General features: G+C 35.9%; 6 protein-coding genes and 1 long non-coding RNA gene across 9 annotated transcripts; 4 read left to right on the top strand and 3 right to left on the bottom strand.

Annotated features, from left to right (window-relative positions):
* Positions 1-3,787: 3,787 nt before the first annotated feature.
* On the top strand, positions 3,788-8,154 carry LOC109011086 (BAG family molecular chaperone regulator 2-like). The gene is made up of 4 exons (XM_018992146.2): positions 3,788-4,201; positions 4,786-5,042; positions 7,176-7,322; positions 7,803-8,154. The coding sequence occupies exons 1-4, from the start codon at positions 3,976-3,978 to the stop codon at positions 7,941-7,943; spliced, it is 771 nt and encodes a 256-aa protein (XP_018847691.2). The 5' UTR covers positions 3,788-3,975; the 3' UTR covers positions 7,944-8,154.
* Positions 8,155-14,992: 6,838 nt separating this feature from the next.
* On the top strand, positions 14,993-21,906 carry LOC109011087 (protein BREAST CANCER SUSCEPTIBILITY 1 homolog). The gene is made up of 14 exons (XM_018992147.2): positions 14,993-15,090; positions 15,481-15,534; positions 15,643-15,713; positions 16,230-16,343; positions 17,026-17,489; positions 17,996-18,106; positions 18,219-19,256; positions 19,369-19,469; positions 19,932-20,118; positions 20,209-20,306; positions 20,407-20,530; positions 20,608-20,773; positions 20,942-21,060; positions 21,359-21,906. Exons 1-14 carry the CDS (start codon positions 15,035-15,037, stop codon positions 21,692-21,694), a joined length of 3,039 nt encoding a protein of 1,012 aa, XP_018847692.1. The 5' UTR covers positions 14,993-15,034; the 3' UTR covers positions 21,695-21,906.
* A 556-nt stretch (positions 21,907-22,462) lies between these two features.
* LOC109016865 (nucleoprotein TPR-like) lies at positions 22,463-24,558 on the bottom strand. The gene is made up of 3 exons (XM_035688324.1): positions 24,101-24,558; positions 23,306-23,742; positions 22,463-23,193 (listed from the first exon to the last, which is right to left on the bottom strand). Exons 1-3 carry the CDS (start codon positions 24,189-24,191, stop codon positions 22,771-22,773), a joined length of 951 nt encoding a protein of 316 aa, XP_035544217.1. The 5' UTR covers positions 24,192-24,558; the 3' UTR covers positions 22,463-22,770.
* Positions 24,559-28,581: 4,023 nt separating this feature from the next.
* LOC109011091 (protein TOPLESS-like) lies at positions 28,582-39,580 on the bottom strand. 3 transcript variants are annotated; one of them, XM_018992151.2, is made up of 4 exons: positions 39,483-39,580; positions 37,436-37,578; positions 35,670-35,783; positions 28,582-28,900 (listed from the first exon to the last, which is right to left on the bottom strand). In XM_018992151.2, the coding sequence occupies exons 1-4, from the start codon at positions 39,519-39,521 to the stop codon at positions 28,876-28,878; spliced, it is 321 nt and encodes a 106-aa protein (XP_018847696.2). In that variant the 5' UTR covers positions 39,522-39,580; the 3' UTR covers positions 28,582-28,875. The 3 variants fall into 3 exon arrangements, with proteins under 3 accessions (XP_018847696.2, XP_018847695.2, XP_035544218.1); XM_018992150.2 differs by having other exon boundaries at positions 28,582-28,895; XM_035688325.1 differs by lacking the exon at positions 37,436-37,578 and adding an exon at positions 35,904-36,007 and having other exon boundaries at positions 28,582-28,895; positions 39,483-39,556.
* LOC109011092 lies at positions 29,155-37,387 on the top strand. The gene is made up of 3 exons (XR_004801121.1): positions 29,155-31,074; positions 34,846-35,211; positions 37,309-37,387. It is a non-coding gene; the product is annotated as an uncharacterized LOC109011092 (long non-coding RNA).
* Positions 39,581-40,238: 658 nt separating the features above from the next.
* On the top strand, positions 40,239-53,363 carry LOC109011088 (F-box protein SKIP19-like). Its single transcript, XM_018992148.2, has 2 exons — positions 40,239-40,772; positions 52,630-53,363. The coding sequence occupies exons 1-2, from the start codon at positions 40,432-40,434 to the stop codon at positions 53,243-53,245; spliced, it is 957 nt and encodes a 318-aa protein (XP_018847693.2). The 5' UTR covers positions 40,239-40,431; the 3' UTR covers positions 53,246-53,363.
* Positions 53,364-64,534: 11,171 nt separating this feature from the next.
* On the bottom strand, positions 64,535-67,229 carry LOC109011093 (protein kinase PINOID-like). Its single transcript, XM_018992155.2, has 2 exons — positions 66,199-67,229; positions 64,535-65,539 (listed from the first exon to the last, which is right to left on the bottom strand). Exons 1-2 carry the CDS (start codon positions 66,774-66,776, stop codon positions 64,762-64,764), a joined length of 1,356 nt encoding a protein of 451 aa, XP_018847700.1. The 5' UTR covers positions 66,777-67,229; the 3' UTR covers positions 64,535-64,761.
* Between the last annotated feature and the right edge of the window lie 4,052 nt (positions 67,230-71,281).

Raw genomic sequence — 71,281 nt, 5'->3', positions numbered from 1 at the left:
GAACAAAAAAAAATAATAAGAAAAGAAAAATAAGTTTTAGAAATTACCCTCTAGTAATATTAACACCTAAATGTTGCTATTTACTAAGGGAGTGTCGAATGAATTAGGAGAGAAATTGTCGGGAAGCTCAAGCCTAAGTAAAGCTAAAAATGAAAGTGAATCTATTTTTCTAAAATTGCTAAGAATCAAGAGATTTAAAGAAAATATGCGGAAGTTGACTTAAACTTGTAAGAAGCAATTAAACAAACAACTGAGATGTAATTTTCGCCCACTAATTTGGTGATAGATTTACTTCTCTTTTCATTTTCTCTCAACCATTCTCCCATTCCTAGAAATCATGGTCGGATAATATGGCAATGAACCACAATTTTTAATCTAATAAAACTACTTGACAAATTATATGACAATCATAGAAAAGTAAAAGAAAAACATCAAAGTCATGTTACTTGTTCAAGTATCAATTGTGCCTTTACGTCTACAATTGATCTAAGCCAAGAATCAAGAACTCTAATATTTTCTATATGCACATTGAAATATAATCCATCAAGTTAATCATCAAAAGTACTAAATATTGAAGAAAATCCAATCCCAAATAGTCATGGGTTACTTATTGAATCCCAAGCTAAAAATCTAACCTATCATCTCTAGATTAACAAAATGCTCAAGAAGATTAAAATCCAACGTCACTAAATACTGTTTCAAAGAAAAATTACTGAATGAAAAATATACTAAATCCCTAAAATGTGCTGAAATCCGAAACTCATAAGAATAAAAAAACAGGTAGAAGATAAAATGAAATTGCAGGAAAAGAAAAGAACTGGAAAATCAAATGAAGAAGAAGAGGAACCCGACTGGAAAAATAAGCAAAAAAAAAAACAAGAGTCCAGTGCACAGCAGAAAAATTTTCTTTTTATACTCTCTATTTTTTCGTCTTGGTTCTCAGCTGCGCGTTTCACCTCTGCATCCCAGCACCATGCCGTTTTGCAACCATTTTCGTGCGTTTTGCTCCAGCTCCCTCGCGTTCCAGCTCAGCACCCATTTCTCTCCCTTCTGCTGCGCGTTTCGTCCCTGCAGTGCGCACGTCTTTGCGTTTCATGTTTGCCGTTCATGCGTTTGGAGCCAGCCTGCTGTGAGTGCGTGAAGGGGTCTTCGTGCGGGCTGCTTGCAGTGAGGCAGTTGCTGCTCGTCTGCCCGCGGTGAGTGTGGCTTCGTTTCATCCTCTCTGCGTTTTGAGATCAGCTGCTGTGAGTGGTCTTCAACCCGTACACGTTTCTGCTTCTGTGCGTGAATGGATCCATTTCATGTTGTTGTACCAGTTGGGTATTTCTAAAAATACCCATGTAAATTAATATTTTTTCCATAATGTCCTGCAACACAAATATAATATGAGTAAAATTTTGGGATATTAATTTATGATGTGGTCTAGTTGCATTACAACTCTTTTCAAGTGTAAAATATCAAAATTTCATATTGAGTCAAGAATTAAAATTTACTACATAATTAAATGCTTCATTCACATTTTGATTAAACAATTCACTTACTTTAACAGTTTAATAATGTAATTTTTGACATTTTATCATGATTGGGTGGACTTGTTCCATGGATGGAATGGATCCCAGCTGGCTGCTTTGTCTTTCCCATCAATCTTAATTTTCAAATACAATTCTATTAAGTGTGCGTATAAGTAGAAATATATATATATACAATTCTACGTGAGATTCATTCCGCCAATAAATATAAGTCAAAATACAACGTCTACTTCTTATGTTGATTGATGCGAAAATCTTTCATGCTATCAATATTTCCGCATAATGCGATATTGTAAAATAATTCTTCTACTCATCATTCTTATATTACATAATTTTAAAATAAAAAAATTAAAACATAAAAATTAAAAATAGAATTATAATATAAGAATGAAAAATATAAATTTTTTTAGAATATCTGAAAAGTAACGTACGTACGTAGTGTGGAACTTGGACCATGAAACAAATCTATTTAGTTGGTGTAAAAGCTATGGCAAAAGCTTTATTTATTTATTTATCTTTACATCTTTTCTAAACAAGTTGTGATCAATGATCATCATCGACGTACATTTTTGTCATGTAGTAGTCGGCCAATATATATATATATATATATATATATATATATATATATATATACGCACGCATATATATATATATATATATGTGTGTGTGTGTGTAGTGTCCCATCGATCTGTATAATGTATGATCTCTTTGCTTTCATGTTTTCCTTCTAAGTCCTCCAATGTATCCATAGTAGCTTTTGTAATTTGCTTCCGAAAGTTTTGCATGGATTTTCTTTCAGATGATGACGACTTTTAATAGATAGGTTTAAAGGGGCGAGTTTGTTAAAAATTGACCTCCCACCACACCTACTATAGCTATGTAGATACGTGGGTAATTAATGGAGTGATGATCTATATATGAAACAATTTAATTTTTGTAAATTTTAATCGATCTTCCATTTTTAATGCCAGTCAGTGAATTATCGCTTATAGTAATGAACAAAATTTGTGTTTTGTTAACCATAAACAAGCATTTGATCTTTACTTGATTGTGTAAGTTTGTAGTACTTATTATATTATAAAAGAATATTCTATTTATAAGTTGGTATAAATAACACATAATAAAGTACTTACATACACGCATAGTAAATAAATTTTTTAATAATACTAAATACAGTTATGAAGTGCGTAAGCATCACGCAATTCTCTTAAAAAAGAGTTAGATCAACTATTCAAAAATTAAATTTTTTTATGTGTCTTGTATTTATTCAATTTTTTCAAAAGAATTAAGTGGCGCTTGCACACTTTACGATTACAAATATCATTTATCTAAATTTTTTTTTTTATCTATGCTTGGTTTTATCATGTAAGTGATATGCATATTATATTCTGCATACCGACGTGAAAATAAAATAGCTATATTATAAAATAAACTTTGCACAGAGAGAGAAGATATACAGTTGACCAAGCAACCCATGTTTGAAGTCAACTAAAGGCTAATTAGTTTTTGACTTAACAATGCATATGCATATATATATATATATATACACACTAACTTCAGACTGTTAAAACCTTAATTATCTCTCCCTAAATACACCCACATTGCTAAAGTAAACTTACCCATTGATCAGGTCAAAGAGTACTCAAATCAGTTTTGATTTGTCCATGCTAACCGCAAGTTGTTAAGCCTTAATTATCCATTCTTAGCTCACAAAATGATAACTCTAAGCAACATTATGCTTTCCCTCATGATGAACATCATAAAGACATGGCTAGCTAGACCTTTCCAACACCCTCCGTCCGATCCGATGACTTCTTGTATTCCATCTAATCACATCAACATGTTGATGTAGGCCACAATTAACTTCATTGCTAAACCTTATTTGTTCATTTCTAGACTAATCTACTACCAGTAATTAATGGAGCTACAAACAGAAGCATCCATCCCCATCTCGTTACAATGACCTACACTGTCACCACCCAATCTATAGCCTCCACGTGTGCAAGTAGCACTAAGCAGGAAGCAAACCTTGGGTTCCGCTTCTCTCGGATGCTTTCTTACGCTGTCGGCAACTTTTCGCTTCTTACTTCTTAGCTGTCACCACAAACAATCTCACAGACACCACACGTGGCGAGCTTCCCATTTGTCCAAACATTTTCTAGTCATTTTCCGCGGGTGTTTCCAATCAAAGTGCATTTTCTTTCCCCGGCCCGGCCCTTTGAAATAGCTCATTTCTTTACAGTATAAAACCCAACACTCTCACGTTACATTGTGTTTGTGTCGGCAGAAAACACCCCCTCCCCCCACGCGCACACACAATTTATGCCTTAGAGATACTTTCCTTCGTTTCCCCAAGTATAACAGTACTCTCAAAAAAACAGTACTCTTCCAGGAATTTTAGTCTCCCGCCGGACATCTTTGGTTGCTTGGACGTACGCACGTGATCATGATGAAGAAAAGGTCCAATGGGTATGGTAAAATGAGTGAGAGCTCAACCGTGACGGCGTCGTCTACATCCAGAGAAGAAGCAGTCGAGTGGGAGATGAGACCCGGAGGAATGTTGGTCCAGAAAAGAAGCGATATTAAGGATGTTTCCGCTCCGAATATACGGCTTCGAGTGGTTTACGGTGCACTCCGGCATGAGATCTCGGTCAATCCTCAGGCCACGTTTGGTAAGATGAGCTAGATCTATCTTTATTATAAACTTTGTCTAATCTCAACATGATCATTATATTCTGTTTGGCTGCTGAGAAAATAGAAGAAAAAAATGCCAATGCGCTATTTTACTAGTTCAGTTAATGATGGCAGGAAAGAAAAGTAGGACGTTAGGTATGAACTTTTTTACGATTAATTACTACTACGTTGTTGGTTGCATGGTTCTTCTAAGATCTACTCATGTTTATCTTTTGTGTTATTGCCAAAACAAACAACTAGCTAGCTAGGTACAAGTACAACCACCATTCTTAACCTATAAACAATGATGATTACCAAAATAATGACGTAAATTAATTTCGAACAACCTCTCACCTTAATTTCAATGATGCTCTTAATTATTAATTCACTGTTTTGGAGGAAAATTCATGTTGAAATGACCCCACTACGTAGTACTCACGTACACTCGTTCGACTATAATGAAGGAAGACAATTTACGGTATTTTTAATTGGAAGGCGAAAAAGGGTAAAATCGATCAGACATTATATGTTCCTTTGTTTTTGTGCTGGTGATTGGGGCCGGGCCGGATTGGTTGAATGGCAGGGGAGGTGAAGAAGCTACTGACTGGAGAGACGGGTTTACAGCCGGGAGAACAGCGGGTGATATTCAGAGGAAAAGAGCGAGAGAACGGGGAGTACTTGGACATGTGCGGGGTGAAAGACCGGTCAAAGGTGATACTGATGGAGGACCCGTCGAGCATCGAGCGCAGATTCATCGAGACGCGCAGGAATGCCAAGATCCAGAGCGCCCACCGCGCCATCTCCGACGTTTCCTTGGAAGTCGATAAGCTTGCTGAGCAGGTGATCATATTTCTCAATTCTCAACCTCTTTTTTTTTTTTTTTCTATTTTTGGGTGTTTTTAGCAGAATATCAACGTGTACAGATTAAGCATTGAAATCATCTTTGAGAACTACATGCCAAAAACTAATGAGTCGTTGTTTTAGTAACTTTTTAACTAATCTCATTTTATTTTATTTAATTATTATAATTTTTTAATTTTAAAATAAAAATAATATTAAAAAAATATAATATAATAATACTTAATTTTAATCTCTATTCATTTCATTTAATAAATCAGATTTAATTTAAAATTTTTAAAAAATACCCAGCCGTCGGATGGTTTGTACAGTGACTGTGTCAAGATCGGACAGCTGGCCTGAGGGTGATCGTGTGGGTCTGACATAATAATGAGGGGTTAGAATCTTGACCAACAACTTGCGTATGCGAGGAGGGGCCCAGGACATTAATTTGGGGTAGGGGAAGGGAACAATCAGGCAGCGGAGGAGGTTCCACGGCCATTGTGGGGGAGTTGCCTCGTTGGATTCCAATTATAATTATAATAAAAAGAGTGAAACATCAGTCAGGTGGGCCCCCCTCTTGTTCTGCATCGCACTTTTTGTAAAGTTCAGATGGTCCTGGACCACCATTTAACTGTTTGATATTATTTTGATGTTGTCGTTGTTATTTGTCGGTGTCTCTGGTTTTTCTATTCTTTAATTTGTGTGATTCTTTTATTTTCTTTTTTTGAAAATTTTTGTGTGATTCTTTAATGCACCTAACTTATCTTGGCTGGACTGTGTGCGAGTAATAAATATTGTTCAAGGTAAATGTTCCTATTCCTTGTAGCACATGAATGGCCTCTTTTATATTTTCTAGGGGCCATATCAATTACTAGTTATTGAGTATTGTAATGTTTTTCAATGGGTTAGCCGTCCATGATGAGCTGGTTGCATGAATTTTGAAGAATGGCACTATTCTAGATAGATTCCGGCCTTCAATTTTTTTTTTAGAATATTGCTACATCCATAAAAATATTACATAAAAATAATTTTATAAATTGACGTGATTTTATATAATCCGTTAGATTTACTTTATAATCAAAATAACTTTATAATCTGACGAATCATATAAATTTACATAAATTTATTAGATTATTTTTATGTAATTCTTTTATAGTTAAAATATTTTATTTTTAAAGATATCATCAATGAGTGAAATGTTGCTTATATCATGTATTTATGTTATCAAAATTTTAGTCAAATAACTAAATTTATAAATTTTAATTGATTTATTTATTTATTTATTTTTTAAAAAGTGATGATTTGATGTGGTATTCGAACAATGATAAACATCATATTCATTAATTTCTTTTGTCTCATTTCAAGTTTTGAGATAGTTGAAAATGTAACATCTTATTAGACAACAATTTAAGTGTAATTAGAGTAATCTCATGTACAAATTTAGTGCGTGCAATCTCTCTATAATCATTTAGAAAAAACAAATCATTTTTTTATGGTGAAGTTCATTTTTTTTCAAAGAATCTACAGTAAGTTTACACGCTCTAGACTTACTATAATCATTTTTCTTCGCAACATAGCCTTTACAAACTTATGTGTCACTAATCAAACGTTATAATAAAAAAAAAATAACTTAAACAATATTTATTACATTGGCGATGCGTCACTGATCACGCTAAGGTTGAAAAAATTTTGTAGTAAGATTTGTATTAAGTTCAACATTTTCCATTCCAAAAATGCACATAAGCTTATTTTGTTTAACTCCTAATCTCAGTCATTATTAATGATCAGAATATGGTGTTAAGTGTATAGATTTTTCTTTTCCCTGGGCTAAATATATATATTTCTAAGCGTCACAATTTCATAATTGCATAGAAGAGTAGAGTAATATGTACTTACAGTTTTACTTACAAAACTTATTTTGTTAGTATTTTTTTTAAAAATTTTATGATTTCAACATATCAATAACTAATACGTGAAGAAATAAATTTTTTATTAATTTTTTTTTAAGTACATTTAGCATTTTTCTTGTATGAAATATGTCAGATTGAGACTGACTGACTTCCTTCCAATAGTATGAAGAAAATAATTTGGTAATTAATTACCATTCAACTATTTTCCCTCTTCAATATATAGGTCTCTGCCATTGAAAAATCTATTTCAAATGGGGTTAAGGTGGCGGAAGTTCAAATCACGACATTAACTGAGATGCTCATGAGACAAGCAATCAAACTAGATATGATTTCTACAGAAGGAGATGCTTCTGCTCAGAAGAATTTGCAGGTACTATATATATTTGCCATCTACTAGATCTTGTTTCTTTTGCTTCTTTTATATATCCTAGCTGTTTACAGCCACGTTCATATTAATCACAATCATATTCCCTGTCCCTATCTTTTCAATTCTTCTTTCAATCTTCTTGCATTGATTCACTTTATTTAGCATAAGATCCATCAAACTCTAACTCACAAACACTACGTTAAATACAAGCCTAGCAAACAAATCGGTGTGGAGAACATGATTTCCTCCACATTGTTGATAATAAATAAATTTCTAAATTGTTTTGCAAATCAACTTTTGCTATTTCAGGCTTGTAGAAAGACTCGGTTTTTATCGAGCCAGCTTGTAGCTAGCTCAGCCACAGATTTGCTTGCTTCATGCTATATTCATCATATGATGGTGCATGGTGTGATCTTTTCACAGTGTTGCCAAAAGTGCACTGTTTTAATCGTTGTGATTCATATAATGACAATCAATTTGCAGGGGAAGAGGGTGCAGAAGTGTGTTGAGAGTCTTGATGCGCTGAAGATATCAAATGCGAGAATAAAGCCTGTAATTGTCACAACAAAGTGGGAGACCTTTGATCCTCCTCCCACCACACCTCAATGGGAATTTTTTGATTGATCTCTCATCCCTCCCCACCCCCCTCTTCTTTTTTTTTTTTTAATTTTCTGTGTCTTTGTGATTTCATTGGAAAATGTAGTTACCTCGAGAGGAATATGAGCGAGCTATGCTTGCTACGCTACTTGTACTTATAGGCCCTCCCCTCGATCCCCCCATGAACTTTGCCAATAAGCATTGGTTGCCATAATACATAGTTGAGATTTTGTTCAAACACTGATTCTTTTAATTAGTATCAGGAAGATTGTGCACAAATCGATCGAGCAAATTATCATTTTCTTAAGCAGATTAGTATCATTTATTCATTTAATTATGATTGTATTAAGCATTCAGAATACTGCAGCACAGTACAATTAGTAGTGTAGCTTTTAATGGGAAACTTATTCGGCTAATAGTCCCTCTTGAACTTCTACGCAAAGCGTGGGAAGCATTACAGAGGCACAAAAGGAATGTCGTTTCTTGGACTTCCTTGATAGTTGGGTTGGTTTTTAATGGGTTTGCTAAAGAAGCAGTTCAGCTTTTCAAGGATTTGGAAAGAGATTGCTTTGTGACGTGCGATAAGTTTTGCTGGGGTGTTTTATGCTTGAAGTCATTGTGGAGATACTAGTTTTTAGAGGATGAAAGAGGAATGTGGCATTGTACCAACCAAAAAGAACAATAGGGCTTCATGGTTGATCTGTTGAGTACGTCAGGAAAGGTGAAACAAGCATATAAAAATTAAAGAGAGATAATATATACAAGTTTTAAATGCATAAATCTCACGTAATCTTTTTATAAAAAAAAAATGGATTCTGCAACAAAAAAAAAAAAGTAAAAAATTCAATTTTTATTCATGAAATTCATATTTTTATAAAAAATTTATATAAACTTTATACATTTGAAACTTGTAACTAACATTTTCTAAATTAAAATGTTGGATGCATGGTAAGAGGGGGCTCATGCATGGGCCGATGTGAAAGTGCTACGTGGTATTACCATGCCACTTGGTCAACACTAAACTCGCATCAAAGGTTTCCAAGCTAAAGATTGACCGCAGTCGGGTTTCTCTGTTCAAAAATGGTTATTGTTCTTTATTAACACAAGCTACACAGGTGCACCACACAAGCAATATGACTAGCTGGTGATATGGACAAATCCATCTCAGCAACAGAAGCTTTGAGAATATTTTCTTAATTTTGTATTCGGTTATTTGGACGAATTGTATTCCTTTATTCCATTTTTTGTATTACACATAATCTGTTTTAAGGTCTATATAAAGCGACCTATATACTGTAAAATCGTCGTAGTGGAAATGCAAAGGATTCCAGAATACCACTTTTCCTTTTGCTCTGTTCTGTTACAACATCAGAGCTGTTGACTAGTAGTCTCTTACTCCATCTTCCTCACCCTCACCATGGCCATCGAATCTACAAACCTCTCTACACCCCCCCCCCAACCTATATTTCCTCTTCATTTTCTCATATAGTCACAATAAAACTTAACCCAGACAATTATCTTTTATGGCGTGTTCAAATTTCTGCCTATCTTAGAGGCCAAGATATTTTTTCGTACATTGATGGCACTCAAACTGCTCCTCTTCCTACCCTTTCCACCACGTTCGATTCTCCCACAAAACCAAACCCATATTAGCTTTTTTGGCGTCGTACAGACCAGTTGATACTTAGCATTCTTTTTTCTTCCCTTATAGAATCGGTCATTGGCCATGTAGTTTCTGCAACCACCTCCCTCGAGTCCATGTTTAGGTCCCACTCTCAGGCCAAAGAATTCCAACTCACAAACCTATCTCATGGTGAAAAACCCATCTCAGATTATTTCAGTAAAGTCTACATGCTTTCTGATACTCTAGCAGTCACTGGTAATCCTCTCTCATATAAGGAGTTTGTAACCTATCTTTTAAATGGACTTGGCCCCTCCTACAAATCCTTTATCACATCTGTAACTACTTGAACAGACCCAATCACTTCCCATGAACTTTATCAACTTCTTCTCATTTAAAAAAGTCGCATGTCTCATATCTCTCGTAACAGCTCCACCATAAATCTCTTTGAGCCTTCTGGAAATTTAACCTTTGGAAGCTCCTGTGACCAAAGAGGCAAACCACCTTACCATGGTAACCGTTTTAACCGAGGCAGAAACAGGTTTTCTTAAAACAGAGGTCGTTTCCCATCATCCCCTCAATCAAACTCTCAGCATTACAACTCAAACTGACACACATGCCAAGTTTGTAATAAACCTGGTCACATCGCCCTTCAGTGTCATTACTAATTTGATCACACCTATTAGTTCAAACCCCCTCCCCCTCCCGGTTCTTTCTCAGCCAACTACACTACTCCCTCAGCCATACCTAATCCCTCATGGTACCCTGACTCTGCAACCACACATCATATGACCCACGACCTTTCTCACCTTAACATCTCATCGAAACCTTATGGTGGACCTGAGCAGATTCGAGTGGGAAATGGAACTAGATTGCCCATCAATAATATTGGTGAATCTTCCTTACAAACTCATTCTTCTTTCTTTCGTCTTTGTAACTTGCTTCACTTTCCTTTAATTAGGAAAATATTATTTCTGTATCACAATTTTGCATTGAGAATTCTTGTTTCTTTGAATTCCATTCCACCCATTTTCTGGTTAAGGACAAGTTGACAGGGATGCTCCTTATCAGCGAACCTCTTTGTGATAGCCTTTACCATTTACCACCTCTGTTGCCTCCTTCCACGCTGTCTGTTCATATCGGTGAAAGAGTCCATCTCAATCAATGGCACAAGCGTTTGGGCCATCCTTCACTTGATCTGGTCTCATGCATAGTGCACACCAATTGTTTGTCATTTTTTCCAAGTGATCCCGCTTTCTCTTGTCCTGATTGCCCTTTAGCCAAAGCACATCAACTTCCTTTCTCACATAGCACAACTCAAACCGAAAAGCCTCCTGAACTTGTTTGGGCTGCTGTATGGGACTAGCCCTTTTAATTTTAATAAATGGTTTTCAATATTACTTTTCTATTATGGATCACTTTATTATATTTACTTGGCTATTTCCTATTAAATTTAAATATGATGTGTTGCAAGTATTCACTTCTTTTATCAAATTTGCTGAAAGATTTTTCAACACAAAAATCATAGCCATACAAACTGATGCTGGAGATGAGTTTCGTCCTCTAACCTCATCATGTAAAACACTTGGCATTTCTCATCGTTTCTTTTGTCCCCACACTCACCAACAAAAGAGGTTTGTAGAACGCAAACACAGGCACATAGTGGAGACTAGACTCACACTTCTCTCCCAAGCATTACTCCCCCTCTCATTTTGGGATGATGCTTTTCAAATCGCAACATATTTAATCAATTCACTCCCCATACTTGTTCTAAAACACAAATCTCAATATTTCATGGTTTATCATAAACCACCTGATTACACATTTCTTAAAATTTTTGGATGCTTATGTTGGCTAAATTTGTGACGCTACAATCGCCACTAGTTGCATTTTCGATCCATTTCTTACATATTCCTTGGTTATAGCCCTTCATATAAAGAGTACAAGTGTCTCAACTTTAAAAATAAATGCTTATACATCTCACGAGATGTAACATTTGTAGAGCAAAATTTTCCTTATCCTAATCAATTTTCTGCTCCTACTCAGCCCATTTCACCCACTGCATCACTTCCTATTTTTCCTCATTCTATACTCGACCCATGCCCATCATCCTTTTGTGGCTTAACTAATGATCCTCCAGCTCCTTCAAACTCTTCTACTTCACGCGGCCCAGAACACTCCCCCATCTCACAAAGCCCAACCTATTCTAATCCCATTTCCCCTATTATATCCCCTGACACTTCTTCTTCCTCTCACCTCAATCAAACAATTCAACCCCAACCCTTCTTACTTCCTCCTCGCCCTCAGATCATAACTTGGTCTCACACAAATTCATCAAAGCCTCATCAATTTATTGATGGCACAGCTCCATACCCAACTTGCCACTACCTCATCTCCATTGCAACCGTTTCCAATGAACCCTCGACCTTCATTGTAGCTTCAAAATTCATTGAATGGCGCCAAGCCATGTCTCACGAGTTTGATGTTCTCGTTAAGACTAATACGTGGACACTGGTTCCACCTTCTTATGCTCCTAACCTTGTTGGTTGCAAGTGGGTCTTCAGGACCAAATTACGTGCCAACGACTCTATCGAAAGGAGGAAAGCATAGCTCATTGCAAATGGATTTCACCAACAACCTAAAGTTGATTACATGGAAACGTTTAGTCATGTAGTCAAGCCATCTACAATTCGGTTGGTTCTTTCAATTGCAATTTCTCATGGTTGACCATTTTGACAAATCAACATCCATAACGCCTTTCTCCATGGCGACCTCACTGAGACCGTGTTCATGCAATAGCCTCCAGGATTTGTTGACTCACACCAACCTAACTTTGTGTGCAAGCTCAACAAAGCCATTTATGGCCTTAAACAATCACCTCGTGCGTGGTTTGCACATTTGAGTTCTAATTTTTTGGCTTCACAGGGAGATCCCACACTATTTATCATCCACAAAAATGGCCTCTACATCTTCATTCTCATCTACGTGGAAGACATGGTAATCAATTCTTCCTCCTAATCAGCTATTGATACTCTGATAACTGATCTTAGATAAGTTTTTCTAGTCGCTGATTTAGGACGTCTATCATATTTTCTTCACTTAGAGCTTAATTAAAAAAATACATCAATGACATCCTAAGAAAAACCAACATGCTTGAAGCTAATCCCATCTCCTCACCGATGTCAGCCTCCCCCAAATTATCAAAATTTGATTCCCCCTCCTTTGATAATGTCATACTTTTTCGAAGTATAATCAGTAGCTTGCAGTACCTCTCATTGACCAGACCAGACATCTCATTCTCAATGAACAAAATCTGTCAATTCATGCATGAACCCAAGCTCAGCCACTAGATATCAGTTAAACGTATCCTTCATTACCTTAAACAGTCCATAAACCATGGTTTTTTCTTCCCATACCAATTAGATTTCTCCCTTCATGCTTACTCGAATGCAAACTGGGTTGGTTGCCCAGAGATAGACGATCCACATGGGGCTTTTGCATCTTTTTAGGACGTCATCTTATTTCATGGAGCTCTCATAAACAGCACACAGTGGCCCAATCAAGCACTGAGGCCGAATACAAATTGTTAGCAAATGCTACTATTGACTTAAACTGGCTGCAAACTCTCATTAAATAACTTGATTTTTCACTGTCTCATTCTCCTATTTTATGGTGTGATAATTTGGGTGCAACGTATCTAATTGCTAACCCAGTGTATCACTATCACACATGGACATTAACTTTCACTTTATAAGAGATAGGGTAGTTACAAAAACATTTTGGGTCTCTTTTTGTAGTAGCAAAGATCAATTGGCCGATATATTCACCAAACATTTAGTGGCAAGCAGATTTACCACACTAAGGATGAGTCTCACTGTGCGTGATACCTAGTGGACTCGAGGGGGCATACTAACACAAGCTACACAGGTGCACCACACAAGCAATATGACTCAGCTAGTGATCTGGACAATCCATCTCAGCAGTAGAAGCTTCAAGAATATTTCCTTGATCTTGTATTTGGTTATTTGGATAGCTGGTGTAACTGAATTGTATTCATTTATTTCATTTTTCATATTACACACAATTTGTACTAAGGTCTATATAAAGCGACCTATATACTGTAAAATCATCGTCGTGGAAATGCAAAGGATTCCAAAACATCTCTTTTCATTTTGCTCTGTTATGTTATCATTGTCATAAACATTACTTATAATTTATGGAGATGGTAAATGTTAACGTCGTGTTTCGTACGCCTTTGGGTCAGGTTCTAGCAATTCAGATCTTCAAAACTTGAGCTTACAAAAGATAGGAATGAAGGCAACTAGGAGAGGGCGACCTTGGAGTCGGGGAGTCTCCGATGCTAAAATTAGTAAATTCTCTTAGAAGTTTGTAAATAAGTGAAATAGTCTAGGGATCAAAGAGAGTTTTCTTGTATCTGAGACTTGCTATTTATATCATAAGTTTGGGGGACAAATCGTGTCTGCCCTCATGGAGTCTATGTCATTCGTACTGTTCCTTTTATTAGAGTCATTTAATTAGACATGGCTCTACGACGACGTCATTAATGTGTCGTGTAGCTCGAGTAGTGATGCCATTAATACGACATGATTTTTAATTTTCCTCACCCTGCTAGAGTCCTTGGTGGTCCGTTGATACCCCTCCTGTTAGAGGATCGAGGGTTCTTTGTACATTATGCCCACTATACAGACAATCACTCAAGAGCTGGACACTACTCGAGGGGTCTCCATGTCGATGAGTCTCATCCCCTGCAATACGTTCCCTCATGCAGGTTGCATCCAGAGGAGCCTACCCATGGGTCGGTTGGAGACTTTATTTGTTCAGGGTTGAGCCTTTGGTTCTTGTTCTCTTAGTTGCTATTCTCAATCTCGCGGAGACAGAGGGAGAAAGATCCCCTTCCAGTAGATACCAGATATCAATTAATTCATTTGAAACAAAGATCATATGAATGCAAAATTACAAAACTTAACCACTTATTATTGTGGGATGGCAATCTATGATGATCCATCCCATGAACTTATTCCAAATAGGAATGATAGTTAGATTCATACTATTTTATTATTATTTATATATAGTTTATTATTATTCTTATTATTATTTACAAATAATCGCCTTTTAGATAACCTTAATCACATCATGCCAATGATAGAGAGAAACAACCAAAAAAGAAGAAAAGGAAGAAAAAAAAGAAAAAAAAAGAGAGGCTAAAATGGTATGGGTTGGCTCTTTTGAGCCGAACAGGAACAGCAGAATTTGCAAAATCATAATTAAAGGGTAATCCCGTAATTCTATCTCTATTTTTTCCCACCGGCGGCGCCAATCCTGATTGAGATTGGCGGGCCAGAAAAAATTCAAAAGAAATTGCGAGATTTTGAAAATAGAAAAAGCTCCACCCCCCCCCCCCCCCCATCTAATATTTCTCTATTTCTCATTCTAACACTGTGCCTCTTCTCTCTCTATCGGACTCAGAGGAGCGAAAATGGGTCATGCGAACGACCTGGAGAGGATGGGCAGAGAACTCAAGTGCCCCATTTGGTATATGCTCTGTTTTCCTTTTACTGAAAATTTAAAAGTTGCTCTCTGCGATGCTTAAATGATTATTGCTTTTGGATCAACGAGATTCACATTCTTATTGAATTCTTTGTTCTCTTTTATTGATGGAAACTAAAGGTTAAATATATTCTCAGCAGCCAAACAGACCTTAGTTGTTATTCGTTGTTTTAACAACTGGTTTGATTCCATATTCTGATTTTTAAAACCCGAGCTGATCTCAAACTCCGCATCGCCAAGTTTTTGTGCGATAGATTAGTGTAGTGTGCTTGATATGAATTACTCTGGGTTTTTAGCAAAAAATATAATACTAGGGTTGACGGAAATCTCATTATGGGGGTCAATGGGCTAAATTATCTTCTGTTTATTTTGTAGCTTGAGTCTTCTGTGCTCTGCGGTTTCTCTTACGTGCAATCATGTATTCTGCAAGTAAGCTCCTTTTTCTCATATCTAGTACAATTCCTTTGTTATTTGTGTCATTTCTTGGTAATCAGAATATGGAAAAACTGGAACTAATATTTTTCTGCTTGTTTCCAGCTCATGTATTGTGAAATCAATGAAATCGGGCTGTGCTTGTCCAGTTTGTAAATTGCCATATCGGCGTAGAGGTGTGTCTCCTTTGAAAAGTTTTCCTCATCTAATTGTTTTCAAACGGGTCCATTAATATTTTCCCACTTGAGAAAAGTAAATGACAAGATTTTTCAGCTATTCTGAAGAAGTTTGATATCATAGTAAAAACAAATTGATATATCTAATTCTTAAAGATAAATGACCTTTTTTGTGAAATCATCAGTTGTCCTAAATGTTTAAGTTGAATGAAATATGTAGATTTTATTATTTATTTTTATATCTTAATACTCATTCACATGTGTCAGACTCTCTCTTAATGGATAGTCTAACACATTGAATATTTAATTAAATATGGTAGAGTGTAGAGTCAGAGTTTAAACTTAAGATCTCTACTCTGATATCAAGTGAAATCATTACTTATCCCAAAAGTTTAAATTGATGGAAATAGATAAATTTTATTATTTATTTTATATCTTAACAATTTCAACAGCATCAGCATCACTGAATGTGTTTTGTATTTATGTTTAATGCTTACTGATTGATTATTACTGTAGAGGTTCGGCCTGCTCCTCACATGGATAACCTGGTGAGCGTTTACAAAAGCATGGAAGTTGCTTCCGGAATCAATATTTTTGTCACTCAAAATACATCTTCGACTAAATTGTCAGGTGAGCAGTGCAAACTATATGTAGGAATCACCCAGCTTATTAATTAGTTATAGGACTTGAAAAACATTCACTCATCTAGATGCTTATGCACTATGCATTAAATTTTTCATGCATGTGGGCTATCAATCACCATAATAACACTCGCCTATCTACCTTTTTGAAATATGTTTCTTAGTCAGTCTTTTTCTCGTAACATGACAAGTTGTTGGATTAATCCTACTTGTTTTGTCATTATTGTCAGCTATGAGACTGTTATAGTTCTCTACCACACCATTTGGACCAAATCACATCTCCGCTCATAAATAAATGGGAGAGAGGCAGATTTTTTTATTCAATTACATAGGGGTGTAAGAGTTTTATTTACATATAAAAAAGCATAGGAAATTGAAAGGTATTAATATAATAGAAGATTAATTAAGTTTTATTTTCACAAAAGGAAGACTTTGAGATTTATGTACCCATTTGCCTTGCATACTAGTCCCAACATTTGTTTACTGTCTTTTACTATACAAGTCAGATGTCCTCTTCTTTTCGTCCATCACCCACATTTTTGTCTCCTATAAATATTGGCTTCAATATTGACAGTTATAACTAATGCATCCATTTTCAAGTGGTGTAGCTGTTTTATTTTCAATTCAATTAACGTGCTTGTGGATTTTTATATCATTGCCTTGTGCTCCAGATGGAAAGAAGCAAGCTGCTGGTGATGATAACCAGGGTGAATATGATACAGGTGGAAATTCTCAGGACAGAACAAATAAACAAAATAACTTGAAAGGAAAAGCATTTAAGTCCAACACAAAAAATACTGCAAAACCTTCATTTCCAGCCAAGAAGAGGGTTCAGGTGCCAAAACGCCCTTTTTCAGAAACCCCAACAAGGCTTGCACAGTTTGAAGGTGAATTGTGTGAATTTGCCAAGGAAGAACCTAGAGGTAGTCCAACCATTTTAAAGAAGTCTGCTCTGAGTGAAAAGGGAGAACCGATGCTTTCACCTTTCTTTTGGTTGAGGGAGGAGGAAGATGTAGAAAAGTCAACTCAGCAAACTGACGAGGATCAGCTCATGGATATGCCACCTGTAAATGTTCCTGCCTTCAGTGATATCAAGGACTCGGATGATGAATACCCTCCTAATTTGACCCCAACTGTGAGTGCATAGTTAGTTTATTTCAAGCTTGGGAGATATTGTGAAATCGTCAGAAATATTTTAACTGACTTGGTATTTTATTATTGGTGCTTGTTATGAGTATAATAAAATCTCAATTGACTGGTTCTGAATTTGCATAAAACTCGTTCAGGTAGGTTGACTGCATTTAGTACTAAACTAAGCGACAAGTTTCTCCCATTGCATTTAGCCTGGTTGACTTTCCTCCAATTTCTAGTGAAACTATTGGAGTTTTGCCATCCCTGTCACAGATTCTAAGCTAAAACTGGTTGACTTGATCAATTATTTGTTGTTTATAAAGGTTACTTCCATGTATTGTATTTGATTTGATTGTTTGATGCCATTTTTTTGTTTTCTGATGTTTTGCAAAAATTATTAGGGGGGATTGCATGGTAAGTCCTCCCATGTTGCAGATTTTGATAATGAGATGTTTGAATGGACATTTGATACCATTTTTTTGTTTTCTGATGTTTTGCAAAAATTATTAGGGGGGATTGCATGGTAAGTTCTCCCATGTTGCAGATTTTGATAGTGAGATGTTTGAATGGACACAAAGACCTTGCTCTCCTGAACTTTGTTCAAGTCCCTTCAAGAGACAGGTATTGATATCATCAATTGCAGAACTGCATTTCACCTACATTTTCTTTCTTTCATGAGTTATCTTGCTCGAGTGATTTGGGTTTATTTCACTAGAATGTAAATGAAATCTAGGTTGCAAATGTGGAAGAGATCAACAGGATTCAAGAGAGAGAATTAGAAGCAGGTTTACAGGGTGTAACAAGAAATGACGACCTAAGATCTGAAAATTCAAAACGCCAAAATTCTAAACAAAGTGGTACTGGAGATATGGTCCTGCCCGATGGGGCCACTTGCAGAACTGAAGGTCGTAATAATATAATTGGGGGTAATAAATCTAATAGGAGTGGTAGAATCAGGAAGGCAAGTGAAAGAGCCCAAAAGTGTGCTAAGAGACATACAGATTCAGATTTTGGAATTTATGTTGATTTAAATGAAGCATCAGAAAATTTTATCCAAGAGCAAGTTTCTTACAATAATGAAAGTGTGGGTAAGACTATCATACGGGGAAAGAAGATTGGTTATGGCACCAGTGCAACTAAGCCAACTCCTGAAAATGCTCATGCTGTCTCTTTGGAAACAGAAATTCTCAGTCATGAAAATGTGGTAACTGAGACATCTCCCTCATTTGGTAAAAAAGAAGGCAATGATGAAGGCTATACCTTGAAGAAGGCTGGAAAAGGGCCAAAGAAGATCAATTGCTCGGTAAGATCAGGGAAACGAAAGCTGGATTCTGTGAAGGACACCATGCTTGAAGAAGTACCTAGTATACGAAAACGAAAAACTGAGGATGCTATCCCCACGTTAGCTCCCTTATCTATACCTATGGCTGAAAATAAGGAAGCCTCTGATTACACCCACAAACCGAGCAAACATGCAAAAGAAAATAAGTCATCTGATCGAGAACTCAGAAGTAAGAATAAGTTGAAAGTTTCTGATAGTATCTGGAAGGAAGACTTGGTACATGATATCCGAGAGAGGCCTACTTGTGTTCCTGCATGCAAAACCCAACTCAATGAAAAGATTCAGGGCAAATCTGATTTCAAAGTTCAGGATGATACATCTGTCATGCCGAGGCTTCCTTCTCCGATAAATGAAGTTGTCTTACAGAAATGTGAGACCATTAGTTATAGGTTTCAATGTGCTTTCTGTCTTTCTTCGGAAGAATCAGAGGTATCTCTAAGTACCTTTGACTTTTTTTTTTGGTTCACATGATTCTCTTTTCCTCAAACTTTAATATGTTTGGATTAACAAACCAGCACTTTATTTCCAAAACCAAATGCAGGCATCAGGAGAAATGGTCCACTACTATAATGGTAGGCCCGCTGCCGCAGATCACAATGGAGGATTCAAGGTCATACATGTGCACAGGAATTGCACTGAATGGTAAAAAACCTTCTTATCAGGAAAAATAATTGATTTCAAATTGCTATATTTCCCTGTTTTCATCCTGCTATCTTTTTTGTTATTTTTTGGAAAAAATTGTTTACCTTTTCTTGCTTTTGATATTATTAAAAATTCCACAAGAGCTCTTGAAACTTCTTGGTTAATAGATTAATTTTCTGCTGTCTAATCCAAACAAGTTGTTTGTTAAAAACTTTGGGTTGTTTTCGGACCGGATAAGCTATTTCAAGTGTTTACATTTACATTTTACTTGATTCTAGCAATATGTAATTCAAAAAAGTTAAAGAAAAAGGATAGTGTAATCAATAACTATTGAGTTTTTACAGTGATGGGAAGCATTAGGGTTGGATCAACTTTGGAAAACTTGGTTATCAAGTTCAATTTCAAATATTTGTGAATTTAATATGGTGTTCCCATTCAAGGTATTCAAAACTATACGTGCAGGGCCCCTAATGTCTATTTCGAAGATGATATTGCAACAAATCTTGAAGCTGAATTAACTAGAAGTCGGAGAATCAAATGTTGTTGCTGTGGAAATAAGGGCGCAGCACTTGGGTGCTACGAGAAGAGTTGTCGCAAAAGTTTTCATGTGCCCTGTGCAAAGTTTATCCCTCAATGTCGATGGGATACTGTAAGTGATAGAGAGAGCCATGAGCTATCTGAAACTTCGTACTACATGTCTTCAATTCAAAAAATTTATTCTCTTTATCTCTTGAATCAGGATAACTTTGTCATGTTATGCCCTCTTCATCTCTCCTCTAAGTTGCCCTGTGAAAGCCCTGGATCTCAAGAAAGGAGGAAGAAATGTCCTCCTAAACGGTATGTTGACCTTTTCCCTTTAAGTTCTAAGGTTTTCAATACGAGCGTTTCTCCAACACAAACTTCTTTTGTTCCCGTTCTGTCTCGCCTTTCTTTTCAGGAAATTATCTCAACGTGATTGTGTTGCTAGTAAACATGAAATCAGTACCAGTAGGAACTGCAATTTTTGTGTCTCTTCAAAGAAATTGGTTCTCTGCTGTTCAGCTCTCACAACTCCTGACTGGGTAAAGTAATCTACTGACAGATCTCAATTTGTTCTCTTGAAAGAAATCTGATTTTCATTATTCTGCTGATACTACAGGAGATTGTTTCTGATTTTGAGAGATTATCTGGAGTTACAGTTTTGAAAAAGTGGGATTCAAGTGTCACCCATGTTATTGGATCTACAGATGAAAATAGGGCATGCAAGAGAACCCTCAAAATATTGATGGGTATCTTGGAGGGAAAGTGGATACTTAGCATCGAATGTAAGCATCTTTTAGTTAATTACTGTAACTTTCATTCAGAATGCATTTCCTCAGAATTTTGCTTTTTTATTTTTTTCAGAGATTAAATGCATAATACGTTTTAGAGCTATCTACATAAGACATCTTATCTATACATCCATGTATATCTTTCCTTGTGTGTATGTTCAGGGATCAGGGCCTGTATGAAGGTCCTGCAACTAGTCGATGAGGAGCCTTATGAAATTAGTGTCGACATTCATGGGATCAGGGATGGCCCTCGACTTGGAAGGCAAAGATTGCTGAACAAGGTTTGTTACTCTTGCCTTCAATCATAAAGGCCTTAAATCATTAGTAGCTGCTTTGACACTCTTCTGGAAGATATACTACTGATATGGATTTTTCATAAATTAACACTATATAAGCATACTATAATTATGAGTCATCTAAAGTAGCTCTTATAATGTTCATGGATTGCATATATGAATACATGTGAATCTAATCTATAGGATGAAGGCGCCTATGTTTGCACAAGCAGATGCTTAGTCGTGTGCAAACATGTGAACTTGCATCTTTTATTGAAAAACACTTTTTTTTTTTTATGTGCAGCAACCAAAGCTTTTCAATGGGTGTAAGTTCTATTTCATGGGAGATTTTACACCTTCGTATAAGGGGTACCTACAAGACCTTGTAGTTGCTGCTGGAGGAACAATTCTTCATAGAAAACCTATTACAGAGGACCCCAACACCTCAATATTTCAAACCTTCATAATTTACAGTCTTGAGATGCCTGATAAATGTAATCCTAGCAAGAAAGCTACGATTATCAACCGTCGCCGGTCTGATGCAGATGCCCTTGCAAGTTCAACTGGAGCCAAACTGGCAAGCAAATCATGGGTGTTGAACTCCATAGCCGCCTGCAATTTACAAAATCTTCCTGAATAATGTATCTTTTCCAATTCCAGGAGCCCTGCAGATGTTTAATTTCTTATTGAATATATATATATCAAATACGCTGTAGCATAACCTTGTTATTGAAGAATCGAAAGTAGAACATATAAGAAAGTGGGTGAGAATGTTATTTGTCGGCAAATTGTTTTATTGTTGTAACTGTTATTACTGAGTTGATTGCTGCCATTAGTGCATTGAAAATATAATCATGTTTCTATGACCAGTTTATTTTCTGAAAGACGAGTCCTGGAAAGGACCAAACCTCGGATGATGGGGCCAAAATCCTTGAGAATAGCCTTTTTGATATATTTTTATTACCTCATAGTTTCTCTGTTAAATGCTCCATTCCCTTCTGTTATATTTCCCTTTTTCTGAACACATGATCATGGATTGAAGCAGTAAACATACAAAATCTAACTCTTTAGGAATTACTTGAATTTGACCCCAAGCAACTAAGGATGTGGATGTCGGGATTAAGTGTCCTGTCTCTGAACCCCTAATTGTCCTAGTAGTGTTGCAGTTCCACAAAAATGTTTGACTTATGAATCCACAATGTTTTTAGATCTTGAAGGGTATGTTCTAGAGATGAGCCTAATGGCTCGTTTGGATAGTGAGATGAGATAAATTGAATAAATTATTGTTAAAATATTATTTTTTAATATTATTATTATTTTAAGATTTAAAAAAATAGAATTGTTTATTTGTTTATTATATTTTATGAAGAAATTTGAGAAAGTTGATGAGATGAGATGACGTCAGCCGTGAGATGGTTTCTATATCTAAATGAGCCCTTAAAAGAACATTCATGGATTACACAACCATTGAAGTCAGTGAACTTAATTTGGAAACCTGCATTAGTCAATTGCAAATTAACAACAATGTGCAACACCACCAACCTCTTTTACTTTGACACCTTACCACTACTTCCCTGTTTTTAGTAATCCCAGGGTGAAATAAAACTTTGTTTCCCCGTCTCTAATAGCAGAAAAGAGAAAGGAAAAAACAACCCCAAACATCCAAATTAGGCATGTCTGGATTTTAGTCAATTACGCTTTCTTCTCAATTCTTTCTCATGCAAGAACCGAAGACTCTCTGAAATTGACCTCAGTTTTTAGATCCATACGTTCACTCATCTTGTGCTCATGCTTTGATATCTTCATGTTAAAACCCTCAAACATGTGCTCTAGGGCTGAAATCTCCTCTTCAATATCCAGTGGTGGTTTTTCAGCCCTCGAAGCCATCCGTTTCCTGAAGTTGCGCAGTCTGCCAATGCCAGCTTGTGCTTCCATCCCCACTTGCTCCATTGCAGCAAGAATTCCAACATTTTCCTCTTTTGCCTCTTTGAGCTTCCTCTTCAAGGATCGATACCCATCAAGCGACTTGAGTAGTTGCACCGAAAGAGCCTTGTTTCTCTCCTGCAGGCCTGCAACCCCTTGAGTCTCTGCCTTGCCAGACTTCCTCTCCAGCTTGTGCTCTTGAGCACAAGCTTGTACCTAACGTGGTATTAGAGTTGAGGCCAGTTACGAATTTGAAAGATATAATTTAAATAATTAAATTTATTTATTTTCATCAATTTAAACTTTTTTCTCAATGATTTAACAGTACCTTAGTCGACAACTTTTCGTTTTGCGCTTTAAGATCATTGATAAGTTCCTCCATGCCATTCATTTCCTGAACCTTTCTTGCAAGCTCTGATGCTATGATCTCCTTCTCCTTTCCCAAACTTGAACACAATACTTCGAGACTCTTTCGTGCAGCCAAGCTCGCATTCAGCTCTTTTCTCAGTTTTTCTTTCTCGTCGATAACCAGTTCGTCGGGCTTCTTGACGTCGATTGGTATATTAGGCCTAAGATCTGTGTTGCACCTCCTGAACTCCTTTTTCTTTTCAAAAGTTTGACATTTTTCAATCCTGGATTTTATATCTTCGATGATTTTCACCATTCCAGCTACCCTTTGCACCTTCCGATCGTCATTTTCTTTTGACCGTGCCTCATTGTGATCTTGCACTAGTTTAAGTAGCAGCTTAACATTCGTTGCGATACCTATAATAATATTTATCAAGAAATCATATAATATAATATAATGAATGAAAATTATTTCTGTGCTTTTTGTATGAAGAGGACGGACGAGAAATTTATTCCCTACTGTTTCATCCATTTCATGATCGATCATTGAAGAAAAAGATCAAAAGGCATGACAAACCCTCATGGAAATATTCACGCAGATCTTAATATCTCGTTTTTGTCATTATTTTTTTGGTTTTTTAGGATCAGAAAACAGTGATGCATGGCTTGGATGTGTCCTCAACCATATCATGTGTTTAATTAGCTCGAAATGCTGCAAAATAGAATTCCCAGAAAACAAAAAACCCACACACACACACATATATATAGCAATCACCTTCAAAGAAATAATCTTGATCTGAGCTTTTGGTATGATTTGTCATGGGAGGTGCAAGTTCCGGAGATGAAAATGCTCGAATGCGGCTCATGGTATATGAGGAGAAGATAAAGGAGAAAGGATCTCTACAACAGATGGACAAAACTGTGGTCTAAAAACAACCATTAACGACGAAATTGAAGAATTAATGATGGATATTATGGAAGAAATGGATCATTACTTTGAGAGATCCAAGAAAGAGAAATGCTTTTGCACTCTCCTCTCTCTCTCTTTCTGTCTCTGAGAAATTGAGAATTTTTCTGTGATCTATCTGTTCCTGCCAACAATATTATGTGTTTTGTTGGTGCTAGATCGACTTTGGGATGCATGGGTTGGTTTGTCAGGTGGTGATCATCCGCAATTATAGGTGGCGGTTTGACTCTATTATCGGTTCTCGTTGAATTTGACTTTTTGTTACAAAATTAATGGCATGGGATTGAGATCTGACCCTTTATCTGCTAATTAAGTTTCTTTTTATTATGTACTTAGTTCATCATGTGTTTGCTTGTTAAATTAGCACCCACTTGAGATTTTGATTCAACTAATCTCTCTATCTAATCAAGAAGAAGAAATTATTTGTACAAGTCTCATATCCTTAAAGTGTAAAATAAACTATTTTTTATTAGTATAATCTATTTTTTTATAAAAAATTTGTATGAAACTTATTTATTTGACTTGTATCTATGTTCCACAATTTAGCCTAAACCTACCCATTTTTAAGGGGTCGGCTGTTCAAATCCTATATGGCAGTACCACATTCATGGCAAGGATGGCATCTTCACCAGATGAGAACCAAATCTCCCATTCCTTGCGGCTGTGAACGTGGGTATCAATTACATTCATATGTTTTTTTTTTTTTTTTTTCTAATGAAATAAAATAGAATAGAGATCGATCCCTTCCAATGTCTATCGAATTGAATGGTTCATTATGCACGAACAGAAAATGTTATTTAGTAGAACTTTTGAGATGATGGTTTTTTGGATAATGTAATTGTGATATTTGTTGGAGTAAATTGTTGTGATAATTTGTTGTGATTATTGAGGAAACTGATATTTTCTCATATAAATCATATGATTGTGTGGAGGAAATATTGGGAGGATAATGAAATTGTGGAATATTGTATTATTTCTTACATGAAAAATGATATTTACATAGTGATAGAATGTGCAAGCGTTGCGCATTTATTTTAAAATAAAATTGAGTAAATATGAGACTCACAAAAAATTAATTTTTTAATAATAAACTTTACTTTTTTTTTTAAAGAAATACGCGACGATGACATAATTCATGACTGTTTCTAACATTACTCAAAGATAATAGTTTGAGATTTTGTCAAAATGTTGTAATTGATGAAAGAGTTGATGCTAAATATGCTTTTATATGATATGTGTAAGCCAGCTAAAGAAAAACGTGCTCTCGTGTATTAAAATCAAATTGGGAGAAAGTCAAAACTACGACCCACCAAGTTAGGGCGATGACACTGATTATTGTAGATAATATTCTTTATTTGATTGTAAAACTAGATAATATACTCGAGCTACGGTGCCTCAAATATTCTCAAAACACATTGCAAGGCCCAATCTCAACTTTAGAATGTGGGCCAAGCCCTATGTAGTAAGAAACGATGCTAAACAAGGCCCATGGGCCTCTCTACGATGGAGGGGCTGGAAGTGTAATCACACGCTAGCTTATAAGCGTTGTTGTGCACGCATGCTTATGCATGATTAGTGCCTTCTTAATAGAAGGGCTGACAACATTGGATGCTTACGTAACTCACTAGATACACGCCTCACGGGGGCATGATTCAAGAACTGCTTGAATGTTGGCAACCCACGTACGTACCAAAGGCCGAAGTGTAAACTCAAGCCGGAAGAAGATCCTTAGCAAGTTGAGACAAGTAGCTCATACAAGTACTAGTTGAGGTACGTACCATAGGTCTCTCTACTTACACACAAAAAAAAAAAAATCAAACTTCATTGACATAGGCATTAGAGGCGTCCTTGTCTAAATCCCGAGCCATTTTCTTTTTCTAGTGTGTGAAACATGTTCATACACATTGACTAATAAGAATGGCTTGAAAACCATACTTATTTGTTGTCCTCGTCTTGATCACTTGACTTATGGTGTGCTATGGCAGCTTACTTTTCATTTCAATGATGAACTCTGAATTTACTCTAATTGTGAATCTCAATATAGTTTCTTCGTAATTTAGTGAATCTCAACTTTAAAATGGGATTAGAGTTGCTATTAGTAGGAGTGAAAACTAACCATATCGGTTCGGTTTCAATTCAAACCGATAGGGTTTTTAGGGGACGATACCGATTGAAACCGATTGATGAAGGGTTGTAAAACTGGTTGGTGTAGTTTCGACCAGTTGCCATCAATTTATCAGTGTTTCCATCGATTCCTATCACATACAAATTTCTCAACCAAGTAACTGACAATCGAATTCAAACAATTTTAGGCAACCAAAACATCCCCTAACACCAAAAACACAAAAACGCCAGAAACAATACATCCCATGAGAGAGAGAGAGAGAGAGAGAGAGATGATGATGAGACTTGAGAGGTTGTTGAGAGATTTGAGACCATAGTAAACTAGGAGGGAGATGCGTGGTCTGTGAGGGAGACGATAAATCTAAGAGGGAGATGAGAGATCTGAGAGCCTGAGAGGGTGATGAGAGGGAGAGGGAGAGCTGAGAGAGATGAGAACCAAAGAGTTGTAGCGGAATTGAAGAAAAGAATCATGAAAATGAAGAGGGGATTGGGGGGGGGGGGGGGGGTTGGGGGGTTAGGGTTGAAGCCCTAATCCAAAACGGTACCGTTTAGTGTATTAAACCAAATGATGTCGTTTTTATATATTTTTTTTTTTGCAAAATGAGAACTTGAAATGATGTTCTTTCACTTAAGTGAAACGACATCATTTATAAACATATAAATATATAAATCTATATTATATATAATTGGTCAGTTCGCTTGAATCTCGAACTGGCCGATCACGGTTTTAGCTAATATCTACTACCGATCGATCGGTTCCCTACCGGTTTCAGTTGGTTCTGTGTTTAGACTGCAGGTCTGAGTCGGTGTTGGCCGATTTTCTCGGTTCCTGTACAACCTTAGCTATTAGGGGTGTAATCGGTCCGGTTCAATATGGTTTTAGACATATTTTAGAACTGATACTGCACCGGTTACGCCCCTAAACTGGTACTACCGATTTTTACGGTTCTGGTCCAGTTCGGTCCAATTTTTCTGATATATTATATAGTATATATAATATAGTATATTATAGTACATAATCATATAGTGATAATATATTGTAGTATATTATAATATATATTATAATTGTATTATGGACTATATATAGTGATATATTATAGTATATTATAATATATAGTGATATACTATTAATATAATAGATTATAGTGATAATATATAGTTATTTATGTATGATTTTAAAATTTAATATTATATTAATTAGTAATTTATCATATAATACAAAATTATTTTATATATAATAAGAATTATATATAATATAAAAAATCATGTAAAAAATATTTTATATGATATAAAAAATTAAAATATATATATAAACAAGTTCGGTCTGGTGTTAGAAAAAGGAAAACCAAAACCAGATCGATTTTGACCGGTTTTGAAAAAAATGAAACTAGTACCAGACCGAACCAATCCCAGTACTAGACCAAACCCATTGGTTCGGTTCGGTTTACCAATTAATCGATTTTTATTTTCACCCTTAGTTGCTATAATACAAATTTAGAATTCACACCCGATTTTACACTTCACCTCATGTAAACGGGAGTCTCCTACATGCAAGAGAGAGTCATGTTCTAGTCACTATAAAATGTCTAAAATTCTATTTTTGAAATTTAATATGATTTAAAATATGGGTTGTAATTCATATCAGGTTTGAGTCATAAATAGATCAATCTTTAACTACACGACCCAGATGAATGAGGATTGAACATATCAATTGGGGTTGGATCACTTGGATTCAAGTCTGTCTCGAACTAGTCTTTCTTTTTATCACACACCATAATCACAGCCATATTTTCTAATGGATCTACTTAAATGGTATAATTATCATTTGTTTCTTCACGAAAAGTCATTTACTTTGTCACTTTATAAAATTAATGACAATATACATAAGACTATAAATATATTATACATCTAAAATATTTAAATTCAAGAATCCAAGTATAGATTAAGGTACTTAAAATAAGCCAACAGTTAATAAATCAGGAAAAAGTAGCAAAATTTTCAAAAAAAAAAAAAAAAAAGAGAGGAAATAAAACAAAATTATATATACTAATCTATAATTCTTTTTATAATTGAAAACGATAAACTTGACAACCTATATTATTTTATAATTCTATATGAAATGAAAGGAAATTTTATAAAAACAAAATTTTATATAAAAAGTTGAGTTATTTATTTTTTCTGGTGATCGTAAATTCCTGAAATTCTGTCCACGTCATCCCAACATGAGTTAAAAGCTCGTAATCAATTAATCTAACATACTAGAAGAAAATTCAACCGTTATAACAAGTTGGAGTTATTAAAAAGCCCGCTCTCTCTGTGAAGATGAGTTTCTCTCTACTCTTTGTAGTCTCGCCTTCTCCATCCCCCACCAAACCTTTCCTCTTCCGTCTCTTTCTCATCAATATCCATCCCCCACCTAACCTTTTCTTTTCCATCCCCTTTTCACCAAACTTTCCTCCTCAAATCGCTTTCAACCACTCTTCCCTTTGAGCAAATGACAAAAGAAAGAGAAAAAGTAAACGTGGAGTCTCTCATTGAACAAATCAAGGCTTCATTTATTTTTAAAAAATATCTTATCTCATATCATCTAATCATTACAACATTCTCAATTTTCAATATAAAATAAAATAAACAATTTAACTTTTTCAAATTTTAAAATAAAAATAATATTAAAAAATATATTTTAACAATATTTTATTCAACTTGTTAACTTTAATCTCAATTCATCTCATCTCATTTACGAAAACAAACGAGCCCTAAAGCTATCTCATGGGACGACATCATTCTAGAGCCAAAACAAGAAATAACTGAAGAAATCTCCAACAAGGCTTTGATTGGTAAGTTGGTTTCCTCCAAACCCCTGAACAAATACACTTTTCACTCCACGATTTGAGTTGTTTGGAGTTTCGTAAATGGTCTCACAATAGAGGACCTGGCAACAAACCTTTTCCTATTTACCTTTCCCTCTCTAGTTGATAAACACAGAGTTTACACTCAAAGACCATGGAATTTTAAGGGGTTCCACATGGTATTGAAAGAATGGCCACTGGGTCTTAATATTCAAGAAATAGATCTATCTCTCTCGGCCTTTTGGATCCATATTTATGGGTTAACTTTAGAAATGATGACGAAAGGCAATGTTGAAAAAATCGGGAAAGCCCTGGGGAATTTACTAGAAATAGACCAAAACTTCCTTCCAAAAAATGGGATTAAACAATGCCTTCGGATCAGAGTTGAAATAGACACGGAGAAGCCACTCTATGAAGGTTTTATACTGCCCCATACCAATAAACAACCCGCAAAAATCAGTTTCAAATATGAAAGGTTATTTGAATTTTGTTATGGATGTGGGAAACTTGGGCACCTACAACAAGGTTGTCATATTTACATTGGTTCCTCTGAAGAGCCATCATTTGGGCCCTGGATGAGAGTGGAATCTCAAGATCCTAGAAGACAACCACGGCTTGAAGAAATACAAAGAGATATGCAGTTTTCAAACCTTCAGGCTCTACCGTTGCTAGATCAAATGAGTCGCAAATCAATATCACTCCCACCAGTTCGCATCAAAGAGCCTTCTATTCCCCTTTCACATGGAGGTTCGATAATCACTGGGTTAGGAAAAAAAAAGAAATCTTGTTGAACACTTAGGGAAAGGCAAAGTTGTCATCATTAATACGGAAGCTGGGCAACAAAAAGAATTTTGTCTAACGAATCTCTTCTCGGCAAAGCCAAGTTGCAGTAGTGAAAGCTCTAAGGGAGACACTGTTCACATGCAAGTCAAGAAGGAAGAACCAATCCCAGACTCCAAGTGGCGACAATCCATGTATTCAGACAAACAAGTTAGAATAATTTAAGGTGAGCAGCAATTCATTCAATGCCAAGCAAATGCTATCTGTCCCCCCGACAATGCTGCCAGCTGAGTTGCCCTCTCTCGACCACGTGCCCAATATGACGTTAGAGCAATCCCCCTTGACTTAGATAACCTCTACCAATTCCCCACGTGCCTTGTTCCTAATCCCATGAATTACACTTTCCCGAGACCTTTTAATGAGCCCATTGAGTCCCTATCTGCTGAGCCCAAGACCAAACCATATTTCATTAAACGACTCTTATCCCATCTCAAAGACCTTCAAAATCCATCAGACTTCCAAAATCTGACCCATAATGTTTCGCTCCTTGTTAGTCCTTCGGGTAAGACATGCTTTGCCTTTAATACTATACAGCTAAGCCCAACCCATATTATTTCCCCAAATCAGCAGATAAATCTTTCCAAAATTGATCTTCCTCCATCTCTAACTCAAGCATTTCCCGAAGTACAAATGGCCCCTTCTAAGCTTCTTGATACCAACCCCTTTCAACTAGAGCTGTTTCGTCCAACCATTTCTCAATATGAGACTATAAAGAAGAGAAATAGCCTATCAACAGAGAAGAGTCTCCCCCCAAAAAACAATGCCTGTTGAGTACCAACTTGGGAGATCCATCGATCCCAATCCTTAATCCAGAAGATGAAGCAGCCCAATAGCAAGATGCGGATGCACCTGTCCCAAACAACACCAATCGAAAATCCAGGACAGGAAGGAACCAAGGAAAGCACAAGAAGAGGAACCCATCAGCTGTTCGATATGCACCTTACCAAATCCATAATCTGAAAGCTATGGGTAACAAAATCCAGTCTCAAACTATGAATCTTTTCCCTTTGAATCCAATGACTGATGTGGCAAGGTCCTCACTATCACCTGAAGAAACATGAGACTTTTGGCTTGGAATTGCCGAGGAACAGCCCAACCTCGTGCAATCAGATCTCTAAGGGCTAATATTAGAACTTTTAATCCGAATATTATTTTCCTTTCAGAATGTTTGTTAGCTTCTAGTGACTGTGTTAATATTGTAAATAGGTTAGGTTATGCTTCATATATATTTTCCCCCCTTCTAGTAATTGGGGGGGGGGGGGGTCTTTTGCTTCTGTATCGACCTGGTGTCGATATAGAATTTGTTCATATTTCCAGTAATATTATCTCTGTTTTGGTGTATTCTGATCCTAGTCATTTTTCTTGGATGTTGAATTTGGTTTACTGCTCTGCTTCTTATAGAAAAAAGAAAAAATTCTGAGAACTCATTTCTGGTATCACCTCCTCTTTTTAAGGTCCCAACCTAGCAATAGGTGACTTTAACTCTATCCTCTCTCATTCTGAAAAGTCAGGGGGCAAACCTCTCGTAAACTCTTCAAAACAGAAAGATCTAAATCTTTTCATGAAAAAATTATGTTTTGTGGATCTTGGTTTCTCTGGACCAAAATTCACTTGGTCTAATAATAGATCTGGCTATCATTTGATCTGAGAACGCCTAGATAGAGGCATTGCTAACATCTCTTGGTTAGATTTATTCCCTCAAGCTACACTCACCACCCTATCGAGAATTACATCTGACTATGCTCCAATCATTCTTGACGCTACTAATAAGAAGAGCTTCCTAAAATCTTTCAAATTTGAAGAATTTTGGATTCGTGACCCTTATGTTTTTGCCATCATCAAGGAAGCTAGGAACTCCCTCTTTAACGGTACACCATCCTTCATCCTCTCAAAAAAGCTCAAAGCTACCAAAAAAGCTCTCGGGGATTGGAATCATAACAGCTTTGGTCACATTCAATCAAAAATTAAAGCCTTGACCTCTGAACTTCAAACCTTACAGGGACGTGAAGCTCAATCTTCTTTCTCCATTTTGGAAACAGATTTGAAAGAAAACATCAATGAGCTACTCTTAAGGGAGTAATCTCTTTGGAGGCAAAAATGAAGATTAACCTGGCTCACCACTACTGATTTCAACACTAAATTCTTTCATGCCACCATTGCAATTAGAAGAAGAAGGAATTCCATTGATTGTCTTAAACTGGGTAAGAATCATTGGACAACTAACCCCTCTTTGATCTCCTCTAGAATTCAGGAGCACTTCATGAAAATTTTTTTCTCTTCAAATCCCACACATTCGGATGAACTAGCAAACCTCTTCCCCAGTAAAATTTCAGCATCTGAAAATGACTTCCTTTGCAAAATTCCTGATGAGGAGGAAATTTTCACCATTGTAAAAAACCTTCCTTATAACAAAGCCCCTGGCCCCGATGGCTTTATGGGACTGTTTTATAAAACTTTATGGGAGGTCATCAAAGGTGATTTCATAGCGGCTGTTAGAAGTTTTTTCATTCATGGGAAATTGCTGAAAGAACTCAATCACACAAATCTGGTTTTAATCTTGAAAGTCGATAATCCCAATGAGATTAACCAGTTTAGGCCAATCCGTTTGTCCAATGTTTGCTATAAAATAATAGCAAAAAATTTAGCCAACAGACTCAAAACTGTTCTCCCCAACATTATCTCTCCTTTCAAGCTGCTTTCATCCTTGGCTGTCTTATTCATGATAATATTATTTTGGCCTAGGAAAGTTTCTATAAAATGAAAACAAGAATAGGCAGACTGGGTCACATGGCTATCAAGATTGATATGGCTAAAGCCTTTGATTCAATGGAATGGTCATTCCTCCTGGATATTTTAAAACAGACTGGTTTTTGTCACCAATGGACATCTTGGATCCAGGAATGCATTTCAACCGTTTCTTACTCTATCCTCATCAATGGCTCTTCTCAAGGTCACTTTCTTCCAACAAGAGGCCTTGGTCAAGGAGACCCGCTCTCCCCTTTCCTTTTTATCTTAGGAACTGAGGAGGTCCTGTCAAGACTACTAGCTAAAAAGGAACAGCTTAATTGTATCAAAGGAATAAAACTTTCTAGAGGTGGGCCTCCTATCTCTCATCTCCTTTTTGTAGATGATCTCTTCCTTTTTGGATCAGCCACTGTTCAAAATGCCCATCATCTTTCGGAATGTCTAGAGAATTATAATAGCTAGTCTGGCCAATGTATTAATGAGAGTAAATCATCTCTCCATTTCAATAAAAACACCACTCGGGTCTCCATTCAAGATATTCAAAATATTTTTAAATTTAGAATCTCACCCCAAATTTCCAAATACCTGGGTTTACCTCTCTCGAATGGACCTGATAGAAAGCATTTTCTGAATGTTTTAATGGAGAGAATTCATGCAAAGCTCCAAGGCTGGAAATAAAAAATCCTCTCCCAAGCTTCAAAAACTGTCCTTATTAGAGTAGTGGCTAGCTTTATTCCTTTCTATGTCATGTCCTCAGCCCTGCTTCCAAAAGAAACAACCAAAAAAATGGACACTCTATTCCGAAGATTCCGGTGGGGATATGAGGACAATGAGAAAAATAAATATACACCCAAAGCCTGGAAATCCATTTGCCTTCCCAAATCAATGGGAGGCATCGGCCTAAGAAACATGACTCTATTCAATTCTGCTCTTGTCACCAAGCATGCCTGGTCCTTTCTCAATGGATCATACAGTCTATGGAAAGAGGCTATTTCAAAAAAATATTTAGGTTCCACATCTCTCATGGAAATATCTCCCAAATCAACTGATTCACGGTTTTGGAAGAGTTTGATAAAGCAGAGAGATTTTTTGAAGTTTGGAATCTGTTTCCAAATCAACAATGGCTCTTCTGCCAAAGTCTGGTTAGATCCTTGGGTCCCTTCTATCTTTGGTGATATTCCCTATCAGAATCCAAACATTCCCTTTGTCCCTGATTATAGCATGACAGTCTCTGAACTTATCTTAGATGAATCAAGACGATGGAATATTCTCCTTCTGAACACTCTTTTCTCGAATCATTCCTCAAGAGAAATCCAAAAAATCACTTTGGCAAATTACAATTTCCATCATGTTCAGGATAAAATCAAATGGCTTCACCACTCCACAAGGAATTTTTTGGTTAAGTTTGCATATGCTGCTCTAGTTAATGAAGCCAATCCTTCATATCCAATCAATCAGTTTTTGAATTGGAAAAATCTCTGGAAATTAAAACTGCAAGATAGACTGAAACTTTTTCTTTGAAAAATTAGTCATAATATCCTGCCCACCAAAATCAAGATTAGTAATGTAATCCCTCTTGATGAAGAGCAAATTGCCTATCCTCTTTGTAGCACTAAAGCTGAAGATAATTCTCATCTATTCCTAAATTGCATTTACTCCGGAGTTCTTTGGCTGCACTCTAACTGGCCGATTGACATATCCTCATTTGCAAGCCAGCCTTTTAATATCTAGATAAAAACCATCCTCAATCCTTCAGAGTTCCTAAAAATCCCAGAGGCAGATACTCACTCCTTTCAAATCTTTGCTGCAATTGCAATGGATCATATATGGTTCCTAAGAAACAAAAAAGTCCACAATCTGAATTTTGCTCCCCCTTCCCCTGGTGAATTCATTGACTTAGTCAAAAATTCACTTTATAGAAGTCAATCACCAAAAGTCAATGAAGGTTGATAATCACCCATTTGGTTTTTTTTCTCATTAATTTTGATGTGGCAGTCAAAGCACAAGGAAAAAATATTGCATCCCTGTGTTGGAATGAATCTGGTGAAACCATATTTGCACTCACAGATCACATCCCCAATGTGAGTTCAAATCTCGGTGAAACAATGGCATCTTTGATGGCAATATCAAAAGCCAAACGATTGGGGCTGAAGAAAATTATTTTGGAAGGCGACTCCAGCACCACAATAACAGCAATTAATAACTCTGCAGATGAAGATGACTGGATCACAAGCCCTATCATTAAGGATATAAAGCATCATCTCCTATCTTTCGAAGTTTGGAAAGTCAGGAAAATTCATCGGTCTAAAAATCGATGTGCGCATGATTTGGCGCAATGGGCAGCGGCAACACAAGCCTATAGTAATATTCCCTTAATCCAAATTCCCCACTCCTTATTGTCTTTTCATAGTGGGAAAGATCCTCTCTCTTTTTCTGTATAATTATGAAACTGAGAACTAAACTCTTGCTGTTGTATTTTGATATCTTATTTTAATATAACTGGTAGTAACTTGCTTAAAAAAAAATCAAACATACTTTTAAGAATGTCTAAATTATGGTTAAAAAAAAAGTTTGAATTATGGATACGGAAACACGTACTCATTGATATAAATATATATATATATATATACACACTAGTAGTAAAGGTGAAAATATAAAAAATATTTTTAAAAATAACATTTATGAAATCTAAAAATATGTAATAATAAAAAATATGTTAATATATATAATTATAAAATGTAATAGTTTTGTCTATATTTTAAAACAAATTCATTAATAGGTGGAATGCATCAAAGCAATTGAACACAAATTTATCATACCTGAAATTCTCCAATGTCAAGAGCTGAGTGATTTCCTTGAAAAGCTCTTCATTAAATGTGGCAAAAACTATCAAATCCTTTACTAATATATCCACAGCCTTGGAACGATCATGCCTATCAAAATTTAAAAAGTCTCATTCACATGCTATATGCCACAGAATCTCTAAAGACAAACAATCACTTCTCATAAAACCAACACTTAGATAATTAGTAACCTAAAACTTGGAAGCTTACTTATCCAATGCCTCAAGATACTTTTGCTTCCTTATCTCAAAAAAGATATTCATTGAGTACCGATTGTCGTCCACTTTTGTGAACCCGGAAAGGTACTTCTCAACCTTCTCTAGTTACAAGTGGATTGTGTAAAGATTTATGTCAACAAACATAATTTCAGTCACTAATGAAATCTAAAGAACAAAAAATAGAATATCTAATACACCTTGGAATCATTGAAAAGCTGAGAATACACTATACTTACTAACAAATATTTCACATTTTTTCATCCAGATTTTCTACCACCTAAAATGTTTCAGTATTCACCATTGAATTATCATTTTGACATACACGCGCACACAGTAGCAAAAATGTGCTTAAAGTCTCAACTGCAAGTAGCACCAAACTACTCAAGCACATAACATGCATCTATATTCTTTAAACAATGACTTAAACAACATAGCTCTGATGACCATACCTAGTCTACAATGGTTTCAACTGAGAGCTGCTTCCGCTCTTTAGCCAGAGCAAGCCACTATCAAGAATTCAATTAATTATATAGTTCCCCATTAATTGGTTTCTGAGATCTATTCAATATATTCAAAATTTGATGTAACATAGACCATATAGTAATTATTTATATTTAAAGCAAGAAAAAGAAACATTTATTTTTTAAAAAAATCTCTAAACGGGGTTTTAAATTAACTATTCTAAATATGACATATGAATAAACAAAATAAATATAAAAAACATACTTCAAATAAAAGTGATAAAAAATACATCAAAGTAGAGGAGAAATAAATGAACGGTAGGAATAACACAGATGAGTAGTCAGTGAAATATCATAGAGCAAGATAAGAACATAACCAGCTGATTCATGACAAATAATATATAAAGAAACAAAACATAATAAAATTAGGCCAGTTGTTAAATCATAAGAAACAAAACATAATTAAATTATAAATCATATTTATTGAATGAAACCATAATAAAATATTAAGAATGAGAACATATATAATCAATAACATGGGTATTTATAAAATTGGAAATTAAACAGAATATAATATAGTGGGAGATAGCATTTGTTATTAATAATCTTATTAATAATAACATTAATAACCTCATAAATATAGAATTCTTTGATAATATAAAATATAATATTCAATAATTATTGATAGATTTCGGGTATAATATTCAATAATATATAAATTTTCATCAACTATAACATGTGGAGTATAGTTTGTCACACGTACGGTAGCTCAAAAACATTTTTCATAAACTATAACATGTGGGGTATAAATTATTCTCATCCTCCCTCTCACTACCGACATTATTTTTCTCCTTTCTCCTCTCTTTCTTTCTCTTTTGCTTTTGCCTCCACTCTCATACCTCTTTCTTTCTCTCTTTATCTCGCTTCTACTCTCAGAAACATCAACTGCAACGCCAACACAACAGCTCCATTTTGCACAGCCTGACTCCATATCACCCAGCCAAGAAAAAAAAAATTTTTTCTTCGTGCAACAGAGATGATGAACATCACATCCATTACTTACCATTCTCCATGGGTTATGCCGGCAAAGGTGGTGGACTTGCTTGCTTGTTGGAAGGGTCTAAAAGGTTGTACACAAGTAGCTGCAGCTTGGAAGATGATCTCGCTGTGCATTATGTGGTGTATTTGGTTGGAAAGGAACGCACGCTGCTTTGAAGATAGGGAGCGATCAATGGAGGAGCTTCAGAATTTTTTTCTACACACTTTACTATTATGGTTTTTAGCCATTGTTCTTAATGGAAACAATGTACATGAGCTCCTAGCTCTAATATAGTTGTTGAAGAATGTATTTAGGTGTTTTCTATTATATACTCCCTGTGTACATAGGCCTTGCCTATCTTCATTCATATTAATGATAATTTACTTTTTACTGATAAAAAAAAAAAACTTTTTTTTTTGTTTTTTTGTTTAGATTTACGTTTATAAATCTAAAGAGATTTACACGCTTTACTATAGATCTAAGGAATTTTTTCTTCAGACCTGTTGTTTTATATATTTCCCATTTTTTCTGCAGATGTAACTTTTTTTTGTACTGATTTTTATTTTCCAGATATGCAAAAGATTTTATTTTCGTTGCTACTGTCTATCTAGTGTTTTTCTTATGATTTCTTCAACTACTTATATAGTGATTTATTGTGCTGGTATTTTCATTGACGTTTTTTTTTTTCCTAACTTCACAGGTCTTAGGTTGCGTTTGGATGTTGAGAGGAGTTGAGATGAGTTGAGTTTTTTATGAATAGTAATGAGTTAAGATTGTTGAATGAGTTTAGTGGGGTCCACTTAAAGTGAGTTTAAAATATGTTTGGATGTTAAGATGATTTTAGATATATTTTTATGAAAAGTTATAAAATAAATGGGATCCACCAATATTTTATACTGTTTATGTTACAGTAAAAACGGAATACTGCACGTATCTGGCGCCAAGAAACTCTGGTTTTTAATTTGGCTCCATTGGCACTGTAGCCAATGCCGCCAGCCTTGACCATGCAGGCCATGGAAAATTGCCATACAGTTTTTTCTTTTTGAATTGTGAATAGTGTCCGTATTCTTTGATTATTGTTATTTTTTATATTACTTTTTCTTTAAACCGGTAGTTTTGGGATTGTTGGGGAAGAAGGACGGGAAAGAGAGAGGGAGAGACAGTAGAGGAGTTGTAACGGAATGAAAAAAAAAAAATTCAAATGGGCAGACGAGTCAGGAATCTCTGCAAAGTAGGAAAATGTCGCTTTCATCTACAGTGTAGAAATGAGTTACGGTTTGAAACTCGGCTCAAAAGTACATTTGGATGGCAGACGAAGTTTAAAAAGGAACTAATCTGAGCTGCTTTCAGCATCCAAACGAAGCCTTAGGGTTTTTTTTTTCTTTTTGCACAACTATAATTTTCGTTGCTTTTATTTTTCTTTCTGTAAATTTGTTGTTAATCTCATCTCTGCTTCGTTATACATTTTTTTGTAAAAGTTTTTTCATCAATATTGAGCATAGTGATTTGATTGTCATTTGAGGTTCTGTGCAAGCTCTCTGTTTAGAAAAGTTTTCTTGTTTCAATCCTTATTCGTCTAGACGTGTATTATATGGTTTGGAATATTTCTTTCTCATACTTGTTCTGGTCTGATCTGAGACTATATCGAAGTGGTGAATTTTTGCGATCTATTATCTTTTTTCTGTTAGTATGAGTTTTCTTTCAAGTTTAACGAATCTATGTACAAATGTATTACATGTTTTGATTTTTTTATTTATTTATCTGAGGATCTCATTTTTATTTTGTTTTTTTCTAGATAAAGGAGCCAGAAACAGCACTACAATGAAAAATGGAGAACCTGATCATATTCAATCATCTCTTTCTCAACTAAATTTAGTTTTCTAAATCTAAATATTCAAGTAACTTTTTATTGTTGTATTTTCGTTTCGTTTTTCTCGTCCATTCATCCCAAAAAAATTTATATTAAGACTTTTTTTTATTTATTTTTAACAATTAAGTATTGCATATAGAAATAAATAACTGAAGAAATAGTCAGAAATATTTACCAAAATAATCAACATAAAATTCATACCTGTGAAACTGAAGAGCTGAGAGGCAAATTTAGAACCATAAGCGAAGAAACAGATTTGGGAGGAAATAAAGAGATGGAAATCACTCTTATACCAAGCGGCAGGCAGCAGAAGCGGTGGAAAAAATAAAATAGAATCTGATAAGAGCAAAACAGTAGAAAATAAATGAAGCAGTAGAAGAAGTGGGAAAAAGAAATCATAGATAAGATGAAAACACAGGAATTGAGAAAGCGGTGGAAAAGGGCAGTTAAAGATAACGACGGAAAAAAAATGTGCAAAGTGAAAAACAAAACTAGAATCTTGGAGAAGTAAGGACAGAGCAAGAAAAGATATAGAAAATGAAGGGTAAAAGCGAAAAATAACATGTTAGATAATAGCTGCCTGTAGCCTGCTTCAAAAGTAGGGGCGAAATTGGTATAAATGTGAGAACTGAAGGACATACACGACAAACAAAAACAAAAGCAGGGGTGAAATTGGTATAAATGTTAGAACTAAATGACATAAACGATAAACAAAAACAAAAGTAGGGGTGAAATTGGTATAAATGTTAGAACTAAATGACATAAACGGCCAAAAAAAAAAGCAAGGGCGAAATCAGTATAAATGTTACAACTGAGGAATAGAAATGGAAAAGAAATATGAAATGAAGGACAAAATTAAAAATAAAAGATGTACGACATCTTCTTGTTTATTGACGCTTATTATGTATAAGAGATAAGATATGTATATTATATATTTTTTTTAATTTTTGAAAATGGAGGGTTGACGATGTAGGGCCCAGGCTATTATGTAACTTCATCTTCTATTTCGTTTCAGTTTTGTAAGTTCCTTCCATCCCGCATAACACAGCCTGCACACCCTAGTCAAAGGTAACGCTGCGGGGATCCCCCCCCTTTCCATTGCTTGATTTTCACCAAAAATCCTGCCGATTTTTCCTTAGAAAATCTCACGATGGACCCTTCTCCTGCTGCTCCTTCTCCTCCTCAGCCGCCGGGGCAGTGCCGCAATTGGCTGGAACTCCCCCGGGACGTGACGGAGTCGATCCTTCTGAGGCTCGGCGCCATAGAGATTCTCACGAGCGCGCAGAAGGTGTGCCTTCTGTGGCGCAACATCTGCAAGGATCCGTCGATGTGGCGCGCTGTCGACATGCGCAACCCTGGAGACTTCTGGGACATGCCCTACGACCTCGAGACCATGTGCCGCCACGCTGTCGATCGCAGCTGCGGCCAGTTGGTCGATATCAACGTCGAGTACTTTGGCACCGACGAGCTCCTCAACTACATCGCTGATTGGTAATTTATCCCTTTTCCCCCTCTAATTTGTATTTACTTTGAAAGTCTCTTCTGATTTATTTTTAATACAATTTGATCGGTAAGGTTCTTTTAGTTGTCTGAATTTTGCTATTTTTTTTTGGTGCATTTTAGTATTGACTTCAAGGTTTAGAGTATGCTTCATCCGTGTATAATGTTGTCAGTTAATTTTTTACTTACCAAAATAAAAAATGTTGTCAGTCAATTTCCGTTATTGGAATATTTTGACATTTTAAGAGTGTAACTGACTGGTGAGAGGGTTGTTGAATTTCATTGCTGGCTTTATTTTTGTTTTAGCATGATAATCACTTATAAAAAAGTTGTTTTAGTATGATTATAATATTTTTTTTGTTTGTTCTAGCATCATAGTCAGAAGTTGGTTTCTAGGATTTTGACTTTGATCTGTTTTTTTTGCCAGTCTGGTTTATCAAGCTTGGCTTGGGCCTGACTTGAGCCACAATTTTAGTTTGATCTTACCTCAGTCATTCTTGGAAAGCTCACCAAACAACATGAATTGGCTTGAAAACTTTGTTAAGGAAAGAACTTGTTGGGGGAACAAATAATGCTGGAGGATGCGAAGGGTTAAGGCCCCACATATAAAGGGTATAGAAGTATTAATGAATAATAACTTACTCAAATGGTAGAGATACATTATTGAACAAATTTGGGAATCATGTCCATAGGTTTGCCCCTCCTCATCTCAAAATTCACCTGGGGTCTTAAGATGTGTAGGACTATTGTCATTGACAGCAGCCACCTCAGTGCTCTATCTTAGTGGTGCATGATTGAACAGATTGTTTAGTGTCTTTTTGAAAAAAAAGGCCTGAACTCATTATTTAGTCTTTGGGATTATTACACTTTGCATTATCAAACTATGAAGGGTGGTTTGCACTTTGCCCTCCAAACTACCAAAATTGACACATTGAAACCTCAAAACTACCAAAAAACTAACACTTTGCACCTTCCAATAGGGGTGCTACCCGCCCCCTACGGGCAGGGTAGCCCCTTCCCCGCCCTCGCCCCTTCATGGGCAGGGGTTGGTGGTTTCCCCTCGGAACCCGCCCCTGCAAATGGGGGGCGGGGTACCCAGTCCGGGTACCAAGGTGCAGGGGCGAACACCCCATCCGTCAAAACGTCCCCCTACATAAATGTGCCATTGGCCCAGAGCACATTTCTGGACTCAAAAATGGCCCAGAAACACATGCAATGAGCTAAAACTGGTCTAGAACCTATTTCTATGCCATTTTGGGCCTGAATTTAACTAAAAATAAATAACAAAAAATAATTTACAATAATAGAAATTATAAATTATATACTATTAAGTTGTAACTATTAACTAATAATCATAACTAAGCTATTACAATGATACAAATAAGAGAAAATTATTACAAATTTATCTAAAAATATTAGAAATTGTACTATTGTGGTAACATTACAATTAACTAATTAAGTAAATTAACAAAAGAATAACATTTCAATGGAATTTGTGGTGGCCATGGTGGTAGAAAAGTTAGTGAGTTGTGCCGACTGCTGTGAGACTGTGAAAATCAAGATCATAAAATCTGAAACATTAATAATTAAAAAGGAAAACAAATTAGAATTATAAACATGAAACAAAAATTAAAAATTAAAACATATATTAGAAATGTAAAAATTACAAACATTAAAAGTACTAACCAAGATGAGATTAGGTCATTAGGATCAAGATGAGAATAGATCATTGGGTCCTAAAGATTAGGATTTGGCATATGACATTGAGATTATAAAAGCTAAAAAACATACAAGCAAAATAATTAGATTCTAAAAATTATATAAATACAAAAAAAATAAAATTAAGGGATAAATTGTGCAAATCAATGACAAATGGCAATGGTGGGTTCAATACACACGAAACCATACTACAACGGAGGTAGTTGTAGACGTTGTCTCATGTATCGCTACAACAATTAAATTTAAAATTAATACCGATTAAATGAATATAAATAAATTAAAATAATAAAATGAAATCCACGATTACAAGATCCAATCTGATCACCACCCTCCTCCTTGTCGGCCTCTTTAAAGTCAAGAACATTCGGAACATGAATTAGGGGCCCCTTGATCCAATTTTGTGTGCAAATCAATGACTCCACAGTGGTAGCAAATAATGAACTCCGGAATAGATTCAATATGCGCCCTCTGGTGCTAAAGGCCGACTCTGAGGTTACGGTGTTAATAGGGATGACCAAAATACTACGAGCTATCTCTTTAAAGACGGGATACTTCATGGCATTGGTCTTCCACCAAACTAATATATCAAAGTCTTGTGCAATGGTTGAAAATTCACTGCCAAGTATCTGTCTACCTCTAACTGAGCCTCTGTAGAATGATGGACTATGGGGTTGTGCTCCAACCTCTCACCCCTGTCCAACTTATGTCTTTTCCCAATCTCGGCTTCTGTAGGAGGTTTGGGAGTAGGTGTATGTATCAGAATATTACCACCTCTTAAGACGGTAAACTCATCAAACAATCTAGTAAGGGTTTCCTTAACGCTTGTTGCAATAAGCTCCCATCATGTATTCTCGTGCGCAATTCTCAATCCATATACCATGCCATCAATCTTAAACTGGGGGTCAAGAGCAACAATCACATATAACGCAATATTAGACCTATTGAAATCTCCCAAATACTTGTCATACTTCACCCTCACATCAATGCCATCTCCTGCATCCTAATATGGTCACTCGCGTACATGTTATCCAATTCTTCTTTTACCTTACATATTTATTAACAGAAATAAGAGGATGTAGGGTATAAAGAACCAGATAGTCTCGTGGTGACCTCGTAGAAAAGACTAAAAAAATATATAAAAGTAGCAACAACCTCCCAATCATCATCAATGGGCTTCCTCAATCCCTCGTGCTCATCAAAATATTTGACATATTGAATGTCTTCATCGCCCAATAATGAAAAAGCCGATTTATATTCTTGGGCCGCCTCCAACATCAAGAAGGTTGAGTTCCATCTTGTAGGAACATCAGTACAGAGACTCTTATTGGATGTTATGCCTGCAGACCTCACAGCAATTTTAAGTTTCTCTAATCTAGTAGGAAAAGATCTCACAAATCTCATAGCAGTTTTGACCCTTGCAATCGAGTCATCAAGATCTTTCAAACCATTAGTGACAATTAGATTCAGAATATGTGCAGCACATCTCACATGCAAACACTCACCACTCAAGATTGTCTTATTTGTCTCTCTAAGATAGATCTTAAGATGTCTCAATGTAATATCGTTAGACGAGACATTATCAACTGTAACTGTTAGAACTCGTGCCAACTCTCACTCCTCTATTACGGCCTCCAAGGCCCTCCCAACCATCTCTCTTGTGATTAGAAATTTGACAAAATTTTATAATTTGTGTAATGTCCAATTTCAATCAACAAAATGCACAGTCAAAGACATATAATTAAAATTTTGAATGGATGTCCAAGTATCGGTGATGAGGCAAACTATTTGACCCACCAATTGACCCCTCAACAATTCTTTTTCTGACATTTAATGTTTTTTTATATCCTTTGCCACCGTGTGTCGAGAAAGAAGATTAAACCTAGGTTCCAAGTACTTAGAATATGCTTGAAACCCTTTCTCCTCCACAAACTGAAAATGTAGCTCGTCTATAATGACCATACGAGCTAGGTGTCACCTTTCCTTTCAAAGTCTAGATTGACTATTTTCTTGTAAAGATTTTAATATTTTTTTGCATTGTTCTTCTAAATGTACCTTTAATTGGGATATATCATATCTTCTATAGTGACATCCATACACTTTACCACAATGATTACACTTAGTTTGTGGGTTATTGGGGTCACCACCCTCTAATTGGGTAAAGTGACTCCAAACTATTGAAACATGTTTCATGCTTTGTGTGGGCAAGGGTCCGTAGGGTAGTGTCCGTAGGGATAGGGGTAGATTTTGTAGATCCGGTAGGGTTATGTGTTGACGTAGGGGTAGGGGTAGGAGTAGGAGAACTAGCACTAAAATCTAATGGATTTTCCATTCCCCAAAACTGACAAAAGTCTGAAATGAAGCAAACATCACACCAAGTTCCAACAATTAAAAATTTAAAACCATGCAACAATCACTCAAAACAGATCGGGGTTTACATATCGAAACCTCAAAACAGAAAACATAGACTATAATTTCATCACTCAAAACAGAAAACATACACAAAGACAATGCAAGTCATAATTAGATGCAGATGCAAAGATTTATTGCATCTCACTCCTCTGTTACAATTTCCTTTATGATATTTCTCAACAATTATTTCAAAGCAATAACTCGTTGGAGTCCCTGTTTTCTTCGCCATGAGCAAAATTCGGAAACTGTTGTAATTACACTAGTATTTCATTGGGGATAACTCATTCTTAGCATTACAGTTAACAGATATTATACCTAAATTAATATATTTGAAAATATATTTCTAAACATAACTAAATTGAAATATCTTCAACGTGCATATAAAATGATCTAGCATGATAATTGCAACATTTGGGAAAAAAAAGGATTCAATTATAGTACTCAAGCAGTTGACTTGAAAGTGAATTGAATGACAATCTTGTGACATATCCTGGCTTAATTAAGTGTCAAGATTTGAAAATCCTAAATTAATTTAGGGGTTTCAAGATTTAAACCCCTAACATAATTAAGGGTTTCGGATTGGAACCCTAAACTAATTTAGGGTTCCAATCAGAAACCCTAAAGAATTTCAAATTCACAATTTAATAATTACAATCATAAAAACACATGCACAATTCAATCCTCCATAGCACACGATTCACAATCTCATCCTCCAACTCCTCAATTTAATCCCATCCTCCATAACTCAAAAAAAAAAAAAAAACATACGTGCATGTGAATCAAGAACGGGGAACTTACCTTCGGCGACAGACTAGGCTTGCGATGGACTTCACAACAACAGAGAATGGCCTAAGTCCTGACGGCATACAACGGACGGACTACGGAGCGGGAAAGATCCAAGGGGAAGGGGCTCGCCTATTTTTTATGAAGCCGAAAATTGTGTCTTGGAACGTCCGTGAGTTAAATGAGATAAATAAGCGATTTCGTATAAAAAATTTGTTGCAAGAATGGAGGGCTGATATAGTATGCTTACAAGAAACTAAGCTGAAAAGCGTCTCTAGAAGGATCATTCGAAGTGTTTGAAGTTGTACTTATGCAGATTGGGCCTATTTAGCATCGAATGGAGCTTCGGGTGAAATCTTACTGATGTGGGATAAAAGAGTTGTTGATAAAATGGAGGAGTTTGTGGGGGAGTACACAATGGCATGCTCTTTTAAGAGTGTGACAGATAATTTTGTGTGGACTTTTGCAGGAGTATACGATCCAAATGTAGACAACGATAGACAATTCTTATGGGAGGAACTTGCTGGATTACATAGCTGGTGGTAGATTCCTTAGTATATAGGAGGGGACTTTAATGTCATCAGATTCTCTAGTGAACGATTTGGTGAGAGTAGGATACGTCCAGCAATGACTGAGTTCTCAAATTGTATATTTGACTTAAACCTGATGGATATTTCTCTATTGGGGGGAGGGGGGTTCCTTTACTTGGTCGAATAATCAGACATAGTCCCGGTTGGACAGATTCCTAATCTCATCGGAGTGGGAGGGGCACTTTCTTGAGGTGTGCCAAAAGAGGCTGCCACGTTTTTGCTCGGATCATTTTCCTATTATGTTGGATTGTGGTGGTATTCGTAGCGGGCATCGTTACTTCTAGTTTGAAAACATGTGGTTGAAAAGTGAAGGTTTTGTGAATAAGGTTAGGCAATGGTGGTCTTCTTACCAGTTACATGGTAATCCCTCTTACATCCTAGCATTAAAAGTTTTGAAAAATGACCTTAAGTTGTGGAATTCACAATCCTTCGGAGATATAGGGGAGCAAAAAAAAATTCATGTTGGAGGAGTTGCAACAGTTTGAGTGGATACTTGAGGCTAGAGCCCTTTTACCGGAAGAGCTATTGCACAAGACAGAGTTGGTTTTAGAATTAGAAAGAGTATTATCCGCTGAGGAGATTTCATGGCGCCAGAAGTCGAGAGCTTTGTGGTTGAAAGAGGGGGATCGGAGTACTAAGTTCTTCCATAGAGTTGCTAACTCTCATAGAAGAACAAATACCATTGAAATGCAGAACATTAATGGTATGGAGTGTAAGGAGGCCTCTTTGATCTGTGACCATGTGGTGGAGTTCTTTGAACAACTGGTTATAGAAGGTGAGAGTTGGAGGCCAAAGCTGGATGGCCTCGCTTTTGACACTATTGAGCCCCAGGAAGCCTCCTGGTTGGAGAGGCCTTTTGAAGAGGGGGGGAAGTGTTTGATGTAGTCAGTTGTATGGGTAAGGATAAAGCTCCAAGCCCAGATGGTTTTTCGATAGGTTTTTTTCAAGTTTGTTGGGAGGTGGTGAAAGAGGACATTATGAATGTGTTCCAGGAAATATCTTTAGTTGGCAAGTTTGAGAAACGTCTAAATACTACTTTTATTACGTTGAACCCGAAGAAGATTGGAGCGGCAGAGGTTAAGGATTTTTGACCCATTAGCCTTGTGAATGGGGTGTATAAAATTATTTCCAAGGTTCTTGTTAACAGATTGAGGACAGTTTTGGCTAAGATCATTTCGAAGCCACAAAATGCATTTGTTAAGGGACGACAAATTTTGGATTCCGTCCTCATTGCGAGCAAGGGACTGGATAGCAAATTAAAGGCGGGTTCCACTAGAATTATTTGCAAACTAGATATGGAAAAGGCTTATGACCACATAAATTGGGATTTCCTCTTGTATTTGTTGGGGAGATGCGGCTTTGGGGCTAGGTGGCATTCTTGGATTAGTTGGTGCATCTCTACAGCCAGATTCTCTATATTGATTAATGGCTGCCCAACTAGCTTTTTCAACAACTCTCGAGGTCTAAGGCAGGGTGATCCTTTGTCTCTACTTCTCTTTGTTATCATTATGGAGGCCTCGAGTAGGATGATATCGGTGGTGGTTACGCATGATTTTTCAATTGGTGACCCAATCAGGGGCATTATTACTTTGTTTTATTTACTTTTTGCATATGACACACTCCTATTCTGTGAGGCAGATAGAAACCAGTTGAGGGCAGTGAAGGCTTTGTTATTATGCTTTGAAGCAGCGTCAGGTCTAAAAGTTAATTTTGCAAGTCAGAGTTAGTGTCAGTGGGGAACGTGAGCAACACTAGGCAATTAGCTAGTATTCTTGGGTGCAAGGTAGCTTCTCTCCCCATAACCTACTTGGGATTGCCAGTGGGGGCTGCCGCAAGGGCCTCATCCATATGGGATTCAGTCATAGAGAAGATAGGAAGGAAATTGGCAGGGTGGAAGAGACTATATTTGTCGTAAGGTGGCCGTTTGACTCTTATTAAGAGTATCCTCTCTAACTTACCGACGTTCTTCTTATCTTTGTTCCAATTGCCTGCCAGGGTAACGGCTCAGATTAATAAATTGAATCGTGATTTCCTATGGGGTGGGATGAGGGATTAAATCAAATTTCACCTAGTCAGCTGGAATAAGGTGTGTAGACCAATCTCGTCAGGTGGTCTGGGTATAAAAAATCTGGGAACATTCAATCAAGCCTTACTTAGGAAGTGGCCATGGAGGTATAACAAGGAGTCCAAAACCCTTTGGAAAGTGGCGATTGATTGTAAATATGGAAGCATGTGGGGGGGCTGGTGCACTGAAAAGATATCTGGGGTCAGCGGTGTGGCAGTTTGGAAACACATTAGGAAGGGCTGGGGGGCTTTTAGTAGCCATTCTAAATTGGTGTTAGGGAAGGGTTCTCACATTAAGTTTTGGAGAGACATATGGTGTGGGAATGAGGCTCTAAAGGATGCATTTCCTCCAACTATTTTCTGAGTGGCACGTAACTAGAATGCTTCAATAGAGGATCTTATGACTCTATCAGGAGACCAAGTTCAATGGAATATTACATTTAGTAGAGCGGCGCAAGATTTGGAAATGGACACCTTTGAGGCTTTTTTCAGCCTTCTCTATTCTATGAAGCCCAATAAACAGCAAGGTGATAGGATGTGGTGGACTCCAGTAGGTAAAGGCATTTTCTCAGTTCGATCCTTTTATAAGTCTCTTTCCCAAGCCGCAAACATTCCATTCCCAAGGAGAAGGAGAAATAAGGCGCTTCCTAAAGCGGTCTTCTTTACTTGGACAGCAGTGTTGGGGAGTATTCTAACGACTGACAATTTGAGGAAGCACTGGATAGTTATACTTGACTGGTGTTGTATGTATAAGAGATCTGGCGAGACAGTGGAACACCTCTTACTACACTATGAGACATCTAGAGCCTTGTGGGTGGAAGTCTTTAACCGGATTGAGCTATCCTTTGTTATGCCTGCTTCTGAGGTAGATCTATTAGCTAGCTGGACACTTCCAAGTGGAGTTTAACAAATCAAGGCGGTGTGGAAAATGATCCCGATCTGTATTATGTGGTATATATGGCAAGAGCGCAATGATCGGACTTTCGAAAACAAGGAACGGTCTCCAGAGGAACTTCGAACTCTATTTTTCAGCACTTTATTTCTATGGGCCATTGGATTTTAATGGCCTGAATTTTCACGACTTTTTAATTTCCCTTACTTTGACCTAGATAGATCTTATCTTTTGTATACCATCTTGTATACTTGGGCTTTGCATAACTTTATTAATATATTATTGATTACTTATCAAAAAATAATAATTTATTTTTTAAGACTACGGGTGTGTGGCTCTCCCCCATCCTCCCTAGAGTGCCGTCAATCTCTCCTCCTTTCTACTGTATGGAAGAATAAAACATGCTGAAATATATATATATTTTATAAGTAAGAATAAAGTTATATTGATTGAAAAGAGGCATAACCCAAATACACATGAAGTATACGCGGATTTTTTTTTTGATTGGCACCGGGTGTCTAGGAACAGCGTCCCGACTAATCCAGGGGATGCACAGGCCCTCGGCAAGGAGTTTCTCGCAAGTGCACTTCGGATAATTCAAGGGAAAAATACACCAATCCAATGCCCATAGAGATTATTTGATCCAAAGGGATTTGAACCTTAAACCTAGGGGCAGGCATACCCCCAAGACTAAGACCTTTACCACTTGAAACCCCTACGGGTTAGGAAGTATACATGGAAGTAAAACAGGCTGAGATATTGACATGGCTAATTGTCAAGCTTAACCAATATCTTTTTTTTTGTTATACATTTAAATAACTTGACTTGTATCTTGATTTTTTTATTATTTTGTTTTGTTTTAGTATATCTAGCAAAATACATAACATGTAAAACAAAAAAAATATTTAATTATCATTATATTGGTTTGGTACCTCCAATGAACTCCTGGCCCTGCAATTGCTTGGAAGCCCATTTAATCAATCCTACCATGTGTATATGCCATCGTAAGCAAATATGGACTCAATTTATAATAATTATATACCCTCAATTGGCAACATGCGTTTGATATGTTGTCTTGTTTTTTTTTTTTTTTTTTATAGGGTTTCATATGTTGTCTAATTATGTTTTCGTAGTAGCTTTCTTCTTTGCATCAGCATTTTATTGACAGCAACCAAAAGTCTTAAATGGTTGTATTGAAGGTTCTAATGCCATTGTGGCTCCTTACATACTCAGTTTCTGTTTCTCTGGTCTACTAACAACACCTCTCATATTATCAAACTATCTTTTAGTGCTAGTCTTGCTCTCCTTTCCTCTGAGTTTTATTACCAACGTCCAAAGTTTTACCCAAGTAACCGAACCTCAGCATATAACAAGCAAAGTTACCACACTGCATGGCCACTCATATTAAAGTGAAAAATAGTTTAGCGCAATCTTCAGTTTTTTTTAAGGGAATTTTTTTTTTTCATTGGAGAACATCATCCTGTCTATTCTTTACTTGCGACTATCAACATCACCTTTTCTTTTCCCAAGCATATCAAAACCACTTTGTTGAAGCAGTTTGTGATTGTTCTGCTCTATGGTTGTACCTGATTAAAGGTTCTCACCTTAGATAGCATAAGGTGTTACATATCAATGTCTTCTGGCCAAGTAGCTTTGATGATCACCAAAGGTTACTGTATGAATATTTGAAGCCTATCATCTGTTCAAATAAAGGTTTCTACAAAAGAAACAGAAGCCTAATTCATCAATGGTAGGAAATTGTGTCTGAATAAGAGTTTTAAGTGCTCTTTGACGAAAGCCACAACTCGTTGTTGGAAATCTACACCTCCATTACTGTTCTTTAATTGTCAATGAGAATTGGTTAGATGTGGTTGTCTCGTATACATTTGTGTACTATGCTAGAATTATTTGCCCAAACAATGAAAGGTTTTGGGGGAGCTATAGCCAATGGCTCATTGTATGTGTGCATGTTCTGGCATATGATCCAATTCCCAGCAAATTAAGCTTTCGCGCCATGTGGAGGTATGTGCATAGTGGTATGTCTCCAATCAAGAGTCTGGGCCTTGTTTGTTTTCACAACACATCCCATCTCATCTCTTCTAATTATTACAATTTTTTCAAATTCTCACAAAATAAAATAAACAATTCAATTTTTTCAAATCCTAAAACAACAATAATATTAAAAAAAGTTATTTTAACAACATTTTATTCAATTTTCAACTTTTATCTCAACTCATCTCATATATCTGTGAATGCAAACAAGGCCTAAATTAGTTCTAGTCGCTGATGACTTTATATGACCCAAATTTCACTTCAAATGTGCCATCTTTTAACAAATATATTGCAACGTGAAGTTAAATTCTTTAGAAAAATGTTTGCAACAGGTTAAATTCCATTGTTGTTTGCAATAGAATGATCAGTTTCATCAAGCACACAATGAATGGTTTGTTGCAAACCCCTGGATCCAATTATTGATGTACCATGGATGCAAAATTTGGGTTTCCAACAACTTGCCTGCTATGTTCCAACTGACTGTTCATCCACACTCATCCACGATGGTTATGGTGTTCATTACACCTTGATCTATTTTTATTTTTATTTTTTTGCATTTGGGGGGGGGGGGGGGGAGGGGTTTCGAACTCCAGACCTCCATTTTGGAGGCTGGGGGTTATGCCAATCAAACCACAGGCCTTTGTCACCTTGATCTATTTTAATTCAATGTAATTGGTGCACTGGTGATTTTTCTAAGATTGTTCCAGGACTGCAATTGTTATTATAGACTTAACCTATGCCTAAGAAACCGTATCTTCTTTAAAGTCTTACCAAATATGTAAGTTAATGGTCATTTATCGGTACATGAATATATGCCGATAATGTCATTTGTAGTACTGAGTTATATCCTTTGTTTTCCACAGATGAGTGAGAGAGTTTGTAGTAGTCTGCGTGAGTTTGATCAGCATTTAACGGGCAAGTTAGCTTATGTCCCCCGCCCAGTCCCCTTCCTTTTTTGCCTTTTGTCCATCTTTATTTGCTTCTCCAATAATTCAAAATCAACTAGTGCTTTTATCCATGGCTTCAAAAGTATGCACAAAGTTTCCGAAACTACAGATTGGATTTCCTTTTCTTTGAACAACTTTTATGCAGAGTATAAAATAGACAGTACAGAACCACATTGCAGCCTCTAGATTCTATGGCCCAATGCCTTGCATCTCCTACAAAAATATTTCTTTGAGTACCTGTGCTCTGACAGAATTCAAAATCTATTTGGTGGATTTGATCTCTTTATTCCAACAATGAATTTGTAGATTCGTAGTTGTTCCACATTTCTGTTTGCTTGTCTGTTTATGATAACTGCCGGTCCGTTTTTGTCATCTCCATGGGATTTCAACAGTTCAAGTCGGCTCAGACGTCTTCGACTTGTAAGTTGTCACAGCATTTCAGAAGAGGGACTGAGTGAAGCGGCTGCAAAACTTCCATTGCTGGAGGAGCTTAATATTTCATATTGTTCATATTGGTCATTGACAAAAGAACCTCTGGAAGTTGTGGGCCGTTGTTGTCCTCTTTTGAAGTCACTCAAATTGAACAGCAAGGGCCACAGGCGACCTTACATTGAGTGTGATGAGGAGGCACTTGCTATTGCAGAGAACATGCCTGAATTACGCCAACTCCAGGTTTTTGGAAATAAGCTGACTAATGATGGCTTGCTGGCCATTCTTGATGGTTGTCCTCACCTTGAATCACTTGACCTGCGGCAATGTTTCAATGTCAATCTTACAGGGAATTTGGGAAGAAGATGCGCTGAACAGATTAAACACTTGCGGTTTCCCACCGATCCTACTGATGATATTGAAATCCATGACAATGGATCTTCTGATGAAGACTGCCCCTCTGGATTCTCGGACATTGATTACTTCTCTGATGATTATGGGTATTATGAATTCTCAGGGGATAGCGATTACTCCTACTACGGAGATATTATTGACTATGGAGATTTCTACTTTGACTAACCTTTTTATAAATGCAACAAGTAAAAGGACGTCTGTGCCATGCTTATCTGCTACCCATCTTTTGAAATATTTCGTTTCAGCGTTATATTATTGTACTCGTGGAATTTTTGGCTTGCAATCTAATTTTATGCGACTAGATAGCCTTATCTTCTTCCCCCCCCCCCCTCCTTTTTCCTTTGATAATATAATTCTGTTTAATGGCTGGAATATTTGGAAGGTGAAGAGGAATTATTTTATATATATATATAATGTTTTATTTAACAAAGATTGTCATTTTTAGTTATATTATCAGCTAAATAATAGAAGGAATAAAAAATCATTTGAACCTGTCCAGCAAATCCAAAAGAAGGAAAGAAGAAAAGAAAGCAAGATTAGGAACATGATTTTTTTCATTATCAACAGAAAACAAACGGGACCTAGAAACAAAGAAAGTACCTCTTCAACAAATAACACCTCCGACAAGGAGAAATATGTAGGGAGTGTACGAAAAACAAAATAAAGAAAAGAAAAAGGTCCGTAAAGGACTATATGTCAACGCGGCAGGCCTACACACACTACTTTTGTTCTTAAGAATGCAAAAGACCTGAGCAGGTAGGCAGGCAGGCAACGTGAGACTATACAATATAGGTCTGAGAGGTTTTCCTCTGGCTACGCACGCAAAAGGTTCTGGTTCATGCACTGCTCACGTGACCCATCTTCCCAAATTGCCTATTGAACAGACAGCAGCGCGTGCGACGCCGTCTTTAGCTGAGCCCCTGACCCACCAATGGCGTTGCGACTCTCGGTTTTAACTGACACCAAGCCCCACCTAGTTCGTATGTAAAACCCTCAAGGGAAGGGAAAGCTGTGATCTGACGCTAAATTGACGCACAGCAGCATCAGCATCATCGTCAAACCTGTCCCTAAGGGCTGCCCTTCTCAGTTCTCCCGAGTCCCTCCCCTCCCAATGGCATTTGACTTGACTCATGATGAATGGCAGGGTACGAAATCATCTGACACCTATCTGATCAGATTACCACGTCCCTCTCTTTTCCTTTTGCTATTTCACAGCCTAGCTAATTGTGCATTGATCTTCTGTCTTCGAGTCTATCTAATGTATTTAATCTAAAGAAATTAAAATTAAGAATACACTATAGACAAGGAATTGAGACGTCTCCACCAAAATCTCAATAGGTTAGTGTAGAGGCAAAATATCCAATGTGTTGTTGTTGGATCATGGCCCATATTCTGGCCTTAGTTGAAATAAGAACAAAGTGGATAAGACTATTAATTAATTTAGCCTAGCTTAGGTAGTTCACAATCCAATCCGTTAAGTAGGACTAAATAAAGAAGCCTATTTCCCACATGATAAATGAAACAGAGAGGAAAGCAGAAACTATCCACAACTAGCATGCATGCTAATAAGTGGGCGGCAGAGAGATATATACACCGACTTCTACAATGATGGAAGAGCGAGCATTATATTTACGTGGTAATGTTATATATAATTATAGAATGTGTAAATATTATGTAATCACTTTAAAAGAATGTGATCAATTATTAAAAAATTAATTTTTTTTTATGTGAGTTTTATATTTATTTATTTTCTTCAAAGTGATTGTGCGGCGTTTGCCCACTCACGACTGTAACTATCATTTCTCTATTCACAGAGTATAAATGAAAGGAGCTACATGATCAGGTGATTCAGGTGTTATTCAACATCTCTTTTGGTCAAATCTAACCCGAACCAATTGAGATGAGATAAAAATAATTTTATATAAAAGTTAAAAATTGAATAAAATATTGTTAAAATATTATTTTTTAATATAATTATTGTTTTGAGATTTGAAAAAATTGAATAGTATATTATATTTTGTGCGAGAATTTAAAAAAATTATAATGATGAGATAAGATAAAACCGTTTTTATATCTAAACGAGGCCTTCATAGTGTTTATTCGCATAACCAGTCTTTGAATGCTCGAAAAGTAACCTTAAAGATGAAAAGAGGTACTGCACGACTATGCTCTCAATATTTGGAAGGTTTCAACAGGAGTTCCACTTAGGGCAGGTTTGGAGCACTAGATAAAACACAAAATTATCATCTCATATCATCTCATCATTACACATTTTTCAAATTCTCATACAAAATATAATAAATAATTTAACTTTTTCAAATCTCAATACACCTTTTTCAAATCTCAAAACAATAATAATATTAAAACATAATATTTTAAACTTCAAAACAAAATACAAAATTCTCATCTCACCCCTCAAACCTGCCCTTAATATTTGTGAATACTATGTTGAAAGTTGAAACATGCACATTAATTCTATCGATTTGTGCTCCTGCTCAGTCCCAAACTAATTGTTAGACCGACATAAGTAGTACTAGATCTTTCTAATCAAAGCTCTTCCCCAGTCGTTTTGTTGCCCAACTTCAGGCTTACATGATCTTTTGATAAAGAATAGAGAAGAAAATACAGATTTGTTAAGCTCTTTGAAAAGAAATAGAAGACATGCAGTAGAGATGCCAAGTTATTTGGTGGAGTTTGGCTTGATTTCTTGTTGAAAAATTCATTTATGAGGCTTGGCTTGATTGTTGTTCAATCCTTACTCGACTGTAGCTCAACCTTAGCTCGAGCAAGAAGCCAAACCATGAGTCTACTCTAAATGTCCGCTCGACACGTTGCTCGAGCGAATGTTCAATTTTAAGGCTTCTTGTTATGTGGACTATATATACATGCTTTTCTTCATGTATTTGGAATTGATCAGTAGCCGTATACCAGAGAGAGAGAGAGAGAGAGAGAGAGAGAATCCTTTTGTGAAGAATCATGAGAGTTCATTGGGTGTATTGGGGCTTTGAGATTGAGCATTTTGTGATTGAGCTCTTGTACTCCACCTTTGTTGATAATGAATTCGTTGAGACCAACCCCGATAGTGGACGTAGACTCACATTAAATCAAATCACTTATATCTTGGTATTTTGTGTGTGATTATCATATTTTCTTTTATTTTTGCTTCCTCTATTATGCTTCAAATTAGCATTTGATAACTGGTTTATCCCACAAACTGGTATCAGAGCGCCAAGCTCTGTGCGAGATCTTGAGGGATGGCTATGACAAAGTTTAAAATGGAGAAATTCGACAATCAGAATGATTTCAGTTTATGGCACATCAAAATGAAGGCTTTGTTGCAACAATAAGCTTTGTCAAAGGTATTGGATGGGAAGGTGTTTGATGATTCTCTTGCATCTTCAAGAGAAGATGAAGAGAAGGCACACAACACTATTCTGATGAGTTTTATGAGAGATTGCTGATGAGGAGACCGTTGCTGGTCTTTGGAAGAAACTTGAGAGCTTGTATATGAAGAAGTCACTCACCAACTGTTTGTATTTGAAGTAACGATTATACACTCTCAAGATGAGGGAATGTACTCCTATTTCCGATCATCTTAATGAATTTAATAAAATTATTATAGATATGAGGAATATTGATTTTAAGTTTGATGATGAGGATCAAGCCTTAATTGTGTTGTGTTCATTGCCGGTTTCATTTGATAATTTTGTAACTCGATGTTGTATGGTAGAGATACTATCTCCTTGGTAGATGTAAAATCTGTTTAGAATTCTAAGAAGTTGAGAACAAAATTAAGGCACGGATAATCAAGTTGATGACTTCTTTGTGAAATGTTCTTCTGGTGATAGATCCAAGGAAAGAAGTTTGGAAACGAGTATGGGTAATTCCAGTAGTAGCTCTAAATTTAACTAAAAAGATGTTAAATGTCACTATTGTCATATGTTTGGTCATTATAAAAATGAGTGTCCCAAATTGAAAAACAATGGGGAAGATAAAAGCTCCTCCAATGTTGTTAGCGTTGAAGAATAATCTAACAACGCTAATATTGTCCTAGTAGTCAGCGGCCCTAGCGACCGTTTTGGTGACAAGTGGGTCGTGGATTCGGCTTGTACGTTTCTTATGTGTCCCATGAGAGATTGGTTCAATACCTATGAATCAATAAATGGTGATTCTGTTTTGGTTGTGAATGATATGGCTTGTGATATTATTGGGATCGATTCAGTTGATATTAAGATGTATGATGGAACCATTAACACATTTTCTAACGTTTAGCATATTCCGTCTTTGAAGAAAAATCTTATATCTTTGGGCATTCTTGATTTCTTTGGTTATCAATATTCAGTTGTAGGTGGACTCATTCGAGTCTACAATGGCTCTTTGGTGGTAATGACAAGAAAAAAGACATAAGGTCTTTATTTTTCTCAGGGCAGTAGAGTGATTGGTGGAGTTGTATCTTCAAACGTTCTAGATTCAGGTATTACTCGTTTATGGCACATGTGATTGAGCCATATGGGTGAATGAGTGCGGTCATTTATAAGTAGGCAATTTTTTGCTTTGTGTGATCAGAAGATATAAAAACTTGATTTTTTATTTGCATTGCATTCTTGTAAAGCAGTGTAGACTCAGGTTTACTAAAATTTCTTTCTTTCTGATCTTTGGGGTACATCTTGTGTGATGTGGTGCTCTGTTTGTACTTATATTTGTTTATGACCATTTGAGAAAAAGTTTGGGTTTATTTATTTTTAAACTCTTTGTTTTCTGATGTGTTCAACCACTTGAGAAGGCTAGTGATCTATAGACAAGAAGGCAAAGCGTTTTTTTTCCCTAGACCGTACAATTGGGTCCACTCCACATAAATTGTGTAACTGAGCGGATAAATCAGACTCTTGAGAAGAGCCTAGTACACTTTTGGATTTGTCAGGCTTGTCTATGGATTTGGGTGAAGCGATCAACACAACTTGCTATTGGGTAAATCTTTCTCCTTCCACAGCTTTGCAGTTGTTTCCACATGAAAGGAGAACGGAGTTATAGCAAGTATGTGGAATTGCAGGGAGAGTTTCACAATAGAGTGCATGTGGTACTCTAGATCATGCTATTAGAAAGGAGCATGATTTTGATTTTGACATTGACGCACTGTGAGAGTAAGTCTATAGTTTCGTTTGGTAGATAAAGGAGGCAGTTTGGCCACCTTCAGAATATGCTTATGGAGACCTTGCAGTGTTCTTATTTTGGCAAAGAATATTTCTTGTTAGTCTTCGTGTGTATTTAGAAGTCGTTGTTATAGTAAGCAGTCTATATAGTGGCGCACTGCCTTTTATGTGAAGACGTTGAATCTTTTTATTAGAACCAAACTTGTGATTTGATCAAATGGTCTATGAAATTGAAAACTTTTGGGTGGAAACTGAGTTCTTCAAGGATAGACGTTGTGTTTGGAGTTTGTGGTTCCCATAGAAGATTTGTTGGGTGGGGTTGGTTCTCTGGTTAATGATTTTTTGTTTAGGCTTGACGGAATTCAAACCAAGGTGGAGATTTGTTGAGTTTGGCTTGATTTCTTACTGAAAATGTTATTTCAGAGGCTTGGCATGATTGTTGCTTGACCCTGCTTGATTGTGGCTCGACTTTGGCTCAAGCAATAAGCCAAACCGTTAGTTCGCTTTACATGCTCGAAAGTCAGCTCGAGCAGGAGGCTAACTTGCGAGTTCGCTCGATTGTCAACTCAAGTAAGTGTCTGCCCTAAACGTCCGCTTGACACTGCTCAACACGTCGCTCGAGCGAATGTTCAATTTTAAGGCTTCTCACGCCATGGACTATACATGCTTTTCTTCATGTATTTGGAACTGATCAACAGTCGTATACTAGAGAGAGAGAGAGAGAGAGAATCCTTTTGTGTAGAATTCTCAGAGTTCATTGGATGTATTGGGACTTTGGGATTAAGGATTTTGTGATTGATTTTTTGTATTCAACCTTTGTTGATAATGAATTAATTAAGACTGATAAGTGGACATGAGCTCACATTGAATTTAATTACTTATATCTTAGTATTCTGTGTGTGATTGTCATTTTTTTTTTTTATTTCAGTTGTTATACTTCAAATTAACCTTTAATAATCGATTTATCTCAATATCATTGAATAGACATATGGATGGAATTGATAATAGTTTACAATTTCGAATAGCTTTACAAGTTTTGCTGAAGCTGAAACATGTAAAATACCTAATATATATATATATATATATAGAGAGAGAGAGAGAGATGGCAATGACATGCATTTTTCTTTGCTCGATCACGTCTTAGCTGGCATTCTTTTCGGGCACAGTGCTATATAAGTTGTTGATTAGGAGACGTTTGGATTCGCAGGACATCTTAGTTCATCTCAACTCACCTCACTACTATTCATTACTATTCAGCAACTTTAACTCACAAATCTCACTACTATTCACAACTCATCTCATTACTATTCACAATCCATCTCAACTCATCTCATCTTAAGTTATCTTCGAATCTAAATGTCTCCTGACTTACTATTCATAACTTCATATGCGACATACTACATATTATATATATATTTTTTATTTTTATTCTTCTTAAAATAATTAAATTTTTCTACTCATCATTTATATATCACATATCTAGTAAGAAAAAAAAATAAAAAAAATAATGTATATAATGTGTGAGGCTTATTAATAAAATTTTTCGATTGACAAAGATGACATATTTTTTGCTCTTAACCCCGTAAACTTCTACATTATTGGAAAAATGATTAATTTTATTCTTACAAGATTTTGAATACCTTTTCACCCATAAGAACTTTGATTACGTGTGCCAAAATCAAAAGTCAAACTATTCCATAGAGATCATCGAGGATCATATATCGAAGTCGGCCCCCATTGAAAAACCTGAAGAAAATAATCCCAAAATCTCTCTAACCCATGAATTATTTGACTTTTTCATTCCTTTACCAATTAGAGCATTTTCAATATATTCTTTATCTTATTCTTTAAAATTTATTATTAAAATTTATTTATTTTATTTTATATATTAATTTTTATAATATATCATACATCTATTTATTTATTTTTTTATATTTTTTATATTTTTTAATATTTTTTTATTCATTTTAAATATTTTTTCTAACTATTAATGATATTCTTAAATTTTTTTATATTTGTAATATCTCTATGTGCAATTTCATATAATTATGTTCTATTTTAAATTAACTTAAATTTATAAACTAAATCAAAATATAAATTAATTCAAAAAATAAAAAGAGAAGATTATATAATAATAAAAAAAGATATTAATTCAACTTTAAATTTTGTCTTTAGCGCTTAACAAAAAAAAAGGTGTGGAAATGAGAGAGGGAAGAAATGGACAAAATTAAATAGTAGGAGAGAGAAATTAATTTAAAATATTTAAAATATTATGGAGCATCTGCTCTTATGGGAAGACAACGAGCAACCCCTTCTCCTGTAAATCTTATACTGTACACCAACTTTATTTATTCATTAATATATTTACAAGCCACGTGCCATTCCTCAATGTCATACACTTTTCTCTACCTAGTTTTATTTTTCTTCATCGATCTCTCTTCCATAAAAGAAATAATCTCCTATATATGCGGACCTTCTATTTTTCACTCAAAAAGAATCATAATTAACGTCCATTATCTTAATTGATCCTATACATTAAAATCAAAATCCTAACCTGTTATTTTAGTTTTATTAACCTTTTTTAGAGGAAGATTCGAGTATTTTGATCAGTTTTTAATTAGTGGGATGGCAAGGTGAGCATTATTTATTTCTTTAAAAAAAGTAAATGATATTTATAGTCTTAAACATATGCAAGCTTCACATACTCTTTTTAAAAAAATTGATAAATTTGAAACTCACATAAAAAAATTATTTTTTTTAATAATAGACTCCATATTTTTTTTTCAAATTAAGAGTGCGGGCGTGTACACCATATAACTGTATCTACCATTATTATTTTTTAAAAACATCTAATTATAGGGCGGGGGTTTAGAATTTTGGGAAAATGAGTAAAATGAAGATGTTTCTAAAATCTTCTAGAGTCAGAACATTGTCATTGGGTTAGTTAAATATCTTTTTATCTTTAAATTTAATAAATATTATTTATATTTATTTTATATTGAATTAATTAAATTGTTTTCATTATTTAATATAGACTTTAAATTTTGAAGGATTAATTAAAAATAAAAAAAAATTATGTATTAATCAAAACTTAAAAGAATAGGATGCTCGAGAGGGCGCTTTCAAAAGTTATGGAACAGAATTTCCGGGTCTCAAAAGTTAATACCTTCTCCACGCACACAAACATATATTGACCCCTAAATAAAGAAATTTATTTTATAATTTTATATCCATAATTGATCAAATAGTTAATGTCTCTCTCTCTTCATTGACTGTATGGTTTAGACTTATGTGAATTTATAAATTTATTTTTATATACGGATAGCGATACTCTTACTTTGGCTCTTCAGTAACTCTCCCTATACCTTACAGCCAAGCTGCCTGGTGGTACATGAATTAAGGACATGCACTAATGGGTGGGGTCAACCAGATGAAGAATATTCAGCAACGTGGATGAATGTGATTGGTGTTGGTGGGTCAGCCCTTTTTTGGCTTTTGGGGGAAGGAGGTTGAGTGGGGACAAGAAGGGGGACAGAGCTTTAAAGATTGCTGGTATGGCTGCCTGGTTGGCAGGTGTTCACATGTTCATCTCCATGTGTTGTCCCTTGGCCACTCCTTTTTTCTTTTTCTTTTTTAATTTTTTTATATTATATTATACTTATCTCTCTAAAAGCTTCTGATCCATCTAAGATTTCGTCCGGTTTTGTTGTGTGTTACACGCGGCCTATGATTGGTTCGTGGTTCTCACAGCCTATATATGCTGCCTGTGGTGCAAAGATAAGTCATCTTCCCAACCTCGGCCTCTGCAAAACACCAGCTTCTCCTCCCTACACGCTTTTGGGGGACTTTGATTTTTAAGAAAAATTATTATTATCAAATGATTTAAAACCTATAATTAATTATTGAATAGAAAAAACTAAAAAGTGATAAAAAAAAAAAAGGGGTCAAATGTGAGTAATTGATGATGCTTTATGGCTTTTGCCCCCCACTTTGTGTTGCATGATTTCCTTTTATATATTCCCAACAGTTTTCCGGCCGGCGAATATCATTGGGTCCCTCTTGAGTTACTAGAAGTGTTCTTATATAGAGTAATCTACGTGAAGTCGTGTATAAATATTATGTAGTTATTTTAAGAAAAATAAGATTTATTATTAAAAAATTATTATTTTTATATAAATATCGTATTTATTTATTTTTTTAAAATAATTATGTAGCGCTTACGTATTCACGACTGTAACTATTATTTCTCTCTTATAAAATAATCAAACTGAGTATAAAATGCTAAGCAATTTGTGGGTTTTTCATAATTTTTTTTTTTAAACAAGTTATACGCTCACTCGAGAAGTTTCAATTATGAAAATTAATTGGTGCATTAGCGTATGAAATTATTATTATAAAAGCCTTACGCAAGACGAAAGTGATTCTCAAATATTTTTAGTTAGAACAAAGTTGAAAGGTTGAAAAGCTAGCCAATTACTGTTTGTTTTTGCCGTTAACTAGTGAAGTTGGTGTGAATTGGGGGGTTGGGTACGTAATGGTACATTTACATTTCATTTACTACTGCTCTAATACTTGGCTTCTTTTTTCTTTTTTCTTTTACTCATTGAGTTTCAAAAACAGTACTATAAAAAATAAACACCACCTCCCATACAGGGCGGATAATGACTAGGAGATGTTTGGATTCGAACATGACTTGAGATGACTTGAAATGAACTGAGATGAGTTGAGATGGATTGTGAATAGTAATGAGATAAATTGTGAATAGTAGTGAGATTTGTGAGTTAAAGTTGCTGAATAGTAATGAATAGTAGTGAGATGACTTGAGATGACTTGCGAATCCAAACAATCCCTAAAGCTTAACTTGGTATCGGAGGCCCTTTTTCGTAATACTTAATGTAATATACATATTGTAAATTATAAGGAGAATATCAAACTTATAATTTTTTAAAAATTTTATATTAAAATTGAAGATATTTTTAATTAAATTACATGATTACGTTGATTGATTAAATTTATTTATTTTAAAATTACGCAAGAAGGTTATGTTCTATAATTTTCAAAGAGCAAAAAGAAAAAAAAATAGTTGGATGGTAGAGCATTACCAAAAAAAAAAAAAGTAAGGGTATATTACCCGGGAGGTTAGCGTAGTAGCGTAAGAGTTGTAAAAGGTTGTCGTTTGTGCTGACCTAGAACAAGATGTTATCCAATGGACAATAGATTAATAATCACAGAGGCTCCGGCCTAGTGTTGGAAATGGATGGTTGGATGCATGCATGCATGCAAGCAAGCAAGCTAAATCTTGTCTACTGTAATATTGTTATTATTATTGTCTGACTTTGTATGGTCTGTGGCAGGCATGCATGCATGCATGCATTTCTCTTTATATATATATATAATATATATTGATAAATATGCTTTCTGTTTTATTTTGTTTTTTTTTAATGTGCATGCAAATAGCCTTAATTTCTACCGTACGTGTATTTATAATATTCTATAGATTTGGTTTTTACGTACGTATTCTCATATTGTAGTATATATAGGTGGAATGGAAGTCATGGAAAAGTGGAACTTATGCTGGAGATTAATATTTTAAAAATAATAAAATTTATGCTCTTGAAATATTAGTTTTAACATATGGGAATTAGTTAAAAATAAAAAAATAAACAAGTTGTTCGATCTATAACGCAAGTAACAAAAAGGTAAGCATAATTATAAGATGATGGATCAGGAGCCTTTTTCACTACTACTACATTCCCAAGCTCCTTTCCACATAAAGTAAAACATTTCTGGCTCTTTAAACAGCAACTATATTTATATATATGACATAATCAATGCCGTGATTTGGCAACGTTAAACGCACAAATTATCCTTCCCTGTTTTTTCCTAAAGCTTCAATCCTGTCGGAGTCCCGACACTCTTCTTTTTTAATTTTGCCGAGCTGAGACTTCCTTAACATCATCGCCTACGCTTACGTTATATGTAGAGAGCGGATTGAGTTTGAAAGTTTAAAAAATACTTTTAACTCTTTAAAAATTAATTTTTAAAAAAATAATATGTTTAATAAATTTATAAAAAGTGTTTTACTCTGAAAGTTTACTTTTTTAAAAAGTAAAAACTTTTATCAAAAACCTATTACAGATAATTATATATTTTTAAAAAATTAATATAAATAAATTTAAAAATATTTTAAATACATGTTAATTAAACAGTAAATAATTATAAACTATAAACTTTAAAATTATAAATTATATTTTCTATCGTAATTCTAAACATGCAAATATTTTCTCCTTCTTCTCGCTCTCTCTGACACACATTCCCACGTATTTTACGTGGAAAATATTATGTATTTATATTAATATATCCTTCAGTCTTTCAGACACTATATCAAAAGCCCGGTATCCATACGTCAAGAGAGAGAAAGGCATACGAAAAGAAAAAAAAGACAGCTCGAATATACATGTCGCTGTCACCTGCCAGTAACAAAATCTGGCAGCACCTACTCAACACGTGGCGTCATTCCCGTCCGTTGGTTCAGAAATACTCGAACGCCGTGGATTGTGTTGCATCGCTCCTCGCGCGACACAACGGCGTCGTTTTCATCCTTCTCAGGTGCGGGATCTCTGGCGGTGGGAGAGACCGTATGAGAGCGAAGTTCAGATTCTTGAAGAAAGGGTGTTTTTTCACGTCGGCGGCTCCGCGCTTCGATCCGAGGCGTTGAACCGGGTCTTTGTTCAGCAACCCGGATATTAGGTCCCGCGCGTGGAGCTCGAGCGCGCCGGAGGGCGTGGAGGTCGGAAAGCTGAGGGGCTCTTTTATGATGCTGCGCAGGGTGGCCTCGTTCGATGGAGCCGCGAAGGGCGTGCGGCCGTAGATCATCTCGTAGATGAAGATCCCGAATGCCCACCAATCAACCGCGTTCCCGTGCGATCCACCGGACGCGACCTCCGGCGCCACGTATTCGTGGGTGCCGACGAAGGAGCACGACCGGGCGTCTACTGGCTCAGCCACGAAAAGCCGGTTGGAGGTTAGGGTTTGCACCTTGCGTGACCGAAACAGCCTGTTGGAGAAGCAGGAGAAGGTCGTGTGCACGGCGCGGTTGTATGACGGTGTCCGTGGGGTCGATGGACCCGGGGAGGACGATGGGGATTCGACGGCTGCGATCGCATCGGAGCAGAGAGAGAGGTCAAAGTCGGAGAGCATGATGTGACCGTCGGATCTGACTAAAACGTTCTCGGGCTTTAGGTCCCGGTACACTATTCCGAGCATGTGGAGGTATTCCAATGCCACAAGAACCTCGGCTGCATAAAACCTGAAAAATAACAAGTGTAACTTAACGAGTTAGACAGAGTTGAATCGGTCGAGTTGACCACAATTTCACATTTGCAGGAATTTTTACACCAAGGAATTTCTCTGGAACCAAACGACGTTCTTATCCGAGAAAATTTAATATCATTATGATTTCGTGTCCGAGAAGATAACGATAATGCCTGATCTAGTAAATTCGATCAAGAAGATAACCAAAGGGAGGTGCTTGTATTATTTCCATTAAAGGAAACTTAAAATAAAATGGAAATTTGCGGCTAAGTCAGAGAGATAATCCGAGAAAAATCTCGGCCAAAGCGTTGAAAGGTTAAATCGAAAGCGATTTTTAACTTAACTGGCAAAAATACAAAAACCGAGAAAATTAGAAAAGGTTAAAAGAAAATCTTCATGCGAATGAGACTTGGCAGTGCTGGGAAAGCAAACAGGATAGGAGCCACTCAGTGCTCGCAGCGGAAGAAAACAAAACATAAAGAATCAAACATGCAAAACTATATAAAAGCAGGAAAATTGAGAAAAATCCAGGAATTTTCTTTTAAATTTCGTAAAAAAGTTGCAGCTTTTTAAAATTATCAATAGAATCTCTGTGGAAACTTTTTTTATTAGACTTGCAGAAATAATGCCGATATATATCCGCCATTAAAGTACCTCGCGGAGGTGAGAGAGAAACACTTATATGGCTGCTTGTGCCTTAATGAGTGCAAGTCACCGCCGGAGCAGAACTCCATCACAATGCAAGAGAAATGCGAGGCCTCAAACTCCGCGTATAGCGTCGGTAAGAACGGATGATCTAGCATCTTAAGAATCTTCCTCTCCATCTCCGCCCTCTGCACCTTCTTCTTCTTCGCCAACGCCTCCTTGTCAACCACCTTCATCGCGTAGAAGCACGGCTCCTCGTCGCCGGAATAGTCACAATCGCGGAGGGCGCAAAGGTAGACGGTACCGATGTCTCCGGCACCGATGCGACGGATGAGACGGAAATCGCGGAACGTGAGGCAGCCATTCCTGCGGCGACCTGTGGCAGAGCGGATGGCTGAGTAGGCGAAGTCGGATGAACGGTGAGGCTTCACGGAGAGGTTATCAGGGGAGGAATGCGAAGTCGGGACGATCAGCTCGAAGGAGAGGCGGCTGAAGCTGCTGCAACTATCGCTGCTCATCGAACTATAGCCAGAATTCAAAGCCTCCGAACTCAGCTCGCTGTCAGATTCCCGTCCACGCTCTAACATCTTAAGGCCACCCAAAACTGCCTAGCCACGGTCACTCCTTGTCTGCTCACAAGAGAGATAAACCAGTACAATCACAACAACAACAACCGGTCAAAAAGACTGGGAAAAGGAATGAATAGCTAGGAAACCCGCGGTGTTGTTGAGCCGATGGAGAACGTTAGTTCCCAAACCAAATTGACCAACTTTGAGTCGGACAGAAAAAATGAATTCGAAGTGTGTTTTGAAATCGGAGGATGGCAGGAGCCAGCAGCATTAAACAGAGGTGGGGAAGGAAGGGGCCAGAGCTATGCTTTGAATGCGCATTTTTTGAAACGTAGCAGCCTTTTGAAGAGGAAGGAAAGGGAGACTGTTTATTTGGGAACCTAAAAACAAAAACCAGTCCGTACTGGAAGCAAATAAGTGAGGAGGAAAGGGGGTGATGGTTTTTGTCTTGGGTCAAGAGGCTGTATAATAAGAGAGAGGTGGTTGGGGCTATTTATGCTGAGGCTGTAGCCTTAGCCCTTTAGGGATGTATTGGAGCATATTAAAATTATTCATATAAACAATAAATTTTAGTCGAACGATCATATTCATGCATATTCGGAATAGTAGTGTCATTTAAAGACATTTATATTAAATACTATTCACGTGGAATAATATGATTTGTAAGATTTGAGATTGGTTTGGATAGTGAGATGAGATCATTTTATTGTTATAATATTATTATTATTTTAGAATTTAAAAAAGTTGAATTATTTATTATATTTTATATAAAAATTTAAAAAAATTATAAAAATGATATGAAATGAAACTATTTTCAAATCCAAACAAGGCCTTCAAATTGTTTATTATATTATATAAAAAGTGTTTGGTGTAAAAACCTTTAAATATATTTGTTTTATTGAAAATACTTGGACGGTTGCATTAAATTACTAATTAAATTACTAATAAGAATAATGCTGCATATAGTTTCAAGGTTATAAATTGTGTGCACTACTTTTATAAAAATGAAGGTCTATCATAACACTTTAGTGTTTTCACGTGAATTTTAGAATTTTATTATATTTCAAAAGAAATATGCAAAATTTATATACTTTCTGACGATATAAATAATCTCGTTACCGATAAATACTCTAATATCGTTTCTAATCATATACACGTGATACATTTTGAATATTCTTATGTACATAACATTAAATAAAATCAATTAAGAATTATCGCATTAATAGATTTACTTAATTAAACAAAATGGAAATGAAAATATGTTATCCATATTTTGATAGAATTATTGGAATATAAATGTAATGATAACTTTAAATTGAGGGATACACCCTATCAAGCATATATATATATATATATTATATGAGTAATACTATATATAAGTTTTAAATAAATAAACTTTGTGCAAATTTATTGTAAAAAAATGAATTCTACTAATAAAAAATTATTTTTTTAAACTTTTTTAAAATAAAATGAATTTTTTTACCATAATTAATACACTGCATATTTAATAAAAAAAATGTGTGAAGATAATAAATATAATTTTTCATTGTACAAATCATTTCTAAATAATATTATATTGCCGGATGACGCGTGATAACTTACGGCACGTGGGTCGAAGGTCGTCTTGTTGTCTTTCACGTTGAGTAGGGATGTTAGGCTTTGATCTTCTCCTGCTGAATTTCCTCGTCTGGGTTCGGTACTCTGTAGGTTGTAGGTTGTAGTAAACGGTAAAACTTTCTACGGTTGGGAAACAAAATGCCATAAATACCCACCCCTACAAGAGCTTTTTTAGTCTCTTGTCAGTGGTCAACACTCAACACTACTATTATGGTTTGTTTGGATTCGCAAGTCATCTCAGTTCATTTCAACTCATCTTAACTCATATCACTACTATTCATTACTATTCAGTAACTTTAACTCACAAATCTCACTACTATTCACAACTCATCTCATTACTATTCACAATCCATCTCAATTCATCTCAAGTCATCTTCGAATCCAAACATCTTATTAAACAAGACGTCCTTCGTATCATTATAGTAATGATACGAAGGACGTCTTGTTTAAGCTAAGTAACGAGTAAATTATATTCTTAACGAATAACTGTTTGTGTATAGAATCACTGCGGCCATCTACGACGAACGCAAAGTAATTAAGCAGGACACACCACGTATAATTTTCTGTGAACGCAGGGACATGGCAGTAATTTTATGTTTTAGCCAAGTGGCCGACGTCGAATCGCCTACTACCTTTGGTTTTCTACCATATCATATCATCACATGTATCGGAGGCGTTTGGACGCGGGGTTAAACGTAAACCTAACTAAAAACAATCCTCCGAGAAGTAGGGTCATTTGTGGTACGGAATACTAGGCCCCACGTGAATTGACTTTTCACCTTTTGAAACATGGCCTTTTTGCTGCCATGCATGTGATTATTGTATAAAAAACAAAAATTCACGAGTTTCACTTTTTTTTACCCTAAAAGAGACTTTTCTACTAATAATATAATTTTTGAAGTATAATTTAGTAGTTTTTATGTTATTGATGATAAGAGATGAAATAATTTTAAATAAAAATAAAAAATTGAATCAAATATTATTTTTTAATATTATTATTATTTAAAAAGTTGAAAAAATTAAATTATTAATTATATTTTGTGTGAGAATTTAAAAAAATTATAATGATGATATAAGATAAAATAAAAACGTTTCTGTATTCAAACGAGACTTAAACCAAGGAAAAATTAGTAATAAAAAGTAGGTTGAAATAACATGATATAGATTGCAAATCATCTCAGCTTTCATCTTTTATTTCAAGCTATAGAAGAATGATTCTCACCTACGTAGACTCTTTATAAAAAAGTGAATCTCGTAAAATAGAAAAAATTTCTTTTATAGTGAAGTTTATTTTTTTACAAATAACTTGTACGATGCTGTATAATTAGGATAGTGGGCGGAGGAATTCACAAAGAAGAGCATATTCTATTAGATAGAGTTGTTTTATTTCTTGCCTGTTCTGAGGTAAAGTACGAAGGAAAAATGAACAATTTTGATAAGCAAAGTCCATGCAGTACCTTTGCCTTCCTGAGCAAGATATCAAAAGAAATTAGAACACTCGGATTGGGATTGTGCACCAAACATTAATGTCAAATATATCAACTCAAGTTGGCCTAGCTCGGAATCCTATACACATGCATACCCAAACAGAATTTTCTTTCTTAATTTAATGATATACTTATTTTGTCCCATATGTTTATGATCTGGTCATGTTCAAGATTAATGGTTTGAAATTAGAGTAATAGGTCATGCATTGGAACTTAACATTCCCTATAAAACAGAAAATTAAATAATAAAAAGGAGGAGAGAGAGAGAGAGAGATGATTGCATACAATAATATATTATATAGTGATGTAGAAGCAAATTAATGCAAGTTAACTTAAGCTTTCAAATGCCCGGCCATTTAAATATGGTTTTAGTTAACTTAATTCGGAAAGCAATCAGGCCAACAAGAAGTAGACAGATTAGACTTATACTAAATTTCCACATGGCCTAAAACATTATAAAAAAACAGTTCATGCATGACATGTAAGCAAGATTGGGAGCAATGGAGTGAGGGGAGGGAGCAACAGTTGGCGCTGAGAGAGTCTCGACCACCCCTGTGATGAGAAACCAGGTCCCATTTGAAAAGAACAATTCTCTAAAAGCCTAGATGATTTTTTGGATTGTGCCTCTCTCATTTTCATGTTTATGGGGAAGAATATGGGGAGGAAATTGATGCAAAGGGCCCCATGATAGTTTAGATGTAAATGTTTGTTGTGGGAAAGGCCAGCAAAAAGTGCATCAAGTGGAATTGTCTGTGCATTGCTGCAGTTACTGTTCTTCGAAAGGGGAAGCCAAACCCCCATATTTAAGACCCTTGCTCGTTAGTGTGCTCCATGACAAAGTACTTGAGCCACCAAACAATCAAACTATATAGATAATAGTACTGTTCATCCACATGATTAACCCCAAACCAGGATCAGAGGAATGCATGCACGCATGCATGCAGAGAGAAGCTGTGATTGCATCTAAATGCTGGATTTGCTGCATTCTTTTGGAATTTATTCATGAACAGTACGTATGGATGCATGTTGCGTAGCAAAAAAGAATGATCCTCCATGAATGATAATATTAGGGCAAACTAGGTCATGAATATGCTGCAGGTATTAATGGGGGAGATCAGTAACCAAAAATTGTATCAGATTGTGGGGTACTAGACAAGATGATCCATCTGTGGTTTTTTAGTGTTTGAAAACCTAAAAGGTAGGTCCCAAATTTAACAACCATGGGTTTTCCTGATCAAGAAGTAATCAGACAGGAAAATCAGTAGCTCCAAACTGCTCTAATTCCAATTAAGAGACATCATCTCTTGTAGGGCCAGAAGTTTTAACTCACCTTGTCATTTAGTTTCAACGTTTGGCATGTTCTGATCATGTGCCAACCTTTGATCTGTTCCAATTCTGTTCCATCAGGAAGTGAGAGAT

Source organism: Juglans regia, chromosome 3 (assembly GCF_001411555.2).
Source record: "Juglans regia cultivar Chandler chromosome 3, Walnut 2.0, whole genome shotgun sequence".
NCBI classification, from domain to species: domain Eukaryota; kingdom Viridiplantae; phylum Streptophyta; class Magnoliopsida; order Fagales; family Juglandaceae; genus Juglans; species Juglans regia.
Note: the sequence above shows the minus strand (reverse complement) of the source record. Positions and strands in the feature narration are given on the sequence as shown.

Bases quoted from the DNA above. Each gene is read 5' to 3' on its own strand.
- LOC109011086 (XM_018992146.2), top strand. From the start codon at position 3,976: ATGATGAAGAAAAGGTCCAATGGGTATGGTAAAATGAGTGAGAGCTCA. The intron at 5,043-7,175 runs GTGATCATATTT...TTCAATATATAG, and splicing joins TCGATAAGCTTGCTGAGCAG to GTCTCTGCCATTGAAAAATC. The intron at 7,323-7,802 runs GTACTATATATA...ATCAATTTGCAG, and splicing joins CTGCTCAGAAGAATTTGCAG to GGGAAGAGGGTGCAGAAGTG.
- LOC109011088 (XM_018992148.2), top strand. From the start codon at position 40,432: ATGGACCCTTCTCCTGCTGCTCCTTCTCCTCCTCAGCCGCCGGGGCAG. The intron at 40,773-52,629 runs GTAATTTATCCC...GGATTTCAACAG, and splicing joins CTCAACTACATCGCTGATTG to TTCAAGTCGGCTCAGACGTC.
- LOC109011091 (XM_018992150.2), bottom strand. From the start codon at position 39,521: ATGGTTCTAAATTTGCCTCTCAGCTCTTCAGTTTCACAG. The intron at 37,579-39,482 runs GTATGAATTTTA...TCTTCAAAGCAG, and splicing joins TCAGCTCTTCAGTTTCACAG to CGTGCGTTCCTTTCCAACCA. The intron at 35,784-37,435 runs GTAAGTAATGGA...AAATTTTGATAG, and splicing joins GGCATAACCCATGGAGAATG to GCATGATCGTTCCAAGGCTG.
- LOC109016865 (XM_035688324.1), bottom strand. From the start codon at position 24,191: ATGAGCCGCATTCGAGCATTTTCATCTCCGGAACTTGCACCTCCCATG. The intron at 23,743-24,100 runs GTGATTGCTATA...ATATTATTATAG, and splicing joins TCAAGATTATTTCTTTGAAG to GTATCGCAACGAATGTTAAG. The intron at 23,194-23,305 runs GTACTGTTAAAT...ATACCACGTTAG, and splicing joins ACGAAAAGTTGTCGACTAAG to GTACAAGCTTGTGCTCAAGA.
- LOC109011093 (XM_018992155.2), bottom strand. From the start codon at position 66,776: ATGTTAGAGCGTGGACGGGAATCTGACAGCGAGCTGAGTTCGGAGGCT. The intron at 65,540-66,198 runs GTACTTTAATGG...GTTATTTTTCAG, and splicing joins TTCTCTCTCACCTCCGCGAG to GTTTTATGCAGCCGAGGTTC.
- LOC109011087 (XM_018992147.2), top strand. From the start codon at position 15,035: ATGGGTCATGCGAACGACCTGGAGAGGATGGGCAGAGAACTCAAGTGC. The intron at 18,107-18,218 runs GTATTGATATCA...AATGAAATCTAG, and splicing joins CAAGTCCCTTCAAGAGACAG to GTTGCAAATGTGGAAGAGAT. The intron at 19,470-19,931 runs GTAAAAAACCTT...CTATACGTGCAG, and splicing joins CACAGGAATTGCACTGAATG to GGCCCCTAATGTCTATTTCG.